This window comes from Nannobrachium achirus, assembly GCF_963921795.1.
Source record: "Nannobrachium achirus genome assembly, chromosome: 11".
NCBI classification, from domain to species: Eukaryota; Metazoa; Chordata; class Actinopteri; order Myctophiformes; family Myctophidae; genus Nannobrachium; species Nannobrachium achirus.
In genome coordinates this window covers 25,027,390-25,099,220 of record NC_137820.1, presented here as the reverse complement: position 1 = coordinate 25,099,220, position 71,831 = coordinate 25,027,390, and the positions used below count along the sequence as shown (strand labels likewise).

The 71,831-nt window shown below is 43.4% G+C and overlaps 5 protein-coding genes across 10 annotated transcripts in view; 1 reads left to right on the top strand and 4 right to left on the bottom strand.

The window, feature by feature from the left end:
- The window catches only part of LOC308294241 (endonuclease III-like protein 1), a gene marked incomplete at both ends in the record, with an annotated part of 24,974 nt that extends 22,664 nt beyond the window's left edge, over positions 1-2,310 (bottom strand). Inside the window, one exon of the mRNA XM_080736968.1 lies at positions 1,360-2,310. Coding sequence (XP_080593094.1) covers positions 1,360-2,310 — 951 coding nt within the window. The remainder of the gene's footprint in view (positions 1-1,359) is intronic.
- An 8,451-nt stretch (positions 2,311-10,761) lies between these two features.
- Positions 10,762-11,388, bottom strand: ascl1b (achaete-scute family bHLH transcription factor 1b; the record flags this gene model as incomplete). Its single annotated transcript, XM_080736091.1, has 1 exon — positions 10,762-11,388. The coding sequence occupies one exon, from the start codon at positions 11,386-11,388 to the stop codon at positions 10,762-10,764; it is 627 nt and encodes a 208-aa protein (XP_080592217.1).
- A 5,858-nt stretch (positions 11,389-17,246) lies between these two features.
- Positions 17,247-23,276, top strand: irf7 (interferon regulatory factor 7). 3 transcript variants are annotated; one of them, XM_080736741.1, is made up of 10 exons: positions 17,247-17,377; positions 17,489-17,642; positions 18,695-18,866; positions 18,963-19,051; positions 19,375-19,429; positions 19,537-19,686; positions 21,439-21,620; positions 21,766-21,970; positions 22,153-22,268; positions 22,445-23,276. In XM_080736741.1, the coding sequence occupies exons 1-10, from the start codon at positions 17,370-17,372 to the stop codon at positions 22,619-22,621; spliced, it is 1,308 nt and encodes a 435-aa protein (XP_080592867.1). In that variant the 5' UTR covers positions 17,247-17,369; the 3' UTR covers positions 22,622-23,276. The 3 variants fall into 3 exon arrangements, with proteins under 3 accessions (XP_080592867.1, XP_080592866.1, XP_080592865.1); XM_080736740.1 differs by having other exon boundaries at positions 18,963-19,063; positions 19,378-19,429; XM_080736739.1 differs by having other exon boundaries at positions 18,963-19,063.
- A 685-nt stretch (positions 23,277-23,961) lies between these two features.
- phrf1 (PHD and ring finger domains 1) lies at positions 23,962-45,206 on the bottom strand. Of its 2 annotated transcripts, none has more exons than XM_080737444.1 (19): positions 45,129-45,206; positions 43,107-43,483; positions 41,435-41,557; positions 40,615-40,808; positions 39,970-40,053; positions 39,666-39,799; positions 39,463-39,554; positions 39,081-39,256; positions 38,093-38,225; positions 37,774-37,898; positions 37,458-37,655; positions 36,304-36,428; positions 35,004-35,164; positions 31,926-33,921; positions 30,030-31,801; positions 29,387-29,463; positions 28,460-28,570; positions 27,305-27,433; positions 23,962-26,271 (listed from the first exon to the last, which is right to left on the bottom strand). In XM_080737444.1, exons 2-19 carry the CDS (start codon positions 43,192-43,194, stop codon positions 26,104-26,106), a joined length of 5,886 nt encoding a protein of 1,961 aa, XP_080593570.1. In that variant the 5' UTR covers positions 43,195-43,483; positions 45,129-45,206; the 3' UTR covers positions 23,962-26,103. The 2 variants fall into 2 exon arrangements, with proteins under 2 accessions (XP_080593570.1, XP_080593569.1); XM_080737443.1 differs by having other exon boundaries at positions 36,304-36,435; positions 37,462-37,655.
- Positions 45,207-57,352: 12,146 nt separating this feature from the next.
- Positions 57,353-71,831, bottom strand: part of rassf7a (Ras association domain family member 7a) — a 39,226-nt gene continuing 24,747 nt past the window's right edge. Inside the window, exons 2-6 of one of the 3 annotated variants that reach the window (XM_080737395.1) lie at positions 66,834-67,037; positions 64,760-65,730; positions 61,128-61,302; positions 60,389-60,496; positions 57,353-57,762 (exon numbers count right to left, since the gene is read on the bottom strand). In XM_080737395.1, coding sequence (XP_080593521.1) covers positions 57,599-57,762; positions 60,389-60,496; positions 61,128-61,302; positions 64,760-65,730; positions 66,834-66,936 — 1,521 coding nt within the window. In that variant the 5' untranslated portion in view covers positions 66,937-67,037 and the 3' untranslated portion in view covers positions 57,353-57,598. Of the gene's footprint in view, positions 59,435-60,388; positions 60,497-61,127; positions 61,303-64,759; positions 65,731-66,833; positions 67,038-71,831 lie in introns of all 3 variants that reach the window. The other 2 variants (XM_080737397.1, XM_080737396.1) reach the window with 2 other exon arrangements.

The window sequence follows — 71,831 nt, the reverse complement described above, 5'->3', positions numbered from 1 at the left end:
ATGTAATTGGTGATGTAATATGATGTAATATGGCTACACACACACATATTGCTATGGCAAAACGCTGAGGAAAACACATTGCTATGGCAAAACTCTGAGGAAAAGTGGCTACAGACACACGCACAGCCACTCTATGGAGCGGTTTACCACCGCTCAAAAAGCCACATTTTTAAATTGCACATGTGCAAAGTGAGCGGTGCAAACACGACACACGTGTATATCTCCTTGTATGGGCCGTTCTGTCCGTAACATCAGTTACTTTATGTGTATGAGCACGGATCTCATCTATACTAATACATTTGGCTGAAACATTTTGGCTCTCCATACATGGAGATCTGTACTAACACGAAGTGAAATTCAAAAATACATACATATTTATTACCAAAGTGACAATACATGTGTAATCTACCTCAGGGTGGGCACCTGAACAAATACTTTTTGAGGCTGGACTTTTTTCTCATACAAAGATTCAAAGTCCCTCAAAACCCACCTTTTCAGACTTGCTTTCCCTACCTAACTCTACTCTACTCTCCCTTCAGCTTTTAATCTTTGTGTGTCCTTTGCATAATGTACTTTTCTAGCTTTAATTATTGTCCGAATAAAGTTGTTTTTATTTTGTTTTGTAAAGCGACATTGAGTACCATGAAAAGCGCTATATAAGTTTGATGTATTAGTATTATTATTAAAGATATTTTATAGGAAATACAAACACATACAGTATAAAAATCACACCCAATGTGAAGTGAGCGGTGGTCGTGCTTGCATAACATCTTCAGACTAGGATTTGAGTCTAGGATGTACAGGCTATGCTACACACACACACACACACACACACACACACACACACATGTTTTGCTATGGCAAAACGCTGAGGAAAAAGGCTACAGACATACGACATATGACATCACTAGACAAACATGATGCTACGTACACACATTTTGCTATGACAAAACGCTGAGGAAAAAGGCTACAGACACACGACATATGACATCACTAGACAAACATGATGCTACGTACACACATTTTACTATGGCAAAACGCTGAGGAAAAAGGCTATGGACACACGCACAGCCACTTATAGGAGGGGTTTGCACCGACATATGACATCACTAGACAAACATGATGCTACGCACACACATTTTACTATAGCAAAACGCTGAGGAAAAAGGCTACGGACACACGCACAGCCACTTATAGGAGCGGTTTGCATATCCTGTTTTAATGTTTAGTAGGAAGAGTTTTGAAGTGTGTATAATGTGTTATGTGATATAGTCCCAATATCTCAACATCATGTGTGTTTGTCCTGTATCAACGGCCAGCCTTGTTTTTCGACTTCTTTGTCTTAACAGTGGGGGATACGAGTGTGGGCCTTGTATCCTCCTCTTCCACCGTATTCTCTTCTTTGACAGGGGGCTCACGTCCAGTCTTCAGCTTCACCCTGGAGCTAGAGGAGTGTTTGGCGGGACGTGAAGACCCGACTTTGGGCTTCTTTGATGGAGAGGCTTGGTTGGCAGAGGGGCAGATGTTCTGATTCAGACACATGGAGCAGAGGGGGCTAACAGGCAGACATACCTGCTGGCCAAAGCCCACCAGCAGCCAGTTGACTTCACTCCAGAGCTCCCTGGGTAACCATTCTTCCAGGGCCTTGCGTGTTTCTTCCGGTTTCTTGGTTGGCTTCTTGACCCAGCCGAGCCGATTAGAGACACGATGTACATGTGTGTCCACTCCTATGCCAGACACCTGGTCCCAGGCGACGTCCATAGCCAGGTGCGCCATCTTAGGTCCCACCCCTTGCAGACGCATCAGGCCCTTCACACTGGCTGGGATGTCCCCTCCGAACTCTTGCAGCAACATGGATGAGGTCTGCTTCAGATACTTCACCTTGGTCCTCCAGAAGCCGACAGGGTAGATGAGTTTCCCCAGCGTTTCGTCGTCAGTGTTTTTTATGTTCTCCGCGGTGCAGCCATGCGCTCTGAGCCTCTGCATGGCTGCGGCCGTCACTTGGTCCTTGGTCTGGCTGGAAAGCATCAGTGAAACAAGCACCTGGAAGCGCTTCACCTGTGCAGGGACCTCTGAGTCCGTGTCGCAGCATTTCCTCACGCCCATGCTATCTACAGGTGCATCACGACTTTTCCTCATCTCACGGATGTAGCCTAGTTGTCTCTTCCAGTCAGGAGGCTCAGTCCTCACTGAATCAGACTCTACATCTTCATCATACTCCACCTTCAATGGTTTTCTTTTGCGACTGGTGGAAACCACGGGCATGGTGTCTTTCTCCGTCTTTGGTTGATCACCGGCTTGAGGATTCATAGAGAAGGCGATGGAGAGCTACCATCTGACCTCTTGGGAGATTATGCCAGTCTTATATAATGCTCATTTGTGGCAACCTGTCAACTGCCTGTATGACGTGAGAGTAAGTGAGAGCCTTTGTTACAAAGGGACCAGAAGAGCATGTAGGCTGATGAACTTTCACAGTGACATCTTCCTTCCATTTCACTTATATGTCTGTGAGTCTGTCTGTTGTGAGCATGCAGATTTGACCATATATGGACTGAACATTGATTGATTGATCCTAGAAAAGACTAAGCTTATTTCCAAAGGAAACCATTGAAGTATCTCATATAACATTGAATGACAGACGGATAGAACACAGTACTATGCCCGACATCAGCAGCGCAAATTGGCATATGATATGCACACAATTATACGGAATGTACATACCCAACGTCAATCCCCAATAGGCTAATAGTTAGGCAGCCGTTATGTCCATACGGTATGAACATGCCTGACAGACATCAAATTGCAAAACAGTCATAAGCAATGGCCAGAGCTCGATCAGAGAGCGACAGGGAGAGAGCGAGAGAGCCTGTCTGTGCGTGCATTGTGAGAGAGAGAGACAGAAAGGGAGAGGTGGTTAGGGAGAGGAGAGAGGGAGGGAGGGAGAGAGAGAGGTAGAAAGGCTGTGAGCTGCTTACCACACACAAAACGAGTTGACCATACTGCAACATTTGACATGATGGGACGCATGTGGCATCACACGTTGACGGGGGACATAGGCCTAATGACCAGTAAGACACCTAAGGGCGAAAAGCGACCTAAAGGGCGAGGTTGCGCCATTTGTTTTGGCCATCTGTCTTGGCCAAATAGGGATTCTGTTAGTGTGGTTTTCCTAACAGCGCATCATCTGGGATACAATCCCTTTCATGCCTATATATGGAGATCCCTGCTCTGAGTATATGACATGACGGTGATGTCACCTGTTTATGCCCATATATGGAGATCCCTTCTCTGAGTATCTGACACCACTATGTCACCTGTGATGTCACAGTGACTGTGATGTCACCTGTTTATGCCCATATATGGAGATCCCTGCTCTGAGTATCTGACATCACTATGATGTCACCTGTGATGTCACAGTGATGTGTCAGGGGAACCACAGTGTCAGGTGTTACCCGTCCGTTCGGACAGACGGATACAGTCAAGCTGTGACGGTTCTGATAGTAAACTGCGACCTATGGTCGCAATTTACGATTCTGTCCATATATCGGTACTCAACTGAGTTGGCTAAAGCGGACAGAGCGCCTTGTAAAATGACGTGACGTGAGTACCCAATACCCATCACGTCAATGGTTGCACTTGAGTAGTACTACTTGAGAGTGAAAATGTGCAAGAGAGGGAGAGAGGGATAGGGAAAGAGAGAGAGAGAGAGAGAGGGATAGGGAGGAAGAGTGGAATGGGGAGATAGAGAGAGAGAAAGGGGGAGGTAAAGAGTGAAATGGAGGGAGGGGGGGGGGGGCTAATTCTCTAATGCAATAACATGGCCAATGCTGGGTACCGGAACCTGAAAGCGACACGTTGTCAGCACAATAACCCCAGCAAAGCCAGGCAAGCTAATGAAATCATAGATATAAAAAGCTAGATACCTCATTCGCAGTTCATTGGAATGAGAAAAAAAATGGGAGGGCGGAAGTTCGGAAGTGCGGAAGGCACGCTGCCACTCAAAGTGACAACTGGCCAATCACAGCGCATCTTTTCCGGGACTTGTTAGAATCTAGGGTGTGTTTGAATAAACTAATGAGTGCACAACTATATCCGAACGCCCCCCAGGTAATGAGAAGACCATCTGACTCTGATTGGCATAGCTAGATCACGCTGGGCCTATACTGAACTTCTGTGACGCTTGCCCTCCCGCCCGCAATAAAGACGGCCCAGGCCCGTGGCCGGATGGGCGTCTACCTTTCTATGTCTATGAATGAAATAAAGCATGTAAAGGGGCTTCCTTTGGGTCTTATCTAATCAATGGAGAAGAGGCCAGGAGAGTGGCCCCTGCAGGTGTGAGGTTATAAAGCATTATCATCTTTGCTCAATGACCTTCACTGCAGACTCTACATACACATTACTCCAAACCCCCTTACGACTGCCGGCCAACCATGTCTGGCACTGACTAGGCGTGCGTGTGTGTGTGTGTGTGTGTGTGTGTGTGTGTGTGTGTGTGTGTGTGTGTGTGTGTGTGTGTGTGTGTGTGTGTGTGTGTGTGTGTGTGTGTGTGTGTGTGTGCGCGTGCGTGGGTGCGTGGGTGCGTGCGTGCGTGGGTGGGTGCGTGCGTGTACATGTTCATAACGCTAATGCGTGCATGTGTGCGTGCATGCGTGCATTTGTGTGTCCAAATCAGGTTCAACATTAGTTTTCCTTTTTATGTTAAATATAAACGTCTCCATGCCTCTGTGCCTGTGTTCAAACATTAACACTTCTGTAAGCAGTGGCCAAGGTTGTGTGCCATCTCTTCATTTATCTCTGTCCCTGCTCTCTCCTCTCTTTGCTTTTATCTCCATTCATCTCTTACACTCGCGGCTCTCTGCTGTATCACCACTGCATCTTTACAGCCGTTCCTCTTATCTAATCTGTTTCTATATTATCAGCTGAAAGTCTGTGCTCTTCCGTTTAGATTTTCTTCTTTATTGTTTCTGTTATAGATAAAGGACATTAAAAATCATTTAAAAAATAAGAAAAGACAAGACAATAGTTCTGCCTGGTCCTTTCAGACAGAGCAGTTAAAGGAGTAGTTCACCCCCAAAATGACTTTTTTTCTATTGATTAGTCGTGCCATGGAGAGTAGAGTTCAACAATATTTTTTGTTTTTTGTCGCATTCCTAAGACAAAAATGTGATAACAATAAATTTACCCCCATTCATTCCGGATGGTGACCCGTTTCGAAACGGGTCACCATCCGGAATCAATGGGGGTAAATTTACTCAAATCAAATTTTTGTCTTAGGAATGTGACAAAAACCAAAAAATATTATTGAACTCTACTCTCCATGGCATGACTAATCAATAGAAAAAAAGTCATTTTGGGGGTGAACTACTCCTTTAATTATAGGCCTGCAACGCATGTTGTGGACAATTCGAAGGAGGCTACATTGTTGGACAGTGATCAGCCAAACTCTTATACCCGAAAAACAATTAAAGGGGAATACCACTCATTTTCAACATTGAACTACAGTATGTCATTAATATACGTTGTGTGGAAATAAGAAAAAAGTCCCCCCCCCCCCCCCCTCCCTTTATTTCCACACAACAACTCTAAGGTATATTAATGACATAGCTCAAAGTTGAAAATTCAACATGGTGGAGCATCATATTCTTGGTCTAACTCTCAAACTTCAAAGACCCCCAGTGCATTGCATTAGACCGGTATATGCATTATACCACTGACAGTGTACAAATGGAACCAAATGGACCCGCAAGAGACCATCAAAGCACATAACAAAAACATGCAGGCAACTGTAATTCTGCAATACTCCAAATACCAGTCTTCTGAATTCAAGCTTTATTCAGTTGATTTTAATTTCTTCATACTGTATATTACCCCCTACCCGTGTTATTATCCTCATCAAATATTGCTGAAACTCGGATGCAAAAATCTAGATTGGCCTCTTGTCTGCTGCCATGACAAAGTCCATTTTCACCATCTCGCCTACCAGTGCCTTTTTTCCACCGAAGATAATCATCAATCAAATATTGCTGAAACTCAGATGCAAACAGACAGAATGGCCTCTTGTCAGAGGAAATGCTGCCATATGACAAAGTCCGTTTTCACCATTTTACAAGGCTGGCTGACTCACAATACCAGTGCTTATACCTGCAGTGCCTGTAGCACCTGTTGCCTTGTAGATAGGCAACCTACTACACGGTGTTGGGTTGTGATTAGGTAAGTAAGGGATGATCTCATTAACAACCACAGCCTATCTCTCAGATATGCGTTGTGCGTCAGATGGACAGGGATTTCAGTGTCATCTCCACCTATCCTAGTCAAGCTCATTGTGATTAAACTCTATGCAGCAGACATGTTCTATCAAAAAAGTGATGGGGCATAATTCTTCTGAGAGAGTTGCAAAATAATTCTGGTGTAGGCTAATTTATCTAGCTGGAAGACTGACAGGAAAAACTGAAAAACAGTAGAACAAATAAAGGCTTAGCTTCTCGTTGTCTTTCATTAATAGAGGGTATGCACATGCATAAATTGAATGGCAAATCGAGTGGCAAAGTGAGTGGCAAAAAACTACTTTCTGGCCTTGACAGCCCATACATCCAAACAGAAAAGTCCTACCTGATTGCATTAAACAATGTTAAACAATGTTAAACTCAATTTGCCACTCACTTTGGCAAATCGAGTGGCAAATTGAGTTTAACATTGTTTAACATTGTTTAATACAATCAGGTAGGACTTTTCTGTTTGGATGTATGGGCTGTCAAGGCCAGAAAGTAGTTTTTTGCCACTCAGTAGGCGTTCCCGCATAACTTCCGGGTATGATGATGATGTCACGTGCATACACCCCCGAGTCTATAGGCTCCTCTCCTCTCCTTCCAAAATGTTTATTGAATATAAACATATTGGCTAAACGTTATATAGCCATATAGGCCTAGTGCCTGCGGGATCAAAACAAAATATGTATATAGAACAACAAGACTGAACTAGTTCAACAATATTAAATTGCACTTCTTTCTTAGCCTGTGCTCCATTCATGCTAAATGGCAGGTCTTTAAAATTCACAGAAAGCAGTGATATTTGGGGCAAAAGATCAACCCCCACCACTGGTGTCTTAGGGGTCATTATCTTGGCCAATTTAGCCCCATATTGTGTTCTTTGTGAATGCGCAGCCAGAAATCCCAAGGTTCGGTTTGTAACAATTGGTTTACGCATGAAAATGCTCACGCATGAATGACTTCCCTGTGATTGATTAGTCAGAATTTGATTGCCCCAAAATGAATATCGCCCTAGTGCATTGTCAAAGTGAAAATTACCCACTGCCAAAATGACATGAATAAATTTATTTTTCTCTCACTAACTCCCACCCCCACCCCCCCCCCCCCACCCCAATAATGGCCCTGGAGAAAATTGCATATCCATCTTATAGGGAGGACAAGGGACTGAACACCAAAGCACTTATTTTCACTCGTGCCCTGGCCCCTGCCTGACACGAAAGGACATTAGAAATAGAATTTCACGCGCGCAATAATGGGCCAGCGGGGTATTTCTCTACAACATTGGTTTGTCTTTTCAGTCCCGGTGACGTAGGACGTTATATAAAGCAATGAGTAATTGATGTCATTTATCACTTGTTTGATTTTTTTCTTTCTCTTCTTATTTTTTTTTTACAGACGGGTCTCATATAGAGCTACTAGACGCGCACGAGCCGTTGGCCAATGGGGAGGCTGCTGGAGTGTTTGTCTCTGAGTGCAGGCACGTGGCTTACACCTGCAGGCAGGCTGTAGCCTCTTTATGATGGAACTGACTGGGGATACAGCTTATGCATTCCCTGAAGTTTAGCCCCCCCCTCTCTCTCCCCCTCCCCAACTGTGTGTCAGTGTGTGTGTGTGTGTGTGTGTGTGTGTGTGTGTGTGTGTGTGTGTGTGTGTGCGTGCGTGCGTGTGTGCGTGCGTGCGTGCGTGCGTGTGCGTTGGAAAAGGTACTCACATATTTTACTTAAGTAAAATAATCAATACCGTAAACTACAATATAGAAATACTCTGTTACAAGTAAAAGTTGGGATTTCAAATGCAAAAAAAGTACCGGCATCAAAATGTAGCCTACTTAAAGTAGGCCTACCAAATGTAAAATTACAAAATGTTTGAAAATAGCAGATCTACAAGCTCACAACGTGCCATGCGAAGCTTGTAGATCGGCTATTTTCAAACAGCCTAAGTATAAAATGGGGCTAAATGTAGGCCTATGTTTTATAATTTATATCTGCAAAGTAACTAGTAACTAAAGTTTTCAAATAAATGTAGTGGAGTAAAAGTAGCCTATACAATATTTGGATCGACATATAGTGGAGAAGAAGTAAATGTATTGTAAATAGGCCTACTCAAGTAAAGTACAAATACCTCAAAATTGTACTTAAGTAGCCTACAGTACATTAATTAAATAAATGTATTTAGTTTTTACTTACTTTATAGTCACTGGTGTGTGTGTGTGTGTGTGTGTGTGTGTGTGTGTGTGTGTGTGTGTGTGTGTGTGTGTGTGTGTGTGTGTGTGTGTGTGTGTGTGAGATAGGAGAAGGATATCAAATGGAATCCAACCACCTTTGTAAACATTGTAGGCCTATATATCCCTGCTCTGCCTGCACATATTTTGTTCCAATTGTATTGTATTGTATATTGTATTGTACTGTATTGTGTACACTTCTGTTTTGACAATGTAAACCAATAAAGCCCTTTGAATTGAAGTGTGTGTGTGTGTGTGTGTGTGTGTGTGTGTGTGTGTGTGTGTGTGTGTGTGTGTGCGCGCGTGCGTGCGTGCGTGCGTGTGTGTGTGCCTGCATGTGGCACACTTTCCGCACACTTTCCAGGCAAAGTGTATATACGGTAGCCTCCAACTCCCAAATTGTACAGCCTGTTTCAAAACTATAACAGCTTGTATAGGCCTACCTCACAAGGCAGACTCATGCACGAACTTCAAAAGCTTCTTCAAAAGCTATATATTGGTTCAGTATTTCTTTTCCCACTGTTATAATTAAACCTATCTCAGACAGCTTCTATGCCTCGCCGAATTTTGCCATCAATGTTTATTTACAATAGAAGCCCTCCCACAATACGCATAATGAGGCGCAAAAGCGGACACAATAGCGCGCACAATGGGGCGCTGTGCACGGTGCGCACCCCATTACGCAGGAGATGCGGGCTTTATGATTGCCACTATATGCGCCCTGAAAAACACAGTCGGGGATACAAGCATGTCTACAACCCCAGGTCTTTATTTAGATTGATCTCAATCAGGCAATAAGAATTCTGACCCGTTGGGCATTGTCTGGCTGACTTTCCCTGCAGGCCATATTTCAAAGTGACTATATCCTTTTGAGATGAGTGAATCGCACCGCTCCTGTCCCCCACCCCCTCTGCTCCAGCCCTTCTGGGTTGTTGGGTAGAGAGAGAGAGAGAGAGAGAGAGAGCGAGCGAGCGAGCGAGCGAGCATGGAAAAGATACAATGCGATGCATGAAACGTAATATTAATCTCCCCGGCCGCCCTGAATGCAGACAAAGCGCTGTGGAGAAGGTGCACGTCTGTAATGGTTATTGAGTGTTCACCCAGCTGCGCAATTTTCCCCCGCGTGCCCGACCAAGTCGGGAAAAGGTCACACTGGTGCTTTGAATAGCAAAAGAGAAGCTCCTTAGTTTGTTCAACACCCCCCCACCACACACACAGACGCGCGCGCATGCACAAAACAGCTGAGGGCATAGCCTATAAAAGGTATAGGCCTACAGAAGAACCAGAACACCACAACAGCAATGTAATATAAATAGATTCGTCTTTATTTGTAGAAAAAGAAATGTTTTACACAAAATATATCTGTTAAAATCGAATATTTACATTTTAGGCTACGGGAAACGGAGAACAAGTGCATACATTGATAAAGGTCTCTCACCACCGCAAAAAAAAAAAAAAAAAAAACCCTATGTCACAGGTAGTAGTAGCCTTGATATTGCTGTCTATAATAGACACACAACACATACATGCCAATTCATCTCTCTCTCTTTAGCACTGTCAGCAGGCCAGTGGCAGTGTTTGTTGATCAAAAGAAACATTTGTTTTATTTATCTCAATATACAAAAATATGTCTTCATATTAAACGATGTATTGTATAATACAATAACGTTATCGAGTATAAAAAAAATGTACATCACGAAAAGTTCAAATGACTTGACGCGTCGTCATCTTTGCTGTGTACCCATATCCTCCAACATGGAGTGGCAGTTGAGGAGAGGCAGTCTTTGCTCTGACAGATCTCTGGCAAGTCCTCGTCAAACCCACATCACATTCTCTGCAGAGCCTGCTGTGTCAGGTATTAATTGCACTTATAACTTATTCAGACATAGATCAGGAATTCCACGCATCGACTAGACAAGGACAACCCCTGCATGGCTGGATCGTCTGTCCAGATTACTGTCCAGAAGAGAATAGTCTCACTCTTTCTTTCCCTTCCTTTAGTAGGGACTGTGGGGGGCACTGTTTGTGCTCTACTATGTAGCATGGCAACGGCAACCACAGGCGCGCGCGCGACATACACACACCAATGCTTTTCTCCTATTGAAGGGAGGGAGGCAACACCACTTCCACACAGGCAGAGCGCATCAGCGCGCACAGGTGTCTTGCATTTCTGCAAGATTGATCGAATGCCAAATGTCTCATTCATCTTGTTTCGTTAAGAGTTCGCTTTTACGCACAGAAGCTGCTCTCTCTCTGACATTGATGCTGACAGTCTCAGTACCTGTCGAACCACGTCGTAAAGTCCAACAGCTCCTGCTCTTCGGAGCTCAGCGGCTCGTAGCTCCCTTCATCCGACGAGTAAGTGGAGTGGGGTGACTCGGGGTCGGCAGAGTAGCTGTTGGACAGGGTCGGGGACGGCAGCCCGCACTGGAACGCGGCCGACACGGCGTCATGTTCGTCCAGGAGCTGCTGCAGGGCTCTGATGTACTCCACCGCTGACCGCAGCGTCTCCACTTTGCTCATCTTCTTGTTGGCAGCGCCGTTGGGCACGTGCTGACGCAGCGTCTGGAAGCCCATGTTGACCTGCTTGACCCGGTTCCTCTCGCGCTCGTTCCGCCGGGCCACGGCCACGGGCTGCTGCTGGGGGATGGAGTAGCCGAGCCCGTTGAAGCTCAGCCGCCGCTTGCAGCGCAGGAGCTCCGGTGAGCTGGAGCGCTGTCTCTTCAGCACCTTATTGCTCTTGCTCTGGTAGGCGCCGGCGCTCGCGTTGTTTGTGTGCGCGTTGGAGAGGACGCAGTCCTGCGCCGGGGCGTGCAGGGTGATTGTGGCGCCGCGCCTCTCCGTGAGTCCAAATGGGCAGGCGTTCTGCGTGGTGGTGATGGTGGTGGTAGCGCTTTCCATCTCGTCCGGTGTTGTTGAGACAAGGCTACTGACAGCAGCCTCAAACGCCCACAGGAGGAGAGGAGAAGGGACTGATTGGGTTGGCAAGTCACAGCTCTCGTGTCCTTCGCGTGGGGGCCGTGTGGCTGCAGCTGGAGCGCGCCGTGGATAAACTGGGTACCAAGAAGTCTCTGTTGACTGCGCTTTGCTTTACTCCACGAGCCGATCTGACCCAAACTTTGGCAGCACTCCTCTTTTTCAACACGCGCCCCACGCGCACCCCTCCCCTTTGGAGACGCACGCTTCGCCGCGAGGCCCCGCCCCGCTGTGTGATTCTTCTACTCACCGACTCCCCGAGCCAGGCGCGTGGCTCCGGGAGCTCAATAAACAATCCAGAGCTTTCACTGCGCCAGGAGCACGCGCTGGGCTCATTTACATTCCAATGTCTCCAACTTGAAAGCCCATTGGTCGATTCAAACTGCCTGCAACCGGGCGCAAAGAAAGAAAGACAGAAAGGGGGAAAACTAGAACAGAGATTGGAGGGGGAAAAAGAAGGAAAAAAAGTGAATGGTTTGGGTTCTTTGAAATGCCTTTTGAATTTGACAATGTACCCCTGGCAAGTCTTCAAATTATCAGTCTTCCCCCCTCCGTCCGTCTCCTCTCGCTCTTTACAATCACAAATACCAAGGACGCTCTCTCCTGTATCCAGGCTACGGCCTTAGAGCAGAACATAAATGGCAAGCGTGTCTCTGAGCAGAATAATTGCCAATTATCAAGCTCGCACAGAGACACGATTAATTTAAAGGTAAACATAGTGTTTATGACATGTGGAATGTCTGAAATAGCAGATCACAGCCGTGCGTAATGACCCTTCAAATGAGTGCGCTACAGGTGCACTTTGTGTACACTTGCCCTCCTCGGCCGGGCCATCAAACAGAGACCCATTCCAACACTGGAAATACGGTTGTCTCTCTGTCTAGTAGTAGGATGTTGTATTTGCTTACGTTTCACCACTGTAGTCTAAATATAGGCAGGCTATATTTCATGTCTGTAATATAGGCTACCACATATAAAGTTAGATACCAATAAAGGAAAGTTACTTTAAATAGCTATATCTGTTGTATTAATTTATTTTTCACTGATGAGCTGTATACAACTGATTGATTGATTGATTGATTGATTGATTGATTGATTGATGTCGTTATTAGACATAAATGTAATTGTAACCAGCACAAGGTACCGTCAGTCATTTGGGCTAAAAGGATAAAATACAAAAAAAAAAGTCCAGGGCCCAGGGGACGTGTTTCCAATGTGTTCCTATGTATTCAACACCAAAATACAATATCATCAACAAATACTATATAACTGTGTACAAAAAGGGACAAGCAACTAGTGCACTAGCTTCACTAGGCCTATGTCATTGCATTTATTTATTTGGGGTGGAGGGGTGGGCGTGGGGTGGGGGTGGGGGGGGGGTTGTATTATGTTAGATGCTTCCGTCCGTGAAGAAATCCAAATGACCAGCAAAGTGTGACAAAGAGATGTGTTGTGTCTGGAATCTGGATGGAAATGGGAGATGCTTTTTCAGAAGCAAAATAGATTTGTTGTGACCCCTGGTGGTAGAAATAAGTAACTACATTTTCTGAGTCAATTTAGCTTTGGCCTTTAGGTTGAGATGGGTTTAACCTTTTGCAACACATTTGTACTTCCAGTTCCAACCAGTGTTGTAGTGCTAAATTTGGAAGTGTGGGCACGCACCAATGCACGCACGTGCGCGCGTGCACGACGCCAATGCGCGTGCACGCGCCGACGAGCGCCAATGTGCACGCGCATTGCGTGACGTTTTAAAACAGTTCTGCGCGGCGGCAGAAATAGACAGATAGATACCTTTATTATCCCAAGGGGGAAAATCTGTTGCCCAGAGGCAGCACAGCAGTTTCCAACTGAACTATGTGATTATGTTCTGTCCCTAACCAGTTTGAACCAGTGGTCCCTATTTTGAGCATGGTGATGGCGATTTTTTCCCCCTTGAAAATGTTTAAAAAAAATGTTTTAACAAATTGTTTCCATTTTTCAGAAAACGCGAAAACAGCAGATGTGCAACGAAGGCCATGATATTTTTTAAATGCAGGAATGCTGAAGCCAGTGAATTAATGAATAACTTCTTCATGGAGCAAAGTTAAATTCCTGCCTGACCTCACCCTTACACAGCAGAGGGCGCTATAGCACTGGAAGTAGTGCAAAGGAAACCCAATGATAGGCCTACTTGAGACCATAAAATACTTGCATCAGCTTTTTTATGAGGTCATGGAAATCCCTGGACATTGAGATAGGATGTGGATTTGACATGGGGACAAAATACGTGCGGGGAAAACTCAACATAAAAATAACTCAAGTATGCTGTTAGCAAAATACCTGCATACTTGCACAGACTGTTGTTACTTGCATGGATGAGGGGTAATGAACAACTTTTTTATAACAAGAAGAACTCAACTTTGTTCCATATGGTGCATGACCCAAAAACAAGCCTGAATGATCCTGTATAAGTTGATTGTGCTGATGCAATAATTCAACCACACAGCAGCAACATCTGAAATGTTATTTATGCATTTCAGCATAACCAAGGATTTCAGTGCAATGAGTATTCATTCAGTCATATCATTCATTCACAGAAGACTGTTCCTGTCTCCCGTGGTCTGCAGGTGAAATGGAGTGATGTAATATTTGGAATTAGTCAATATCACTACATCAATATCACTTCACTGTAGGCCGTTTGATGAGGTCCTTTTCCAGATTTGAGCAGATTTACAAGCTGGGAGCTTGTAGATCGGCTATTTTTGGTGAACCTTCCCCCCCAGAATATGGATGCTGGGGTTCAAGTGGTTAAACTTCAAGTATAAAGTTATTTTCAGTCAGTGTAATTCAGGGGTGCCGTGGTTGAAAAGGTTATTTACAGGGGCGGGCTGAGTCAAAATAAAGTTTGAAAACCCCTGGAGTAAAGCACAACTAGAAAGATGCAATTCTGTGAAATTGCAAGCGTGGTTGCCTATTTATTGTCTGGATAGCCAAATTGTCAAGTGAAGCTTGACCAATCCTCAAGCTAGCACCACTCCCCCATTGAACTCAATGGACTTACTCTATAATGGTGACCTCACCGATAATGCTGCTTCCTGATTGTCTAGAAGTTTATCTAGATCTAGAGAAATAAATAAAGCTACACTAGGACTATAATGTGTTGCCCCTGTTGAGCAACCACACTAATACCTATATGGAGGCTATGGCTCCATTCATAGGTTAGAGTTGAATTCCAGATGATGAAACTGCACTCAGCCAGTGATGTAATATCAGCCCCCAAACATTCTCAAAATTCCCACGCAGCTGACGTGGCATGGCATTGTAAAGAAAGGGTGTGTTTGATAAGAAATCAAAACTCCCTCTAATCTTTTCTCATCCTGCCACAGACTATTAAAACACAGCTGAAGAATGTAAGCTGTTAATGGACGTTATTGTTCTTATTGTTTGACACGTTGCCACACATTGTGGTGCTTGTAGATCAGCTGTTCTTTTTGAAAATGTTTGCATGACATGCCCAAAATAGGAATGCCAAGTTAAAAAGTAGTTAACTTAATACTCTGTGTGTGTGTGTGTGTGTGTGTGTGTGTGTGTGTGTGTGTGTGTGTGTGTGTGTGTGTGTGTGTGTGCACGTGCATGCACGTGCACGCGCGTGTGTGTGTGTGTTATGCAGGGGAGTAATGAATGAGGGAGACAACAGAGGTGGTTTTCCATAGACTGGAATTCCCCATTAAAAGTCCCTTCAAAACCTTTTTTGCTGCTTGGGGAAGACTGCACTCTCTTAATTGTCCACTGAAGTAAATCTCCCCAAAGTCAATAAATCATCAACTGCTAAAAAAGCTGGGATTATAGTTAGCATGAAAGTTGAATGTCAGAAGTAGGCTACATTTAGGAATGCTCTACAACAAAATGCTGCATTTTATCTTTCTTCTTTTTTAGCCATAAAGCATGTCTGTAATGGAGCATCGCTATCAATAGCAGACAATGCCTTGCCTTTGTATTTAGAATGAAGCTTAACCACTATTTTATACCTTTTTTTCCTTTCTTTTTTTAAATGCCTATAATGACCTGGCCAAAATAGGGATGCCAAGTTGAAACTGGTTAATTTATACTCTATCGCATCGCATGACAAAGTAGCTATGATGATGATAATGAAAAATGATGTGAAAGTGTCAATGACAGAGCTATGTCCTCCCCTGTCTACAAAGTGATGAGCCCTGGGCCTGCATGAATGAGAGCCATGAAAGCAGCACTTTACTTCCAACCCGCAGGAAGAGAGAAGTGTTCCATTAGAGAGTGGATCACTTCCCTATTCCTTAGAGAAACATGGAGGAACTGCAGGCAACAGCATACGTTTGCATTTATAGCACATTATGTGCATGGTGGCCACAAGGTTACTGTTCCTCATGCAATTCTGTGGAAAAACACTTGGCGATGGAACTACTTACTTAGACAACACAAACTAGTTCCCCCCTATGACACATTTATGTATTTTAACAGAGTTGAGCAAATCAACGTTCAACAAAGTTTTGTGTGCCATTTACATAGATGATAACCGCACCCTGTACAGTTATGAGAAGGAGAGAATGCCTATTGCATTATATTGTGTGATGTTCTGAAATATTGAGGATGTAAAGGAGTTGATTAGTGGTAGAAAATGTCTTAATTTAATTTACTTCAAACATTAAGGGCATCCCCCCACTGCTGCTACTCTCGCCCACTGTCTGTCTGCAGAGGACTGTCGCACAATGACACAGCAATACACCTGCACCATTCTAATTCTGAAACTCTCATCTTGACTTTAAGCCATGTCAAGCAATCCCAGCATGTCATATGAGCTGTGATGTTATCTGTTCATAGGAACAGTCCTGAGATGCAGTTAACAGGCACTTTCATGGTATGCTATTTTTACATCTCTGTCAAGTGCATCCGATCGGAGCAGGTGCAGTGCTAGACTAGCCCTGGTGAAGTCCTCACAATGAGCCATTCATTCCTCTGGCTGAATTCATTACAAATAATGACTCAGATATTGAAGTAGGCCTATTGAAATATGATGGCTGTATAGGGTGTATTTAAATGCTTGTAATATTTGTTGTAATAGTTGTAGAAGCTTGTAATAGCCTATACTACCATAATTAGTCAGTTATAGTGATTTATAACTAAGTAGCCTATGATAATGTGATGATTATCATTATCATTATGATGCATTGCACCAGCAAAATTAATAAACCATGTTATGTTGTTAATTGTTATGCATAAATAAAAATGTATAGAGTGTTATGAATAATGCATTATGAGATTGTAATGCATTAGAACCTTAAAGTCGTGACCATGTTTCTTTATCATCATCATGATTAATATTAGGCTAATGTTAATTCAATTAATTAATTCATTACTATTAATTAATTAATAATTAATGACTTCATTGCCTACTCGGGGGCCATGCAATGATGATGCAAGTGGGGAATAGGTTACTACTAGGCCTACACTTCATTCATAATAATACTGATAACACGTGACGCTGCAACAATAATACATGTACCATTCAGTGCTGTTTGACGCTGTATATTGTACTTCTAGTTTCGCTGAGAGGACTATTTAGAGCTAGCTCTGGTCCATCGCGTCTCCTCCCGGAGACGAGCCCCCTGGCTACAGACGTGCTGGAACACAAATGTCAGGTTTCACCTTCACCCGTATTTGGCACCGCACCGGATATAAGGAGTGACTCTCCTCCTACTCACATAATCATCAAGATCAGATGGGACTCATGGGAGGAACTTCAGATAATGACATCACTCTCTATATAAAACCCCGTGTCGGGTGCAACACCGGCTCAAAACAAAACAGTAGAACACTTTAGTAAGAGGCAGCGCAAAACAAACTGCAGTAGAAAACTGCGCTAAAGCGGCGGAAGACAGATCTGCGAAACCATGCAAAGGTAAGCAAATCTCCCTGTTTAGACTGACTGCTGTCACATTGCAAAAAACACACAATGTAATAATAACGAGTTCTATTTGCTCTGTCGTGTTGTTTCTCTCCCCGCATGCAGCCAGCACAAGCCGCAGTTCTCCAGCTGGCTCATAGAGCAGGTGGGAACGGGTCAGTATGTGGGCTTGTGTTATGTCGCCCAGAACAGGTTCAGAATCCCCTGGAAACACAACTCCAGAAAGGACTGCAATGACGAGGACTGTAAAATATTCAGGGTAAGCAACTAGCATGGTGGCACTGTCTGGCGCCCTGGCGGCTCTGTTAAAAAGCTGCAAGTTTCATGTCCCCCCCGACCCCGATCGAACACGGCTCTGCCGCGCGAGGCGGACTCTACCGCTGTCACTGTCAGTCAGTCATCAGGCGTCAAACTCAGGCGTAACCCTGAAACATGACGGTCGCTGATAACATGACGTATGTCGTAGGCCTATGTTATCAGCGACCGTCATGTTTCAGGGTCAGGGCTATGTCAGTCAGTCCCCGCTTTTCAGACAGAAGATCGCGTTTTCAGTGGTTCTCAAACATTTTCATGTCAAGGACCCCCAAATGTAACACTTATTAGCCCGCGGACCCCCATTTGAAAAGATATGCCAGATAAGATCTTTGACGGCTCTAGCATTCTCCATTTTAATTTCAATTTTTAAGGACCCCCATGATTTGACATGCATTACGGACCCCCATTGAATGGTATTTCCATCACTGAGACCGTAATTTATATTACTATATTATTATTATACACTCTGAGTTCCATAACCATAAGCGTCCATTTGGTTCCTTACTATAATTTAGCTTGGGACCCCCTGGAACTCCCTCAAGGATCCCTGGGGGTCCCGGGCCCCACTTTGAGAACCAATGTTCTTGGTAGTTCTACAGGTAGGCCTACTTGTCATCATTAGGTACAGGACAGTACAGTTCACTGATACAAGGTCAACTAAAAGGATAAGACCACAAGAAAGCTGTTAGGCTTGTTTGCATTGGGGTCCCTTTGTACTCAATTCATACAGAAGAGCTATAAGCTCACGCGTTGTGAGCTTGTAGATCAGTTATTTTCGAATAGCCGAAGTAAAACAAAAAAACATTTTTTCCCCCCAGTTACCTAGCAATGCAAAGTTGCGCTGACATCAGGCTCCGGCATGTCCATATTTAGGGATAATCCGACCACCAGCCACAGACAGACACTGCCCGCCACAGCTGTATGTTTGTTGTATATGCATTGTTTTGTACCATTTACTCGGTTATTGTTACAGTTGAGTTATATTTTGGTTTACAGGAGTGGGCTGTGGTAAGTGGTAAAATCCATGAGTTCCCCAACGACAAAGCCAAATGGAAAACCAACTTCCGCTGCGCTCTCAACAATCTTAAAAAGTGCTTTAAGAAGATCCAGGACAACTCCAAGATCACAGAGGACCCGCATAGAGTCTATGAAATCATCAACACTAGCCGTAAGACTCAGCATTTCACCTGCATGCCCGTTATTAGAAATTCACATTTTAAATGTTGAATTGAGATGAAAATGTTTGTTTTAAATTTGCTTTCAGATAACAATGGATGTGAGCCAATGGAGGATTGTCTTAATGATGTAGACATCTACAGTTCTCCTATAGACTACCTCCCCCCAGGCAATGAGGTACTGCATGAGGTACTGCATAGACTACTATAGGTTTACTATTTTGATTGTGGCTGACTTTCATGGTCTACTTGAACATCAATCTCTGTGTGAAGCCAAGTACAATTCACCATACTAGATTATGGTCATTATGGTAGATTATGGCTCAATTTGGCAGTCAAAACACAAATACCGGTACCTCTTCTGAGGTTGTCTGTACATGCCGATCTTTAAAATACAAACTGGACAAACTGGATTTGTCGTCTTTTCTGCCATATAAACAGGCAGGTTTTGTTATTGGACAAGTCAAATGTCTGATACTGTATTGTTATGCCTCTACACAGCAGCACACTCTGGTTAACAACATGAGAACCTTGGAGCTCAACAACCATCACACAGGTACAATGAAAGCCTTTAACCTTACTGGTCTCAACACTATGATTCTACAGATTATTATGAATGATAAAATACCTATACATGACTGATATTTTTATTGTCTTTGGCAGGGCTGCAGCAGTGGGAAGAGATCTTTGTCGAACAGAGTCAAGTGGTTCCCGTTAGCTACGCTGTTGTTCAGCCTTCACAACCAGTAGAACCACTACCGGTTTCACAGAACCACACACAACAAACACCACAGCAGGCATCTTACTACTCTGGTACAGCAACTTACTTTAATACATAATATATAATAATAAATACTGTACCGGTAGTAAACACTGTAGAAATATTAATATTGCTAGAATTGAAGATGACACGATCAATATCACTGAGCAGAGATCATAGAAGCTGTCAACATATTCTCATGTATTGGATTATAATAATAGTTACCTACTCCTCCCGTGAGGGAAATTCAGTATTTTCAGCCCAACCTAGCTGATTCGTTGCCCACAAGGAGCGTGTGAGCAATTAGAGGTTAAGAGTCTTGCTCAGGGACACACATCGACATTGCTGGCCTGGCCTGGAACCTGGGACAACCAGGGGCTCTGGTTCCCCAGGCGGGCTACCTAAGCATTCAGCTATATTGTATATTATAATCTGATGGCACAAAAATAGAGACTCCACTCAGAAGCATTAAATCAAAATACATCCTGGCAAAGGTGTACGGTATTTGACTATTGAGTACTAGTCAGTGAGTCCTATCAACAATAAGATAATAATATAAATACAAATAATTTAGTCCCCTTTTAGTTGGCGTCGGGGCATTTGTCACTGTGGTTTTTGAACAGTATGTGAAATGTGTCTTCTGCTCATTTACCCATAACCCTAAGGGTCGATTCATACCGTTATAAGGAGCCTAACTAATTTCGGTTCGGCACTAGGCGAACCCAAATATGGTTCGCATCCCCCGGTTCGGGGGGGCGTCAACCGACTAAATTCGGCTCCACGGTGCTGGAGAAATGTTGTGACCTCCCGACTTAATTTCGGTACTCAGCGGTGTCTTCTCATTCATTCATCCCGGCTCCAAGTTCATATGCTCGGCTGTGAAGCCAATGAAACAGCGGTCGTTTGGGAGGGAGGCACGCCGACTTCCAATGCTTGTCTGGCTGTGTATTGATCGTCGCAGAGCGGATACATTGTCAGGTTCTCGCTGGGAGGCGCGCGTGAGAGAGACACACACACACACACACACACACACACACACACACACACACACACACACACACACACACACACACACACACACACACACACACACACACACACACACACAGCTTTGCAGCGTGTATCGCTAACGCGTCGCCGACCGTTTTAAAGACAAAAGAAGTGCTTAAACACAACTTTGCTAATTGCTAGTGTTCCGTGTTGATAGGTTTTCCACGACGAGTTGTGACTGTGTGATGACATGCATGCAGCAAGGGAGGCGGCACGTCTATAATGTGAGCTTGTAAATTAAATGTTTTTGACAGAGCTCGATCGAGCGTTTGTGAGTGTGAGTGAGAGAGAGAGAGAAGAGACCCCGCTGGTGCTGCTGCCTACAGGAGCTGCAACTCACTGGACCTCCAGTCATTCAGCTTGCAGCGCAAGGGCAAGTCAAATATGTATCCGCCCTGCAATGCTCATTCATCGGCCACAAACGTTGTCATGCCACGGACCTCCAATATTTACAAGCGACTTCGGCACTAGCCGTTAAGAAAGTATGGATGAACTCCCCCCGAACCTAAATAATTTCGGGTCGGGGAGCCCTCCCGAACCGAAATTAGTTAGGTTCCTTATTAGAGTGTGAAACGACCCTAACCCAAACTATAAGGAGCATTGGGTGCCATTATTGCAGTGCTCGGGGAAGAGTTAACTGGGTGGACGAACCGGTGACCTAACAACTCCCAGGCGGCCTTCTACCACCCACTCAGCTAGTGCCACCCCCAATGTACCAGGATGACACATTGATGCTACCGATTATTTCTCCACAGCAAATCCAGAGCCAGTACCTCCACCATCCATCTACGACCTGGAGATCTCCATCCACTACAGGAGACTAGAGGTGCTGAAGACCCAGGTATCCTGTTCTCGTCTGCAGCTCCACCACCACCACGAGACCCCTGAACCCAATATCTGCTTCCCCACTACTGAGTGCCTACTGGACCACAAACAGGTAAAACGTGATTCCCTGTGGCCAGATCTTTATTTCGATCTATGTGGTTTAACTAACACGTATTGTCAGTGTTTGTTGCGTCATCAAGTGATATTCACAAAGAAACTGAGGTTATTTTCTAATCGTACATTATTCTTTACACCAGATTGATTACACCAATCAGATCCTTAATAGCATCCAAAGAGGTCTACTCCTAGAGGTACGAGACACCGGTATCTATGCCTGCCGGCAGTCCGACAAGTGCCGTGTGTTCGCCAGTACGAGTGACCCCAGTGAGGCTCTCTCAGAACACAGCCAGCTGCCACAGAATACCATGATGGAACTTCTTAGCTTCGAGACGTTTGTCAGCGGTAGGTATGGATCCATTAGGTATTATCCATGAAAAATGTGTGACGTTAAACAGGAAAGAGAGTAGGGGTAATACTGTATCCTTATATAGCAGGCCTACACAAAAATGTATGTTGCCTTTTTGTTTGAAGCCAACATGACATGGTCAGCCTAAAGTGAACAGTTTAGCCCTTCTATATTTCAGAGCTGAAGCAGTTTAAAGAAAACCAGGGTGGCTCGCCTCACTATGCCATCAACATCTGCTTTGGAGAGAAGTTCCCCGATGGAAAACCAATGGAGAAGAAGCTCGTAGTAGTCAAGGTAATACCCTTACTCAGCTCCCCTGAGAGTTATCATGCAGTGCCATAATGAAGGCTAGCGAATAGCGATAGACCTACATCCTGCAAATTACCATTATTTCTTGTCATCAGCTCATCATAGTCCCATGTCGCTCCCCATTAGCGCTCACTTTTCCCTTCTCTCTCCCTGTCCCCCAGGTTGTTCCACTGATCTGTCGTCAGCTGCATGAGATGGCCCAGTCAGAGGGGGCGTCATCTCTTCAAAGTGCCTGCATCAGCCTGCAGATCTCACACAACAGCCTATTCGATCTCATCAGTAATGCCTTTGGCCTGCCAGCATCCGACGAGCCACCACAGGCTGCTATGACCTTCTAGACCAGATCTACGGTCTCTCATCAGTCCCAAACTGAATTAACCACTTAAAACTCTCTATATTAGTTGACTGGAGTTAATGATGACATTGACTGACATCTGATGTATCAGTGATTTACAGCACTGGTGGTGAACACATCTGACTGCAAAGACAAGTGAACATGCTTACTTTATGAATTGATTGTAGGTTGAATTAATTAGGGAACTGTCAACACAGCTTCTTAAAAGAATATTTGCACTATTGAAATATATTCAGAATATATTTCGCTGAACTCTAGGTCAAAGTTTTATACTTGAATGATTTGTAAATGTAAAATTAGATTTCTCTTCTAATCTCATTCAATATATTCAACTGATTATGCAGTTAGGGTCTAGGTCTTTCCGTTTTTTCCTGTGCACACGTTCAATGTGTGAGCTTGTATGTTACTAAATATGGCATATATTTGTATTGTGTAATGTTTTAGGGGCATATTTACAAACTCATGTGACCATGACAGAAACCAGTACCACAGAGGTACTGGTTTCTGCCAAAAAGATCTATTCTTACAGGACTGCTCTGTAAAACCACTAAGCAATGAACAGCACTCCAGTAGTTATGTTTATTATGTTATGTTTAAGTTATGTGTCCCTATGGTTCATGTTGGAAACCGAGGTTATGCGTTCAGAATAAAGGCTTGATTTACTTTTTAGGATATACCGGTATTGGTGTTTATTTTCATCGTCGGATGTCAGAGCGCTCAAATAGTCATTGGCAACTACTGTATTCTGTACTGTTGCCAACAAGAGTCACTTTCATGTTTGACTACAGTAGCTTATCACCGACCTTTACTTGTCTAATTGTTCTGCCTTGCCTTTGTACATTTACTAAGCTGGCCATTCAAATGGTCGCTGTGATCAAGTAACATAAGTTGTTATAAATCCTGAGATCAGGTCAGGATCAGCATATGCATAACTGTAGTCCTGAGTTCCCAGGTGGTGGCATTTCCTGTTTGGATTTAGAATAATCAATTAGCTTCAATTGCATTAATGGAAATAGAATTAACTAGTTCAATTGATAAGAAATATGCATTACGTCTCTTCATAGATTTAAAGAAAGCATCATGTTTAGTTACAAAAGATGGAAAGGGCTGAAATTGGTTTAAAAGCTACATTGAAAACAGGTCTGCAACTAGCCCAGTCATCTGATGGCTAGGGTCAATATTGGGACCACCAATTTTTATTTTGTATGATATATGGTTTCAAGTAATCTGAAATGTGTTTTACTTTTTATTAAAACCTTGTCCCAGAAAAAATATATTTACAAATAATCTCCATTTTGGAAGATTCCATTGCTCAGTTTGATACAATAACACCAGCAAGATCAGATTTTTTACAGGCAAAGTACAGTAGCTCAAGGTTGAGAATCTTATCTGACATAGTTGATGCATTAACAGGTGTTACTATGATTTTCATAGTGAATCACACATTGTAGCAAGATATATTACTGTTAAAGTGGAGTATCTTCACAGAAGTGTTCCAACTCATTCAAATCCCCATTACGTATGACTTAATTTTTCAAAGCTTATCAAGGTAAAACATGAAAACCGAATTGGGACAAATCATGTGCACTACTCTAATTTATTTAGAGTTACCTGTTTGAGACATCTGGCTTAGTTGTAGTATTAAGTAAATAAAAAGGTAAGCAGAACAAACAAAAACACCTTTAGATAAATGTGAGCACCTGCATTCAAACATTTTTGTTTCAATAGTGCCACATGACAAAGTCCAATAAACTGCAATGGTAAGGACAAAGTACAAGGCAAATCCAGTGTTTTTACAATATAAGCAACAAACACTATGGACATTGGACATTTGGACACAAACAATACTCAAGCAGAGATGATGTTATTCCTATGCAGGGGAACACAGAGGTTTATGTTCCAAACCACCAAATTGTGGAGACAAAAAACAATGTTTAAAATGGTTCTGCTTGTTCTCATCTTAGAACATGCATCCAGCCACGTGGATGCATTCCATGAATCTCAATAGATAATATACTGAACGCAGTTTGACAAACTTAATTGCAATTTATATAGTAGAAGACTGCCATAAGTGTTATAATAATCCGTTATTGCACTTTGCAATTGTGGGAAATATATGTTTTGTAATAAAACAGAACATTTCTGGGGTGACTGGTGGCTCACCAACTTAGTGCATAATGCTCAAAGCAAGAGAGGACCCTGGTTTAAATCCCATAAGTCTTCTCTCTGTTGCCCATGGTTCCATCTCTCTACACTTGAATAAAGCATAAAATGTTCCAAAACATGATCTGTGGACATGATATTACAGGGTTAGGTAGGTAATAAAAAATAATCATACTCTTGGCTTGAAAGAGAGGTTAGGACTCAATGGGATCTCAAGACTATTGGTTAGAGAATATTCTTTTACTATATAGGTCATCTGCTAGCTTGCGAATACAATGCTGGATAACGCATTCAATTTCACCAGCCAAGTTAAACTGCCTGATATGCAAACTAAAATTTCTGGTGTTTCCATGAGAACAGAATACAGTACATATTTTCCTTTAAGAAACCAAGCAGGCACAAAGTAGAGGCGGTGCATAATATACAAGGGGGCCAGTAATGTACATCAACGATGAATAACAAGACCATGATTATCTCTGTCCCTACCATAAGAATTGATGTATAGTCATCGGGATCTCACAGTATACAGCAGATGAGTTTAGTGGTGCAGAATGGGAGATGTGTTAAGCTACTTCTTGTTATAGCAAACCTTCAGCCAGACAGTATGAGATCAATATTGGTGACAGGATCAACAGACAAAAAAAAATGAAAACTGAAAAATAAACAAAGCGTAAAAACAATCAAGTTCATAACCCAGGATACATACACTTCAATTATTCAAAACCGGCAAGTTAAGCAAGTGTATATCAAATCTAAATTATTTACAACTTAATCTATATTTGTTTTCCTTCTCCTCTTTTCTACAAAAATTGCATAACGTCTTTCCTCAACGCGACAAACAGTTAATATGCAAATCGTGGCATATTTTCTGAATTATTCATAACTACGAAAATTAGATTCACTGCCGATAAATACCCCTTCCCTCCCACAAATACCAAAATGTCATAGAAAACTGAAAACACACAATGCGACCTCCCAGACATTATGCCTGTAGAGACGCTTACCCAACATTATCGCTCAATGAGAGGGTCCTTGAGATCTGCCTCTTTAAGACATGACCTCAGGGCCTTACATTAAGTGTCCGATATGAACTACACCAACACAGATGCCTGGAAGTTCATGAGTAAGAATATCTCTTGCTCTTCAGGGAAAGCAACAAAAAGTCTCTTGCAGTTTCACAAAAATAGAAAAAACGCCATGCCGAAACAATGGACAAAAGACTCTCAGCTAATGTCAAGAGCGTTAGAATGCACCAAAGTAGAATGTGAACAAGCTGAGTGTTTGAAATGGGCGTGGCTGTCCTCATGGACTATCAGTGTTTATCGTGCCTTCTGTCTCCATATCTGGTGCCTTCTCTTCATCATCCTCCTCTTTCCTGTATTTCCTGGCGTGTTTGTATTTGTCCACGTAAGCCTTGACTAGATTGGCCACCTTCACAGGGTTGATTTCCCCGCTCTTGCTGTGGCACACCTAGTGAGCAATGACAGCGACAAACATGTGCTCAAACAGTTACGTTTCCATAAAGGAAATAAGGAATGTGATCATGTCACGGTCACTAAATGTCTTAATTACACGTATGTCACTAAATGTCATTTAATTACATGGCTGTTACTAATTATATGACACCCGGCCTGAACTGTTATCAACTTCCCTTTGCGCCTGCAATTCTTGCCTGTTGTCTATATTGATAGGTTCGGATTGTTCATTTACAGACACATGCTACTATGAATATGTTTTCTGGGTAGATGTCACAATCTACAAAACAGAATATAGCTAACTGCAATCTTAGTTTGGCCAAACCCTGGATGTTTTGTCAATTTATGTTGCATTCTTTCTGTCAGATGAATCATTTAATTCTTAACGCAGCAAATCAGGCTTACCCAGTACACTCTGGAAATTACCTGATGATTCTTAGAGAATCTTGTGTATTTAGGAGCTTTGCCAGCTTGTACATACATGCATGAATGTTTATTACAGTGGTGTGTACTGTGTACACACAAATACCTCAAATGCCACTCTCAACAAATGCCATCAATATCCCAAAAACTGGACGTGCAGCAACTCTTTTTCTTTGTTAATGCTGAGAATCTCAGCAAACAGCTTTCTCTTCTGGGGTGAAATAAGTAATTGATACTTCTCCATGTTTCAAACAGTTGGCTGTTCACCACAGACAAATTACAAAATTAGTTTTATGCTTCCAGGGATTGATTATGGTTGGATTAGAAAACCGGGGTGGACAGAACATGTTTAGCCACCATTGTGTCACCAGTTAACCATGATTAGATTTTGTTCAGCCCAAGTCAGGAAGCCTAGTTAGATTGAACGTGCTTGGTGAAAAAGGACGGAGGTTTGATGTATACTTGATATCGTAGTTAATTTGTAGCACATATTCTCATTCTTGACCACTTATCCTATAAGTTGACAAAGGCTCACAGCACTCCTACAACCTTAGCAGTAGTCTCTCTTGGACCATATGCTGTAAACTGTAAATTGCAATGGTTACCTTCTGGACAGCTTTGCGTAGAATCTCTTTGTACTCATCCTTGCTGATGTCTCTTTTCTGGTAGAAGGGCTTAAGGGCAAGCTTCACCTCCTCCACAGCTCTCTCCTGCATGTGCAGCTTCTTTAAATACTGAGGGCACAAAGAAAATAAATTCCTATTAAGTCACAGCCTTCAAACAAATGACAACAACAGCACATATGACTTTGATTTGACCCATCAAGTCTCGAATATTGTATAATGTATTTTATAATATACATTTCTTTTGACAATGAATGCTAAATCTTTATTGTTTGATGTCTGTGACAGGCTTGACAGTTGTAGGACAGACAACAACCAGATTTCATGATCATATTTTTATTTTCACAATAAAGGATCACATACGCTGCTTGACATGATGTGGTACTAGATCTCACGTTCCTGTAGCTACAAGAATAATTTCAGATGGGAGAGCAGATGGTAATTTCTGTCCAGACAGTAACTCTCGCTGAATGTTTGTGGAGGTGACTGATTTATCCTGTTGTGCCTAGATTTCCTTGATGTACAACAGGTGCACAGCCACACCCAGCTCTGAGTCCAGTTAAGAATTTGACTCAGGCCAGGTGTGACTGCTTAAATCAGTCATCGTCCATCTCACAATATCGTTTATAAAAAAATAGAAATAACAGCAGCCACACAAACCACACTTCTGCGCAAGATGTGTTACAAAATTGTCAGACGCTAGGACCCTTGATCTGACTGGTGACAGTTGGAGCGTCATTGAAGAGCTGCTACCGGTGGTGTGCTCTGTTCGGAGAATGTGCCATTTGGATTTCTATGATATACCCTGTCACAGCAACTCTGCTGTCCAAACACCTGTGTGTTGCTCAAGGAGAGTCCGCAAAAGTCTCACAATACAAGGAAACCATTGCTGTCAATTGATCCAACAGATGTACGCTACTGTGCTATGACGGTGTCATTTTGATTTGCCAAGAAAATACCTATTTCTGTGAAAAATGGATTCCAAGACTAGTAGATTTTTACATTTTTTAATTTGGTCAGCGATGAACATCCCTAGTCCATAAAGAGACACAGTTCTTTAACACGCCATGTCACTAAGAGTCCCGAACGGAGACATACGGTATGTCAGGTTCACTCCCTCTCTGTGCATCAACCCACCTCTCTCTGCACAGCATTAGACCGATCAGGAGCTGCGTTACTGCCACTAAGGAGAGCAGTGGTCACGCTGCCCTTCTTGGAGGGATCACTGGCAGCAGCCCCTGCAACATCCTGGAGAGAGAAGGTAAGTCTGTGAGACTGAGATGAGGGCAGAAGAGACAGCAACCAAGCATGAAATATACTCCGAATACTATTCAGAGCAACCTTACATTTTGTTTTACTGGATTGACCTTTTTTACACATTTTTAAAAAATTGTGAAAATGGCTGCTCTCATAGATTGTCGTACCATATAGTATATTAAAAGTGGTTAATCCAACCATCATGGTGGTATAGAGTAGTGGGCACCATATGCAATTTAGTAAAGATTGAGCAAGGTGCTTAATCTTCCCATCACGTTGGCATACCACCCAGACTTTTGAATTTGATCTGCAGTTGCTTCAAATGTTTAACTAAGCCCCACACGTATGCATTTATTTAATTGCTTTTTGGGTGTAGTGTATATTTACTGTTGATAGTTTTGTTGTGTGTTCGTTTTGTATTCAATAATTGTTTAGTTTCTGGTCCATGTTGTGGCTCCCCCAACTGTAAAACAATCCCTAGTGGAAATTATTACATCACCCATCCACATTCCAAAGGTCTCAGTGCTGATATAGTGTTGTATTTCATCATCACACCCACACAGCTTGTTTGAGAATCAGTTTCATTTTCCCGGCTATTGTTTTAGTTACTTTCATTTCATCTGAAAATGCTCAGTCAACTCCAGTTTCGATCACGTGTCTAGACTCATGAAGAGAAAAGAAATCTCCAATCTCTTGGGAAGGCATGCCACCTCCTGGTCACTTTGGGAAGTGTACATATATTACAAACTGCACTGAAGCATAGGGATACTGTACCAGTGGTAAGTAATTGAATGGAAGAGATCTAACCTGACTGGCTAAGTGGATGGAGGAAGAGGGTCTGCGGGCTCCTTCCTGCTTCAGCTTCAGTTTATACAGAGCCAACTCTGTTTGAAAGAAAATCCATTAAAAGAAAATCAGGGTGGAGTTGACAGCAAGATGTAAAGTACTTTCTTATGTGTTTTATAGGTATGCAAAGCCCTCACTCGCCTTTTTTTTCTTTGAGTAAAAACAAAATAAGGTAAGGTCCGGGACCCCTAGGGGGTCCTCAAAGTTACTACAGGGGGTCCTCACACAGAAACTTTTTTCTCCTTCATATTAACCACTTGAATCCTTTAGCCAAAAATAGCTGATCTACAAGCTCACAACGGCGTTGTAGATCGGCTATTTTCGGCAAAGGGGTTTGGTGTAGAGGGGGAAAAGAATGTCACGTTTATTAAGTATTGACGGTTCAAGTGGTTAAATACGTATCTGGAAAGTGAAAAGACAAACTGACATGAATCCAAAATACACTGATGATTGTGCTGTCAAACAATGAAACTGCTGTATATGCCATATGAAAAAGTTGCGGGTGTCCCTGCTTCATCTCTCTCAACTAAATGGTCCTTGGCCTGAAAACGTAGAAGACCCCTGCAGTAGTGCTACTATGCAGCCATCTACTGGTCATACTCACTACTTGCGGTCTTCTCTGGCTGAGGCCCCTCAGGCTCCTGTATGTTCCAGGTAACCCTCTTTACCGGGGCTTTGGCTTTGGCGCCTTCTTGTACGGATGCCTGTCCTCCCTCGCCCTTCGCCTCCCGTCCTTCCTTCTCCTGTTTGACAGCTGTGCCACCTTCTGCCACCTTCTCAGACTTCACAAAGTCCAGGCTGTCCAACATCATGTCCACGTTGAAGTCCTCGTCCTCGTCCGACGGCGCGGGCGCTGCAACCTCCCGCTTCACAGGCGCCGTGAACTGCGGCTCGGCCTCCTCCTGCTTCACAGGGGAAGCGAATTGCGGCTCGGCGTCCTCCTGCTTTACAGGGGCTGTGGACTGTGTGGCCGCATCCTGCTGCTCTACGGGGGCTGTGGACTGTGGCTCTGCATCGTCATCTTCCCGTTTTGGAGAGGCTGTGAACAGAGTCTCTGTGTCCTCCTGCTTTATAAGGGCTGTGGACTGTGTGGCCACATCCTGCTGCTCTACAGGTGCTGTGAACTGTGGCTCTGCTTCCTCCAGCTTTACAGGGGCCATGATCGTTGTCCCCGCATCCTCCTGTTTTACAGGGGCTGTGGACTGCGTCTCTGCATCCTGCTGTTCTACATGGGCCATCGACATGGTCTCCGCATCCTCCTGCTTCACAGGGGCCGTGGACACGGCGGTGGCGGGGCTTACAGCGGGGACCAGCGACACTGGCGGAGACCGAGATGCCAGCCCCTGGACGCAGTCCACCGTGCCATATGTGGATATGGAAGGAGAGGGCTGGGCCGCCTCGGAGGAGGAAGAGGAGGAGGAGGAGGACGACGACGACGACGGCGACGAAGAGGAGGAGGAGGAGACATTCAGGGGTGAGTGAGAAGGCGACTCTGGCAAACCGGGTTCTACTTTGATCCGCATCGCTTTCGATGACGCCGTCGAGGGGCGGGCAGAGATCTCAATTTTGATGGGAGTCAGCTGTCCTTTTATAATGTCCTTCACTTCAATAGAGTCTTGAGGAGGAGGAGAAGGAGGTGGGGGAGACATAGACATTTCAATTTCTTCTTCCTTTACTTGTTTGACAACAGGCATGTCTTCAAACATATCGAGAGAACGCGATTTCTCTTTGTTAATGTCCTTGACAATCTCAGGCTCTTTGACCAGTTTGGCTGTTAATGCCTGGCTGTGTGACTTGGGCTCATGTTTGCTAACCCCTGAGGCAGAGGAAGAGGAGGGAGTCTCTAGCTTTTTCTTTTGCGCTTCTTTAACCTCTTTAGTGGCACTTCGAGAGGGATCCCTCTCTCTCTTCTTGTCTTTCACTTCCTTCAACCCTTTGGAGGATTGAGAGGACCCTGATGGATCCCTCTCTCTCTTCTTGTCTTTTACGTCCTTCATCTCTTTGGATGAGGACTGAGATGACCCCGATGCTTTCTGCAAACTCTTAGAAGACCCTTCCTCTTTCCTCCTCTCTCTCGAGCGGGATCGAGACCTGGGCCTCTTTTTGTCTTTTGATCGTGACTCAATGCGGTCTCTGGAACTGGAAGAAGGCGGTTGGTGTCGCGCACGCTCTTTCCTTTTTTCCCTGGACCGGGATCTAGAGCGGGATCTTGATCTGGACCTGGAACGAGACCTTGACCGTGAATGAGACCGTGCACGTCTGTTGTCCTTCGACACCCGTTCTCTGTCTCGGTCTCCTCTGTCATTCCTCTCTCTACTTCCACGCTTAGACTTGTTCTTCCTCGATCGCTCTCTGCTGCTGGACCGGGATGCAGACCTAAAATTGGAAATAAAGTTATTAAAAAATGTAATGTAAACAAACATGGGATTAAAGACAATAACAGCACATACACAGTGGGATATTAATTTGCAAATGACAATGGACTGAAAATTACGCTTACCTGGATCGCCTTCGGTCTGTGGACCGCGATCGTGACCGCCTCTTCTTTTTGCGTGACCTATCAGGGGAGTGGGAGCTGTCTGATGGCGAGTGTGCCCTCCTCCTCCGTTCTCTGGACCTAGACCGTCTCGATCGACTCTCTCTGTCGTCGTCCTTTTCTCTCCTCCTGCCAGTGTGGCTTGAGCCCTGCTGGTCTCCTTTCCTCCTTCCCGTCTCTGGGCTGCTAGAGGCAGAGCGGTGCCTCTTGGGTGACCTTCCTCCTTTGGAGGGTTTCTTACCAAGGCCAGAGGTCTTCGCTGGCGACTGGGACAGAGGTGGGGACTTGGACCTTTCTGGACTTTTCCTAGGCTCGGACTTAATCTCTACCTTTGGTTTCCTACTACGAGAGGCTGAGGTGGATGGTGACGGATCTGCTTTGTGTGTTGCAGGGGAATGGTTAGGAGATTGGACATTGTGCCCTGTCTCCTCCTGTGTATCCATACTCTCAGTCTCCTCCTGTGTATCCATTCTCTCAGTCTTTACAGGCAAACATGGGGTGGATTCTGTGGTCTCAGATTTGGCAGTTTTTTTCAGGCTGGGGGAGCCCCCTTCAGGCTGCCTGGGGCAGCCCCCTTCAGGCTGCCTCACATCATCTAAACCTGGTTCTTTCTTAACTTGAACGTCAGCTGACACAGTCTGTGTCTTAACCTTAGTGTCAGCTGACGCCGTCCCTTTCTCAATCTTGACATGTTCCCCAAAGCCTCTGTCCTCTCCAAACATATCCCCATGCCCCGGATCTTCAGCCCTCATCGACTCCTCTTGCGAGATCTCAATCTCAACTGGCTCGGTTTTCACCAAAGCTCCTTGCTCTAAACTCCTCTGGCCTTGCCCTAAAATGTCCTTGCTTCCTTGGACAGGCAGTTTCTTTTCATCTGGTTGATGGGAGTTGTTAGCGTTCAAATCCTGACTCTCGCCATCACCATCCGAGCTGTCTGAGTCAGACTGAGTTGGATTAAAGGGGTCATAGGTGTCAATGTCCTCTTGCTCTTGTTTGACCGCTGTTTGTGATGTCAGCAGCATCTGTTTGTCCCTCTTCTGCCGCTTCTTCTTTTCTGCCTCTTCCTCTGCGCTCCCAGGTTCCCACGCGCTTCCACCGGTGCCTGAGGATGACGCAGAGCCACTCAGCCGCCGTGCCTGCCATGAGTTCCTGCTAGAGTTGATGCGGAAGCTAACTGTTGAGGATGACGAAGAGCACGGGCGGTTTGTTGCCTGAGAGGAGGTAGACGAAGAGGAGGAAGAGGAGAAAGAGTTTGAGAAGCTCGAGGAAGGGCCTGCCCTGTCTGGCCTGTGCCTCGGGGCCTGACCTTCAGTCCTGCCCTGTTGCTGGTCCACACTGTTCTGCTTGCTCTCATTCCCAGCCAGGCTGTGCATACCTACTGTAGGGTTGCCTTTGCTACTACTTCCCCGACTAGTAATGTTCCTGGTTTCTCCACAAGTACTACTACTGCCATCTTGTTTGGAGCAACCATTCATGACACCATTGCTCTCCCTTTTTATTTTTGGTATCCTTGGTAGCACAGATACATCGCCCTCCCATACAGGCTTAGCAGAGCTCTTTTTAGGCTGAGATGGTGGCAGTGCCATGTCTAGACTACTGGGTCGCGCGTCCGGAGGGGAAGAGGAAGTGGTCCCTCTGTGGGATCCGCGGGGCACACCAACTTCGTTGGCACCCCTGGGGCCGAGTCCAGGAGAGGGGCTGGCTCTGTAGGGGGTAGGGCCTTGTAGCCGGGGATGAGCCACAGAGGGTGGATGGGTATGGTTGGACTGAGAAGGTGAAGATGACGACGAGGGGGTGAATGGGGATAGATGGGGGGAGCTCTGAGAGGAAGATGATGTATACAGGGGGCTACGTGAGGATCCCGGCACGTCTCCTCGGTTAGGTGACATCCCAGGGTTGACCCGAGTGCTTGTTTCTCCGGAGCCGCTTCTACCTGGCTTCAACGAGGTTGACAAACCCACTGAAACACAATACATTTACAAATAATGTATTAAATGCAGAGGGCTGTGGTAATAAACTAAGACTACATGCAATTAAATTATGTTCCAAGTCCCCAAAGGAGGTCCCATAGGTAAAACAATTATTATAATCTTTGTAATCATGCCAAAACTTTTACTCTGAACACAGAGGTATTGTTTACAAGGGAATAAGCATAACATGTTACTCTTTCATCCAGCATGCTGGAACATGTAAAAAGGTGTAATCCTTCTAGTGTGTATTATGCATGTTACAGCAAAAAAGGGTTATGAACTTCACAACTGTTTTAATAACTTTTACCAGGGATGTAATTGCTTCCTGCCCTTGAGCACTTGGCTAACATTCACCACCACAAAAATCTTTCCACTGTTCATTTCATATAATAATCCCTATCTGTATTTTTCAAGCAGAGGAACTCACACCACGAGCACCGATTTGACTTTTAAAACTTTTTCACGACAGATATCATATGGATATGCTTAGGGCCGGATCAGATATTTAACACACAAACAAATTATTAACAACGTGGGAGCATAAACTTCCAGGTGGCGTTCCCTTATAACAGTGAATGTCATCACGCTGTATCGGGACAGATCCGTCTTGATATGACTATAGAGATAATGTGTATTGATTTGCGTTATTTGGACGATTGTAGGAGTAATATTTAAAAAAAAAAAAAGTTTTGCAAAAATCTGCATCCTGGTGGCGCTATAACAGGGCATTTCTTCTTCGGCCTAGTGGGAATGTGCGTGCAAAGTCTCACGGGAATCGCATTGCGTTCACGATTTGAGGCATGTCGTTCAAAACGGACCACCCCTGCAAACTTTGTAAGCCAATAGTAGCCAATCAGGATGGAATATGAAAAGTCTGATAGATCCGTCTTGATCACATGACTATAGAGATACTCTGTATCGATTTGCGTGCCGTTTGGACAAAGGAGCAATATAAAAAAAAGGTGTTCTGCAAAAATCTGTACTTCTTTACCTCTGCACCACCTGAGTGCAGTACATATTTAAGTCATCAGTGTGAATTCATTCAACAACCATTGACCACACGGTTGGTTACCTGACTTGTTAGCCTTGAGGGAGCCATCTCTGTTGATGACCACATCAGAGCTGTCCATGAGCAGCATGCTCTGTCCTGACAGAATGCTCCCCAGCAGGTCAGGCATGGGGGCTGCCTGCACAACTTCCTGAACCGACTGGGCACCCACAGCTCTTCTAGAACTGCATAACAGGATAACATTTATTACCACTTAACTCATTGAGTGCCAATCCCGAACTAGTTCGGCTTTATTAGCGTATCGCAGAGTGCCGATCCCGAACTAGTTCGGCTTTAAAAAAAAAAAAAAAAAAAAAAAAAAATTGAAACTTTTTTTTGAATTTTTTTTTTTGGACCCCATCAAATCTGGTGAACATGATTTCAATCGCGATTTTGCATGTTCCACCCCCATACAACCCCATCTAACATACAGGGCAGCCATTTTTGTTTACATAACATGTAAAACATAATGGCTATTATCTCAAGAATGCCTGCACGGATTTCCAATCGGATTTTTTTGTTTGAAAGCTGTGAACAAACTGCACAAATCCACTCCAATGCAATCCAGGATTGCATTGGATTTTTTAGAGCTCATTCTTCTCTGTTTTTTTCCCATGCATGAGGTGTGCAAGGTTTAATCGAGGCTAAATTGCAGAAAATAGATCTTCTAAAATGCTTGGTAGCCAATAGCTAACTTCAAGCTAACTTCATCCTCTTCCTGTACATGCACAAAGGAAAGTGTTCAGGCATGTCATGGCTGCAGGGCTTGTGCATATACCAGCACTGTCTAAGTAGAATTCTCTGGTCATTGGGGCCCTCTAGTGGTGAAAAAGGGGGCACTCAAAGAGTTAAGCAGTCCTCAAATTCCCAACAGCAGTAGACTCTAATCTGAACAACTCTGTTGATGGCACTTACAGGATTCTAAGCGCACAAGCGTGATGCTTACTAGGCGTGTCATTTTACATTTTACTAGGCGTGTCATTTTACTAGGCATGTCAGGCGTGTCATTTTGTATAACACGTTTCTATTGTGAAAATAGCAGATCTACATGAACGCAAGGCGTTGTGAGCATGTAGATCTGCTATTTTCACAATTTCTGCCTCTAATATTTGACAATTTGGCCAATGTTTAATTTGTCATTTCAGAGGTATTAACAAAATCAATAACCAAAGACAATGCATAGCTATTTTTTCCAGGACCTTCCAGGACCCTTGATCAATTCCAAAACTTTTCCAGTACTGGAAAAATATTTTTTCTAATTTCAAAATATTTCCAGGAATTTCATGACCGTGGGAACCCTGAATGTAAGTGTTGGTACAATTACCTGGACAGACCAGCGGTGATTGGTCGAGCAACGGGCTGATGAGAGCGAAGGGCAGAGTGAGAGATGCCTCGTCTCTTGGCCTCTAGTAGGGATGTGACTGCGGTGTGTTGCTGCTCCTCCTCTTCCTCCGCACTGGTTAAACCATTAACAATAATATTTATCATTACAGAGGCAGATATTAAACAGGTTTCATCTGTATCCACCCGTTCCCGCGAGAATTTACTGTAGCATTATCTGTGGGACACTTCCGGTTAACAGCAGACATACAAGCTCACGTCGCGTCGCAGATGCAACCGTTGTGAGCTTGTAGATCATTCTCAACTGCGACACCGGAAACTGCCACACCTTCTGCGCAATGCACGACGGGAAGTGGTAAAGTTGTGGATAGTGTTGTATCTGTACCATCAATCTTAATCATAGTGATAAGGATAAGGGCAGAAGGATTTGGAACGGTTTATAGTGATCTACTTCTCCATACAACCAACTGCACACACAGAGACATAGTAGCCAAAGAGCTCATCCACAATTTGCTACGGGAACAATGTCCTTCAGCTACACCCTCTGAACCGATAGATGGACGGTCTCAGTGTTTATAACCCCCCTCCCCCCCACCCCTCGTGACTGAGAATAAGCTATCAGAATCAATAAGAGACAATCGATCTTAGTTTATGTTGAGGAAAGTACGCCCAATGAAATCACTTTCAAGACATTTAAAATATATAATTTCTAAAAGGTCAAACACTTAGTTGACCAGGGTCCCCCTGGCTCCCCATGGCTCTATAGTTGGCTTGCTCCTTTTCCCCCAGAAATAATCGAGCTTGTGGAGTGTTCGACCCAGAATGTGGTTAAACTATAATTCAACACTTGACAGCGTAAAATAAAAAATAAAAAAAGATAATCATAAATTGACATTAATTATCTGAAAAAATAGTTCTACAGGCTCTAAAGATCCTGATGTGCTGCGTGAGCTTGTAGATAATACGATTTGGTGTAGAGGGTGCTAGTATGGGTCCTAGTATGGACCCCTGGAGACTACAGTCAACAGTATATAGGGTTTAAGGGTACTGCTACACATGTTGCCCACACTGCATGTAAATACAATTGAATGGCTGTTGATGATAACAAATATAGTAATAGTAATATTGAATGTCAACGTACCCATCAAAATATGGATCCAGGTCAAATGGATCACCGTACACGGACAAGGAGGAAGCCCCAATGTCAGCGCGCATGCTGCCCAGACTGTGCTCTGCTTGCCTGTACACTGTGGGGAGAGATGATCCATTCTTGGGTTTCCCAATCCCAATGCTGCGAGCAATTCGGTCCCGTGGCGTTACCTGCTTTTTCACCACCTAGTAGAAACACAGATACGGAGAGGCAGAGCGTGAGAAGAAGAAACGCCTCAAAGGAGATTCAACACTGTAGGAACTCCACCTGTTTAAATCACTGGCTTCAGCTGAACAGACTCACCAGCCTCTTTCTGGATTTCTTTCTCCTCACTTTCCTCCTCCGCCTCTTGACTCCCGTAGTCGCAGCTTTGCCCTTTGTTCCTTTGGCAGATGAGGTAGTCTTTTTTCTGCCTTTTCTCCTCTTAACTGTGGAAAAATTTGCAGTCACCACTCACAGATATGAATCGGTATTGTGATTAGAAATGTCATGCGTGTTTGTATACATACACAAGTACCTGTTCAACTGATTTGTGTAGTGTGTGTGTGTGTGTGTGTGTGTGTGTGTGTGTGTGTGTGTGTGTGTGTGTGTGTGTGTGTGTGTGTGTGTGTGTGTGTCTTACCTGTCCTGCGTCGGCACGTGGAGGTAGCGCGGGGTGTGAAGTCCCGTACGTACACTGCGGTGTTGAGCCCTGCCACTACAGCGTTTATGGTCTCATCCAACCAGGTGGACTGCATCAGATATCTAGGAGCCAGCTGGTGAGACAAACATTCCTTCACTCTACAGTCTCAAATTGTTTTCCGTTAATTAATTAAAGCATGATAGCCAGTCTGTTTAATTTGCCCATTTTCTGAATGATCCCAAAAATGTACATTATTTTATCCCATAACCACGTCTCTCACTTGCAGACCCTCCCCCTTGGCCTAAAACAAACATGTAGTGAAAGACAAGAGGAGCGAGAAATTACCTATGTCAGGAATCAATAAGAAACTGATCAATAATCAATCAATAAGAAACCACTGATTTTCAACATTGAACTATGTCATTAATATACCTTTGAGTTGTTATGTGGAAATAAGAAAAAAGTCCTTTAAGAATGTGGAAATAAGAAAAAAGTTCTGTGTGGCCTAGAACTGGAGGATTGTTTTTAGGGTTTGTATTGCAAAGTACACTGTGATGACATCATCAAAGGTATATTAATGACATAGTTCATTATTGAAAATGGGTGGTTCTCCACTTTAATGACTGTAGGCTAGTCATACATACACGTATCGGGTAACACCTTGTATATTTCCACACAACAACATGCACAACTCCCATGTATTCATGTGCCACCCAGTGCAGCAACCGTTATTCATTATGTTAAATGAAACTTTTTTTATTATACATGCATGCCATTACTTTGGATTGTAGTGGTACTGAGTAGACTTGCCCAAAAGCACCAGACCAATGAATGAGTCACAAACACCATCCATGAAATGTATGCATTTGCATTGCATACCCCAACACACGTAATACGCTAACATCAAACCATTAATCAGTTGAAGGTATTAGTGGTGAGTTGCCTACAAAGGCCAAGACAAAAAGAAGCATCACGCCTCATGCCAAACCTGCTCTGTGCGTGCCTGTGTAATGCGATGGCGGTTGACGCTGGCGCGAACCCTCTCACTCTGCTGGGTGCGCGCGATGGCCCGGGTGGGCCCTGCTGGGGAACGCCGCGAGCGGCTGGTGGTGGGACGGTCACTGAACAGGCTATCGCTTTCACTCTGCTCTTCAGTCGAACCCCCTGAGTCAGGATGACATGCAGTCGTTGACTTGTCAAAGAACGCTAGTGAACGCAGGCAGGCTTTCTGACATGAATAACCACTTAACTGCACGTAGTTTTGCAGTTACTCAACAGTAACTGCAGTTTTCTGGGTTTTCTGTACAGCAGCCTGGCTCCGGAAAATACTTTTGGAAAAGAATAATGAACAAACAAACATGCATTCTTACTTGAATGACGGTTGTTGGCTTCACACTCAGGGCAGAACCATTCCTCTACAGGAACAGCATTCAGTGGGGGTGTCAAACACTCCATATGGTACCTGAAATTAAATTGAACAAAACCACACACTTTAAAATCTCTGACACCTCTTAAATCGAGCAAATGCAAAACTGCACCATGTGATTATTATGATAGATACTAGTCTTCTCACCCAGCATCACAGCCGTCACAGAGCAACAGGCGGTCCTCTCGGTCACTGCCACCACAGACCTCACAGCTAGTCTGCTCCAGTTCCAGATTGACCGTTTCCTCCTGACCCTCCTTCACTGGCTTCTGTACAGTGATCTAAACCAAAGGAAACCAACATCACAGCTGACATTAACCACACAACAAACTCCCCCAGGATGAAAACTCAAACATTAGTCAAATAAAAATGTCCTTGGACAAAGTTTTCTTTGTATTTTGTTATTATAATAAAGAGTAAATCACAAGTGAATGGAACACACGGCACTCACCATCTTCTTCACTTTGCCACCATAACACTTCCTTAGGTAAATGTTACCGAAGACGATACGGTCCACAGGACAGGAGTTTGCATTCTACATAAGGGGCAAACATAATTGTTATTATTCAAAAAAAGTGTTTCTCTTTACAAATCAAGACTCATTGAATCGAATCATGACCATTAGTCACACATTAGGCGAATCAAGCACATGGGCACGTGTGCGCATCCGCCTGGGTGACAGCAGACTGCAGGACGAGCGCTGGCGCTTTGGCATGCGATCAACTTTGACCCAAAAAATACATAGACCTCGTTGGTTGTTTAAGTTGAACAAAATGTGGCCATATTTTCCCAAATATGAAGATGACTGATGTCTGACATCATAGATGTTTGACATCATAGACCACATGAAACTGACACTATGTCCACATAGGGCATTCCCAGGTATGGGCTTAATATTGAAGACATCAGGGATCTCCATATATGGGCATAAAAGGGACAAAGACGGCATTCATTTGCAAGTGTGACTATTGATGACATCAGGGATCAAAGGGATTGTCACAGTGCGTGACGCACGCTGAGGTGTCACGCACCCCAACGCGCGCACAGAATATGGAGGTTTCTACAGTAAATGCGACCTACTGTCGCAAAAACTCACCTTGGACCACTCGAGGATGCAGTCGAGACAGAAGTAGTGCTCACAGCTCTCTGGTGTCGCTACAGGCTGGCTGTTGAATGAGTTGAGGCAGATGGGACACCTCTCTGAGTCTTCGTCTGAGCTCTGCCCTGCAGGGTCAGCAGAGGTTCCCCCCACTGCTCCCTCCAGGGCTTTATCTTCTTCCTCCACTTCATCTGGGAAGGCACAGAGGTACATGATGTACAGAAAATATACACCACTTCTAAACATATAAAACTCTGTCTAATAGTACTCGATATAGAAGATGCAGCAAGGCAAAGTATGTGTGTATATTAGTGGAGTAAAATGATTTACTACTGTATAGTATAGATAAAGTAGTCATACTAGAGGACAAGAAGTCTGAATTTGTCTTGAGAGATTACAATACTTATGTACAAACATTTTGAGAAGATGATGAAGCCTACAGGGAAATACTGTGTTCATATATTATTGTTAATACTGTAATGATAAAAGTTACTCCATAAATATAAAGGCTTCCTTGATTTTTCATCCATTCATGACTGTATGGATTACTCCTACCAGTCCCAGGCAGTGCAGGGGACTGAGCATTGGTTCGACCTCCCGTTGGTCCGACCAGGTTAACATTCACCAGGTTAGCAGTGACCAGCATTGGCAGGTTAGCATTTCACCAGGTTAGCATTCACCAGTGTTAGTTTCACTCAGGTTAGGTTTAGGTGGTCAAGTCAGAATAATGGGAGGTTGGAACAATGGGAGGTCAGAACTATGACATGGCACCGCAGTGCATACGTAGGATAAGCATGCACGTCACACAGCCTCTTACCGTCGCTGTCATCCTCCTCCTCTTCATCCTCATCTTCTTCTCCGTCAACAATATCCTCCTCTTCTTCCTCACCAGTGTCAGAATTTTCATCCCCAGAATCCTCCTCTGCTTCATCCGAGTCATCTACGAGGAAAGCAAAGTAAGACCAATTAGCTGATAGATTGGTCTTACAGTCCAGACATGGTTTGATGCTGTGCAATGACAATGATTCAAGCATGCAAAGGTGGGAACAACAACCAAGAAGTTACTTGGTTCTTTCATATGCTTCTTGTCTAGGGATTCATACTTAGCACACATAAAATAGCCAATCTACAAAAATGCGATGCATTGTGAGCTTGTAGATTGGCCATGTATTTTAAGTGTGTGACTGTGACACAATGCACAACTAAGTTTAATGGCACAGTTACACATGCACGACTGAAATGGACACGTCCTGTTCACTTCCATTCTATGCAAACAAATGTGTGGAGCTTCCGATTGCTATTGAAAATAGCCTATCTGCCGAAATAGATCTGCTATTTTCAAAAGATTGACAACTTTAATGGGACCTGCATAATAGGTAATTTTACTTTTGTTTTGGTACTTTAAGTACATTTTGATACCAGTACTTTTGCACACGTATGCAAACAAATGTGTGGAGCTTCCGATTGCTGGGGTGGCACGTTGATGCGTCACATGCAAGATGATGCGATCGTTTGGTTACCCCGCCTTCAGTCGTGCATGTGTGACCATACCCTATCTGAGACTTTAATATAGTGGAGGTAGGGATGGGATGATATGAAAATGACATGTCATGATTATTGTGGTAAAAATTGCGCTTATCGTCATTATCATGGAAATCTAAATTTGCTTAAAACTTTTAAAAGCGCACTTTTGTTAACGACTTGAACCCCCACCATCCGTTTGGAAAGTTTGCCAAAAATAGACGATCTACAAGCTCATAACAGTTGCAACCCACCGCCTTGTGAGCTTGTAGATCAGCTATTTTCAGCAAAGAGATTTGGTGTCGAGTGAAATAAAAGCATACCAGGACGAGGTGCGCTTTTTAACAGGTCTGTTTCATCAAGTATAGAGGGTTTAAGTGATACTGAAGTTGCGACTCAACAAAATCCAATTCATTACACTACGGCAGGGGTCTTCAACGTTTTCAGGCTAAGGACCCCTTAGCTGAGAGAGAGATGAAGCAGGGACCCCCTCTACATATTGTATAAATGTGTGATGGAGATTTTCACAGATTTCATAGATAGATTCATAGACTTGTTTGACAGCACTGTCATCAGTCTATGTTGGATTCATGTTAATGTGTTTTTTCAGACATTTAACCACTTAAATCATCGATAGTTTGGAAACTTGACCTTTCACTCTGTACTCTACACCAAGCCTATTTGCCAAAAATAGCTGATCTACAAGCTCTCAACGCCTAGGTCTGCTATTTGTGGCTAAAGTTCTCCTCGGAATAGGGATGCGAGGGTTCAAGTTGTTTATTTAAAAGAATTACCCTATCACACAAGGATTTGGCAGCCCCCCTGTAGTAACTCTAAGGACCCCCTGGGGGTCCCGGACCCCCAGTTGAAGACCCCTGCACTACGGTATGACAAGAGGACAATTTCAGGGTAAATGAAAATATGATACATTTTGTGGAGGAAACCATTTAAAAAAAAAAAAAAACTACCTGAGATGGCCCACGCAGCAGCCCTCTTCCCTTTGCTATGGGATGCATTGTAGTTGATCAGCTCATCCTGGCTGTCATCTCCATCCATGGCTGACCATCAGAGAACCAACAGAGCAATGTGTTTTAGACCCAATCTCTAAAGGTCTGGTAGTAGAGTTCGCTCAGGTTGGAAACAAAGTGCAGCTGGCACTCAAGTTCACAGACGTTTGTCCGATCAATTTACTGTCAGGCTTAGATCTATGACTTATGACTTATAAAGAGTCAATGTGTATGTAAGCCAAGGCCGCTAACAGTTCAAAAGACAAGGGGACAAGTGGATGATTTCCATACCAGCTTTATGACACTACAAGGTCAAGGTCAATGAAGGGCATCATCTCCTGGGAATAAACAAAACAAAGACAACATCACAAAATGAAGTTAGCTAGCCATATTATGAAGGTACTGTTATAAAATAAATAGCGGTAATTTGTTTAGATAGTGGGTGGGACGTGGTTGATTCATTCTGTTTTTCTGGTGATATCTTCTGAATATTACTGTGTTTTCTCTCTAAGTCAATGTTTGAGTTAAAAAAGGATCTCAATTTAAACAAGCCATAGGCTTTTTTGGGTTTATCATTTTAGTTGACCTTGTACCAATGAACTGTACTGTCATGAAACTGTACCTTTTCCTATGCAAACCTCTAATAAAGTTTCAATCAATCAATCAATCAGTTATTGGTACAGTAAACATTAGACTGTTATCAAGACAAGTTATCAAGACAATCATATCACATAGTCTTGATCCAAGGCTAGGAAAACATGAAGCATTATACTTTCCATCTTGGGAGGTAAGTAACAAGTAAACACAACTAATGTTATTACCTTCACCTGCCGTCTAGGCATATGTGGAAAAGGTCCACAGGAGCTAAACCTACAGATGTTTTACCACCCCCTATCTCATATCCATAGGTTAGCTTAGGGTCAGTAAGTTTGAAGCCACAGGCTAGTTTGGGGTCATTAAGTCTGAAAGATTAGCTGACCGAGGAGGCTAGCAGCTGTTTGGTTTGGTTGGACACTGGACTAGCATGCTGCATTCTGTAGGGAAACTAGAGGTGGAGAGTGGAGACTACACACTACCAGTGGCAATGTACATAAGTACAGTTTTTAGATATTTGTACTTTACTTGAGTATTTCTAATACTTTAACTCCACTACATCTCGTATGCAAATATTGTACTTTTACTCCACTACATTTATTTGCAAACTTTACTTACTAGTTACTTTGCAGATTTTGATTTTGTCTACAAAACAAACATACATAAACACTTCAACATTTCGGCCATTTGAAAATAGCCTATCTGCCGAAATAGATCTGCTATTTTCAAAATATTGTTTATACACATTTGAGAACTTTAATGGGACATCCTGCCTAATAGGTACTTTTACTTTTGTTTTGGTACTTTGTACATTTTGATACCAGTACTTTTGCACACGTAAATTGAAAATTCTGAATTCTGGACTTCTACTTGTGACAGAGTCTTTGTACATTGCAGTATTTATTGACACTTTTACTCAAGTAAAACATGTGAGTACTTAGTTTTTTTTTTTTTTTGAGGCACTCGTACACACTATACTGTGTGGAAAGGAGGCGCAGGCAGGCTACATTTGTAAACAAGTACAAAAGACTGCCTCTGACAGACAATAATAAACCCCACAAACTACTACATCTGACCACACGAACCGTCCAGACGTTGCACAGATGTGTTGTTAGCTATGGGAGCCGTGCATAAACGCTGCCTGTTGTCATCTTATCGCACAAAGCTAGCTCGTTTTATGTAAGTCAATGGAGTTAGCAAGAAGCTATGACGTTAGCATTAGCACGGGTGTTGCTAAATTTAGCTAACCCCAGCTGCAAGCTTGTTGAGGTTTTTTTTCTTTTATGACATTAGCACAATCTTTTGATACAGCTATTTTTCCGTCGGCCGTGCACAACGCTAGGCCCCCATACACAGTGGTGTATATAGAACGTGTATTAAGACACCTACCCCATTCATCTGTGTGTAAAAAGCATGTTGTTTTAAAGGGTTGTGTTGAGTTGAGTGACACCACCGGCTGATGTGACTACGGACGCAGTGTTGCCAACTCCCCAGTAACGGAAGTAGCTAGTGGCTCTCCCAGAAGTAGCTAGAAGTCGCTAGGGGTGGGGTGCACGCGCGCTGCGCGCACGTGCACACAAAAGCGTGTGCACGTGAACAGATGCGCGTGCACGTTTCTAGGGTAATAATTCGAGTTTTTGTATTTTTTTGCACGCCGGCAGTACCAGTAGAGAGAGAAAGAGATGCGGCGTGCACGTTTGTGTGTCACTGAGGAGAAGGCAAGCAGCAAATGGAGGCTGAGAGAGGGAAAAGGAAGGAAAAATAGGGTTTTATCTATGGCTCCTGTAAACAATATCTGTCTCCAAATCAGCAGAAAAAGTAGCCAGATTTGTCTCTAGAAGCTTTTCACAAATTAAGTCTCTAGTGGGGTCTGGAAAGTAGCTAAATCTAGCGACAAATCCTCTAGGTTGGCAACACTGTACGGACGGAAATGGCTGAACGCACTCAAATCACTGTGACACTCTTAAAGGCGCAGTGTCCATTTGTTTATCAGTGGTTCTCAAGACTCAAACCTTTTCATGTCAAGGACCCCCAAATTGACTTTTATAATTATAAGTGCATGGACCCCCATTTGAAAAGATATCCCAGGGAGCGGGACCCCCATTAGAGAAGATTTGTAAGGCTCTAGCAGTGATTCCCAACCATTTTAATTTCAAGAACCCCCAGGTGGACGGTTGACATACAGACCCCCATTTAATGGAATTTCTATCTCTGAGACCCAATTTATATTGTAAAATCAATTAAATTAATTTTACTCTGTACTCTGTCAGAGCTAAACTTCCATAAGGGTCCATTTGGTTCCTGACTATCTATCATTTAGCTGGGGACCCCCTGGAGCTCCATCAAGGACCCCTGGGGGTCCCCGGACCCCACTTTGAGAACCAATGATTTATACAAAAAGGGAACGATCTGAATGATGGGAAGCCTCCTTGGCTGCATAAGTTTAATTGCTTGTTTAATTGCATGTTGTGTATTTTTTTAATTGCATCAAGTAGTCTATATTGTTTAACTGCATTTAGTTAATTATATAGTTTAATTGTATTTTGTCTAAGTATATTGCTTAACTGCTCTATAATGTTAACTCTAATGTTTAATTGCTTTTTGATAGATCTTTGATAGATGATAGCTGGCCTTTTGGGACATTTCCTTCTCTCATATGACATCACTTCTCTCATATATATGACATCACATCACAGGTGACATCACCTATGCTTCCAGACCATAGACCCCGCCCACTCTGTGAGCTGAGTCTGAGATCAGGCTACCATTATATGGGTATTCCCCAGAATCCCTTTTAAGCCCATATATGGAGATCCCCAGGCATCAAACCAGGCCCTAACTCGCCAAGGCCCTGCTTGGCTTAACTAATTAACGTACATTTTATGCCCATTAAAGAACTTCTGGGAACTCAGATTATATGCCCATATATGGAGATCCCCCTGTCCCAAAGTCATCAATATTAAGGACATCTGGGAATGCCCATAATTGGTAATGCCCATATATAGGCATGTTTTGACATAACATTATTGACTATCATGCAGGGGTTTCCATATGGGTAACTGGTCCGATATCACTGGCCAGATGGCATGTCGCCCTGAGGTGTCTTACTAGTAGGATTTAAACCCAAGAAAGCACTATGGCTTGTTTACATTGGGGTCCTTTGTACTCAATTCCTTGAGACAATAAACATACAGATCAATAATAATTAAGGTAAAATAGGCTATAATACAGTCAGTCAGTGTAAAGTAATTAAATAAAAACAACCACTAATGAATGACTGTAGTTGAGTGAACCTAGGGTAGGCCTATAGTTTAGTAGCTATAATTATTAAACTGTATCAATTTTCCAAGCAAGTGCTTCAAACCAAAATATACAGTTTTCGGTTGTAGGAAATGCGCGCACCTGTGTTTACATTTACAACAGAACAATATTTCAAGGTAATGAAAATAAATCACATAACTAAAAAGTTAAATGCACCAGATTTGTTTTCTTGGACTAGATCAGTAGTTTCTCAACCTGTGGTAGGCTACAGGTTGTACTACAGTACCACACTGGTGGTACTTGAGCCCCCCTCTGGTGGTACACAGAGGAGTCTCCCAAAAAAGAAGAAAAAATTGTGAAATATTTATATTTAATATTTACAGGTAGTTCTTCTGACCAAGCAATTAATTGAATTAGGCTCTCCAGCCCTGCTGAAATGAGCATGACAGCACGCCTGAATTTGCCTGTGTTAACAGTGTGTGCATACTTATTATGGTGGTAGGCCTAATTGGAGAGAGAGACAGATATTTTCTGAGGTGGTACTTGGTGTAAAAAGGTTGAGAACCACTGGACTAGATTAACTAGGCCCAATTCACAACTATAAACAAAGAAAGAAAAGCATGCCAAACCATACCCTTTAAATTACATTAATTGCGACCGTAAGGTCGCAGTTTAGTATGAAAACCTCCACCGGCCGTCCGTCGGTCACACGTGCGGTCGACCGCACGTCACACGTGCGGTCGACGTGTGATGAGGTCACGATGAGTCATCTATGCCCAAATATAGATTTCTAGGTCAGATGGCCCATAGAGTTTGTGATGTCAAACCTAGCAACCCAATATAAACAAACCTGATGTCAGACCTGAAGTATCCTTTTATACCCATATATGGAGATACAGAGATCTCATATATGGGCATATTAGAAAGCCCATATATGGGCATATACGGATGACATCAGGGATATCCATATATGGGCATAAAAGGGACAAGGGCTTACAGTTAAGAGATCTCCATATATGGGCATATCAGAAAGCCCATATATGTTCATATACTGATGACATCAGGAATATCCATATATGGGCATAAAAGGGACAAGGACTTACAGTTAAGAGATCTCCATATATGGGCATAAAGGGACAAGGACTGTTACAGTAGATATAGAGATGTCCATATATGGGCATAAATGAACAAGGACTGACAAACACTGAGATCTCCATATAATCTATGGGAATATAAGGGACGAGGACTGTCAGCTTGTAGACCTATTTTCTAAATATTGTTGTACATTAAAAACTTGAAATGGGTCGTTCTGCATAGTACTTGGGATTTGTTGATGTAAATGTTCACATAGAGTTTAATAATTGGTAAAACAAACTTTTGGCCTATTTGTGGAGATAAGCGACCAACGGTCGCTTATCTCCCGATTAGGGAGTCTTACTGGTATACAAAGTGTGTATTGAATGAAGTAGTAGTAGTAGTAGTAGTAGTAGTAGTAGTAGTCGTAGTAGTAGTACATTTCAATCTATTGAGTCAGTAAATTGCTCAGTCACACTGGCACACAGATGAAATTCGAGATGTCACTCATCAAGTCTCTGTCGCCCCCCACTGGTTACTGTATATAGAGGGAAAACATCTATTACATAACACCCAGTGTAATACAGATCTTCTACTGTGTGAGAGCGTATCCTGCATATCGGAACAATATCACGGAATGGTTAAAACAGTTTAGTCACGGGGCCAAGCCCAAATGCTGTTTATTTTAGTATATTGCATAGAACAAAGTAACTAGAGGCTAGTAACCAGATCAGCCTATAACCAGTGGAGAAATTAATGAGAACATTGTGTTCCCTTGTTGAACATAATGCTGTATTGTTGATACAACCGATACAACTACAATTTTAGATCCATATCCATATTGTTTATTGGTTGGGTGTCATATAGGCTATTATTTACTTTATACATTTTTGCTTTAAAATAATGTTTTTTTAATCATGAACATGAATTGTTGTGAAAAGTTGCACAAACTGTCTGTTGTCTAATGCATAATAGCCTGTGTGTGTGTGTGTGTGTGTGTGTGTGTGTGTGTGTGTGTGTGTGTGTGTGTGTGTGTGTGTGTGTGTGTGTGTGTGTGTGTGTGTGTGTGTGTGTGTGTGTGTGTGTGTTGAATATAGATAGATAGATAGATAGATAGATAGATAGATAGATACTACACAGGACATTTGTACTGAGTTAAATATAAGCGACCTCTTCCTGTCCCGGGCAGATGATGATGTAAATAATTGAGTGTTCCCTAAATGTTCTCTCTGTGTACAGCAGAAGTACAGAAGCACTCCCTGACTCCCCCCCATCAGTCCTGTCATGCTGCATCCTTGCTACGTGCAGAGCCACACTCTCCTCATGGCAACACAGTACTGTACACAAGTAGGCTGAGTTCAACCACTTCCACATCGTAGGGGTCTGCGCGTCCTTTCGGCTTTAAACAACGCGTCATTCACCACCTACGGCGACCGTTTAAGGCAATATAGCCTATTTAAGGCAAAGCGTGCATTGCCGTGCGATCATTTGGTCAACATAATCGCCGGGGACAGGAAACCGATGACGTGAAAATGGTTCATTCCTTAATGTAAGACGTGCGAAAATGAACGCGCCGCACCCCAACTATGGGCGCGTTCGGAAATGCGCACTCAACGCACTGGTGTGCCATGTTGTCGTTCGTTTATTCGGTGCACTTGGTGCGTTGTCGTTCGGAAATCCAGTGCGCGGCGCACTGGTGTGTTGAGTGCACGCACTCACCAACCCTACTCAGAGGATGGGGTTAGGCGGTGTGGTGCGGTGGTTCGGTGTTCTGATTGGTTGGTTTTCATGGCCGTGTCTCGAATGCTTCTCAGCTGTGAAGAATGGAGGAAATTACCGCAAAATGCAGCATTTGCAGCTTAATTGGTCGTTTGGCCTTGATAGTTTCACACACATTAACGTGTAAACTAACAGCAGGTATGCCAATGCTATGAATTACATCTCCTTTCAATGTCAATGTTACGTTAGCATACTTAGCAACTGCTGCTTTTCAGAAAGTTTGCCTTCAGAGTTCAGAGTGAAAAAGCACACAGCTCCCAGCTCCCTGTTAAAACTGGTCGTTCGTAAATAAGCCACACTGAACGCACTCTCCAACGTCACGCCCACTGCACTCACTACACCGAGCACACACCCGGTGCGGGTTTCCGAACGCACCCAATAACTCTGACGGACCCACCGATCACATTGGCGGCGTTGGCCCGCCTCCTGCGCGTTTACATTGGACGGCGGCGTTGAAAGGGCGGGTCGCCTCACCCGAGCCGCTCCGCTCATTGGTTCCACACGGCGACAGTAAGGGCGTGATTTGCATAATCAGGTCAGGTTGCAGAAGCAGGGGAATGGGCAGGGTTCAGGGTAGTGCAAGTGGACTGAACTTCTCATACTCTTATTTCCAAAATGCACCTAACTTTAGTAACATAATGTGATTGATTTTGAAGGAAAAAACAATGCCAGTGTCCGGACACGCGATAGAGAGGCTCTTGTGCGAGAAATTATGTATTTTCCCCCCTGTAATACATCTTCTAAAGAGAAAACTTGGGACTGGTAAGTAAAGCTCCCTTTATGTGCCATAATTCTTTATTGTGTCCATAGGGGTCTGGCGAACAGATGCATGGTGCCTATGGATGCCGTACGTTATCACTACCTATCTACTACTAGTGAAAACAAAACGAGAAAACAAATAGACCACTTGACCATTATTGACCATAATTGCAACTTGCTCATGATGACAGATGAGATTGAAGGCAAATATCTCTTAATATGTACCGAAATTGTCATAATGGAATGGAATAACGGAATTGTGTGATAGACTGCATGTGTAAAAGACAATCCGAATGAGATTTCATATACATTATAGTTTAATTAATCGAAGTATATAAGTATATTGCTACTTTGCCAGTGTCATGCAGTGATTGGCATATTCTTGATTTAAATACTGTGCTATGAATTTAAACCGTAATAGCGTTGGCTTGCGGTGTTATGGTCAATCTATTATTATAGTTTTATTACAAATCCCTTGTGTGTTTACTCCACAGCTCGTGTTTTGGTTGGTTTCTTGGAATTTCGGCGTAGATATCTAAAAGCAGGTAAGCCACTGACTAACGCACATTGTGTCAATTTCCAGTTCCACTGTGCGTGTGACAGCGGCTAACCTGTTTTTGGGGATACCCTCTGACATTTGCCCCATGGGAATGGCCCCATTAGTCGAGACTCCAGACTAGTCATAACCAGACAAGAAGAGACCTGCATGCAAAAGCAATCACCGACCCAACTAGCGCTCCAATGGGCCCTGGCTGCCGTCCTAGTGGCAGTGTTGTGTACTGTATACTGTTGTTGTGTACTCCATGTACTGATGTGGGACAAATGGCTTCTTATGAAGTTGACCCCTAATATCACTGCCACCAAAATATCATCTTCTGAGTGTGTTTGTTTCATTTATTTGACTAAAAGTTTGTAATTTGTACATCCATTTCCATATTCATACTGTATCATTCCAATGTTATGTATATATAAGTATCTCTCAAGTGGCAAGTAAACTTTCTGCACTAATCAATTGTGGCTTCAGTTATCCTCCTTTTTCAGTCACTCCATGTCAGAGCCTTTTGCGTTTGTGTCATTGAGGTTTATTGCCTGTGGAGGGTTGTGACTCAACGTGACAGCAGGGGTAAGTGCAGTATATGTCAGACTCATTAGCTGGCGGCTCGTTCCATCAACCACTGTGGACGTGCAGATGCACACTGTGTACGTGCAGAATGCAGACGCATGCTGCACTCCCACATCAACAGGACCCATATACAGAAAAACACACACACACTTCCGTGAGTGATTACAACCACGGTGTCACATTCTGAAAGGCACCCTTATCTCTTCCATCGCCTCACATTGATTGGTAATCTGCTCCAACAATGTTTCATATCTTGAAGTTCAAGTTAGGTACCCTTTACCTCACATGTCGGCGGCACCGTCTCTGAAGTATATTTGGGTATGGTTCACGAGTGGTGCTGCACTTATGAGAAAAAAATAATCCCATCAATAATCCCATCATCAGCATGGTGTCCTGAAACCCTATTATAATCTGTTAATGTTCTGCTGTTTATGACAATGCTGGTCCCTGTGGGCTCCGGATTCAGTGTGTGCAAGAGGAACATCTGGAGAGGTTGGCAATGGTCATCCAATTTTTTTTGGGGGGGGGTCTATTTCAAATTCCTACTTCTCCCCTGAGTCAGATGACATTGTATTGTATTCATTTCTCATCTCAATGACTAAACTGTGTGTGTGTGTGTGTGTGTGTGTGTGTGTGTGTGTGTGTGTGTGTGTGTGTGTGTGTGTGTGTGTGTGTGTGTGTGTGTGTGTGTGTGCGCGTGCGTGTGCGTGTGTGTGTGTGTGTGTGTTTAGTCTTTGAGATTACTGAGTGGTTATCACTGGAGTCGTTCCAGGCCATAGGCATTTCCACACTGCAGGATCTCAAGGATTTGGAGCTTATCAGGTCAGACACTCCAAATCTGATCTCCTTAATCCAATTCTACATAATTGATCCTAATACCAAAACTGTCTGGCCCTCCCCCTCGTAAGTTTGCTCCTCCAGTACATCTGATATGCTTGTGCTGTAAACTAAACTCACATGAAGGAATTTATAAAGCACACATTTAAGAATTGAGAACAAAATCATCTACAAGTATATTCACTGGCTAAAAAAAGACATGGATGTAGTTATACATAGAAAGGAAGGGGGGGAAAAGCTATCAGTGCTTGGCTTGGGAAACCATCTGACAAGTATGAGCAGGACAACATTATTTATAGAACTCCACAGCTTGCGTCCTGTGTATCACGTCACTCTCAGTCAAATGGCTAGAATGTTTACTCTCCTGAGTAAACATTATAAGCAGGCAGGGTGGGGAAGCACAGAGGTGTGTGATTGTGAGTTTTACCATCGTGTACTCTAGTCCAGTGGTTCTCAACCTGTGGGTCGGGAACCCCAGGGGGGTCCCCAAATTATTTTGGGGGGTCCCCAGAAGTTTAGCTAAATGTTAACATTGTTTTCTCACTCAAAAGTAAACAGACCAACATACAGTATAAGTGTATACAGGGTATCTGAACATTTCTAAAGTGACAATTTAAGGACTTTAAAGACCTTTTTAGTACCTCTGGTCAAACATTGGTCAAATTGTAAAATATTAGAGGCAGAAATTGTGAAAATAGCAGATCTACATGCTCACAACGCCTCGCAACACAATGGAATAGATGGGGTCAAACTAAATGTAATGTCAACTCCTACAATTCCAAGTGCTCGTCACGGTGGGGGGGTCCCCAGTTCAAATATGAATATTTTGGGGGTCACGGCCAGAAAAGGTTGAGAACCACTGCTCTAGTCTACAGCACAAACACATTGGGTTGCAGCAACAGCAAAAAGACATGAGGCTGCTTTCTATTAGAGCCCGACCGATGCCAGATTATTTTTTGTCTGATGCCGATCCCAATTTTGGACAGTCCTAGACAATCGGTTACCAATGTTTTGACCAATAATATTTCATAACGTGCAACATTTCTAATCTATAGAGAGGGTATGCGCAAGTATAAAGTGAATGGCAAATCGAGTGGCAAAGTGAGTGACAAAGTGAGTTTAATGTCGTTTTATGCTTTCAGATCGGACTTTTCTGTTTGTTGATGTATGGGCTGTCAAGGCCAGAAAGTATTTTTGTGCCACTCAGTAGGCGTTTCCACATAAACTTTCGGGTATGATGAATTGATGATGATGTCACGTGCATATACCCTCTATTTGAAGAACTGATTTGATCTGATTTGAACATTTAACTCATACTGTAGCAAACAAATTAATATAACACTTTCAACTATCTACAAGCTCACACCACGTCGTGTTGCAATGTGAGCTTGTAGATCTGTAAATAGTTTTCACATTTTTTAAAACGTGAAAATATTAACCTATTAACTAGGGCTGTCAGAGTTAATTTGATTAATCGTAATTAACCCAATGGTGTGTTAATCGCGATACATTATTTTAATCCCAATTAATCACATGTTTATTTATTTGAGCCATTTGGCCTATTTGTAGTTTAGGACTCAGCTCTCTATGTCAGTGTCAGTGTGCATGCTCCTTATGTTTTGCTGTTATGTGCTGTGGATTGCCATGGTCATTATAGATGTTACAGTACCTTTATGTTGTTAACCTACAACTCTTTAGGCATTACATGTATTTCTTCAGCTACTTTCAATAGGGAGCTAAATGCTATTAGTAGATTGGAATGTAACACAGATGCTACATCAATATGCCCATCTGTTGGGCTTGAGTTTATGATTTCATCCCATGCACAGTGCACACCTTTTGTTACTTGAAGAAGATTCTGGACAGTATTTGTCATTGTTCCATTAATAAACAATTGCATAAAGCAAGCGTTTGTCTACTCCCACATGACCCATGTTGATAAGAGTATTAAAAACATATAACTTATTAACTTGTAAAAAATCTGTTTAAGGTAGATTTAGATGAAAAAAAAATGCGATTAATTTGCGATTAATCATGATTAACTCTGGACAATCATACGATTAATCAGATTAAATATTTGAATCGATTGACTGCCCTAATATTATCCTATAATGAATGAACAGATCGTCATCCAAAAAGTCATATACAGTTAATAAACAATATACTATATTGGCCATACCGATATACAGTATCTGTCTGGCTCTACTTTCTGTTATCAGTTTAAAGAGTGATTGCTGTGATAAACAAAACTCAATGGTCTTCAGAGACCAGACGACCAGTACAGTAGTCTCTATAGCAGTGGTTCCCAAACGTTTCAGATTGAGACCCCAGAGAGCAGATCTACAAGCTCACAATGTGTCCTTTTTCACGTCTTAAACATTTGTCTTATAATTTATGGAATTTCTTTGATTTTCCTTTTATTTCTTCATTAAAGTACTGAAAAAAATAATTGAATTTGTTTTTTTAATTTTTTTCTTTTTTGGGATTTTTTATAATGCTTTGAAATAATAATTAAAAACAAAATGTAGGAAACAAAAAATAAAGGGACCCATAAAGATGCATGTCCGCGACCCACTGTTTGGGAAACAGTGCTCTATAGGTTTCTGGTCGGCCATCTTGAGAGCTCACACATCAATAGTGTGTACTGTGTACAGCAGCCTGCACACTGTATACTTATAGTATACTTTATAGTATTCAGTAGGTGTTGTGTCGTAACATCATCTAAAACAGTGGTTCTCATCCTTTTCAGGCCGCAACCCCCCAAATAATCATATTTTAACTGGGGACCCCCCACCCTGATGAGCACTTAGAGTTCAGGAAAATAACAGATCTACATGTTGCAAGGCATTGTGAGCATGTAGATCGACTATATTCACAATTTCTGCCTCTAATATTTGACAATTTGGCCAATGTTTAATTTGTCATTTTAGAGGTATTAAAAAGTCCTTAAATTGTCACTTTAGAAGTGTACAGATACACTCTATAAACGTAAACCTTATGTTGGTTTGTTTACTGTTGAGTGAGAAAACAATGTTTCACATTAAGTTAATGATCTGGGGACCCCCCAAAATCAGCATGGTGTCCTGAAACCCTATTATAATCTGTTAATGTTCTGCTGTTCATGAAAATGCTGGTCCCTGTGGGCCCCGGATTCAGTGTGTGCAAGAGGAACATCTGGAGAGGTTTGCAATGGTCAACCAATTTCTTTTTTTTGGTCTATTTCAAATTCCTATTTCTCTTTACATCCCTCCCCTGAGTCAGATGACATTGCATTGTATTCATTTCAAAATAATGTGGGAGTCTGGAGACCCATAGGTTGAGAACCACTGATCTAAAACAGTAGCACGGCACCTGGCGGGTGCCTGCCTCATTTACTTCTGCACTCAAGGATGCGCTTTACCAACATTTCCTATCGGCCATGCCACAGTGGTGAGTGTTCTGGTCATTCATAAATGACCAGACCACGTTATAGGACCTCACTAAGGCCTGACTTCATTGTGCTTGATTGTGGACAGTTTGAGGACAAGTCAGGCATCAGGGGGACAGCATATATTTTTCAGTACCAACAGTGGTGGAAAAAGTACTAAATGTTTTGACTTAAGTAAAAGTATCAATTCTGCAATGTAGAAATAGTCTGTTAGGGTGCCCTCACACCAAAGTACATATGAGAGTGGAATCTGCGTTCCGCCAATGCTTTTCAATGAGAAGGGAGCGTTTTTTGCAGAAATCCTCTGCTGGCATGAAACCGCTTCACTCTCATTGAAATGCATTGGTGGAACGCGGATTCCACTCTCATAGGTATTTTGGTGTGAGGGCACCCTTAGGCTGCACCCACACCAAATTACCTATGAGGGTGGATTCCCCATTACGCCAATGCATTTCAATGAGAATGGAGCGGTTTCATGCCAGTAGAGGATTTCTCATTTAAATGTATTGGCGGAATTGGGAATCCACTCTCATAGGTACTTTGGTGTGGGTACAGCCTTAGGCTGCCCTCACACCAAAATACCTATGAGAGTGGAATCCGCGTTCCCCCAATGCATTTCAATGATAAGGGAGCGTTTTTTGCAGAAATCCTCTGCTGGCATGAAACCGCTTCACTCTCATTGAAATGCATTGTGTGGAACGCGGTCCACGCGGAGTCCACTCTCATAGGTATTTTGGTCTGAGGGCACCCTTACAAGTAAAAGTACAAAAGTATTGGTATCAAAATGTGCTTAAAGTACCAAAAGTAGAAATACTCATTATGCTGAATGTCCCGTTTCACAAGTTTTCAACTGTATAATCTTTGTTTTTTCTTAAAATAGCAGATCTACAAGCTCACAATGTGTCGCATCGCGACGCATTGAGATCTTGAAGAACGGCTATTTTCAAATGGCCGAAGTGGTTAATGTATGTTTTGTAATAATAATCAAAATCTACAAAGTAGTAACCAAAGTTTTCAAATAATTGCAGTGGAGTAAAAGTACAATTTGCCTCTGAGATTTAGTGAAGTAGAAGTAAAAGTATTGGAAATTGGAAATACTCAAGTACAAATATATCAAAATTGTACTTAAATACAGTACTTGAGTAATGTACTTAGTTACTTTACACCACTGAGTACCAATAATATCTTCATCCTACATTTCACACAGGCCATTCCTTTGTGGAACTAACGTCTGTTAGAAAGTGTGTATCTGCAACAGCACATTAGGAGTGCAGTGAATGCTTACCGCATCGTTAATCCAGCAACGTTATTATGGGATGGTGGTTCCAGAAAAACACAAACACACCACAATGGTTTATCTAAAACACAACGGTCATGTTTTTATTTTTTGCTTAAATACACAGACAAAAGTAATAATTGCTCTAGGTAAAAGTTTTCCTAAATATGTTTCTTTTTTTTTTTTTTTTTACATTTCATACATATATTTTTGCATTGTGTACAGTAGCAAAATGCTGTAAATATATCTGTCTTAGGTATATACAGTACAATATATAATGGTAGTATATATATAGTGGTGACAATAGTTACAGAGACAGGGGATTAAATATGAGGTGATGGTGACAGAACAGTGAACAAGTTCCCTTGGCCCTGCGGTCCTTGTTTTACCTCCATGACGGCTCTCTGGATGTCAAGACTGCAAGACACACAAAAATAAGTGGGGGGGTGATGATCCCTTTGTTTGGTTCGGTTTGGAAAACAATGTTCTGGATAGAGATATGACAGGAAAACACATCTGGGTAAATGACTGCCCAGTTTATCGTCGTTGTCAGGTTGAAACATTGTAAGTCCAAAACCATTCGTTTTGAAATTATCATCTAAAAAATGAACTAAACTAGTGAAAAAAGCCGATCTACAAGCACACTGTGTGCTTGTAGATCTGCTGTTTTCACTACAGCAGGGGCTTTACTTTGCGAAAGAACGTACAAATTTGAAACTTGGAGATACGAGGTTTCCACCCGACGATGACGTTATGCTCTGTCGAATGATGGCGTCGCATGCCAGAAATAGCTGATCTACAAGCTCGCAACGTGTCGTAGATGCAACACGTTGTGACCTTGTAGATAGGCTATTTCTGCCATGCGACACCGGCGTACGACAACGTATAAATTGGGCTTGAGAAGGACAGATGTCCCAGTCAGATCACTGACACTAGATCAGATACATTATAAGGTACAACTGCTGTTGCTATCGACTTGCAATTGTCGACAGCTCAGTGTTTTGGGACACTGTTCGTTTAAAGCATGCTTCTAAAAACAAAAGGATTGACAGGTCTGCAGACTTCAGAGTCAGGAGAGCTTTAACCATCCCACCCAAAGAAACACCACACAGCAAACAGGAAGGAAGAACACAGTCACAATCATCCCTTTGACCTGTCTGTATGATAAGAGGAAATTGGTTAAAGTGATACATGCTGCACTAAGTATTATGTTAGCGGTGTTTTAGATTGTCAGTGATGAATATCAGGAGCATTGCTTAGTCATTTGATGTCTGATTGTGTATATTAAATATGACGCTAAACATACATGACAGGCCAAGGGTCAGGTGTGATGAGAACTGGGAACCAAGGGTATCCATTCAAATTGAGGAACAGAAAAAATAAACACCTCAACAAACCATGGCCCTGTTACAATACTTTGAATATTCCCATCAATCAACTCGGTACCGCGCTGTGAGCTTGTATATCTGCTATTTTTCACTGGTTAAAGCATTCAATATTTCTAGGCCTAAATGGGTAAATAGCCTATTTATTAATTTCCATTTCTGCAAGAAAAAAGTAAAATACATGACTGCAAAGGCGAAACGGAAGAGGGAGGACGTCATTGCAATTGCATTTTTCATCGCTTCCGATGTACTGTTTTTAGGCGGAAGAATTTGAAAATGGTGCGAGCCAACAGTCTGTCTCGAGAGACTAATTTATCTGTATTTAAACAAGGGCCATGACTTCAAACAGGAAGGGAACGGGACAGTGCAATACATTTTGCAGAGCCCTGTCGACCATATTCACACGGCATGGTTGGCAGCATGGACGACGTCAGAGCAAAATGGCTGACCGTGTGAATATGGTCTCGGAAAGGCTCTTGCTCTTTGGAAGGCAAGCATCACCAAAGTACAAGGCAGTGTATAGAAATATACCCCCATACATATAAATAATATCCATCCACACATAAAAAGGCAAACTTAAATGACATTGGTCTCTTTTTTTTTACGTCACAACATAAAAAAAAACACAGTCTGAATGTCTGTTGTAGCCATTCTCCAATGTTAAGTGTGAACATGATATTACAGTGTATATTTTACTCTTTATGCAGTTAAAGCTGTCCTGAGGGTGGGAAGGTCACCCTGTGTCACGGAGGGGACTGTGGGAGGAGCTCCCGGCTGCATGGAAGTAAAGCCAGAGCAGCTGGATGTTAGTCCACAAATTACACAGTGTAAGTCAGCCAGAGAAAAGAGAGAGAGAGAGGCAGTTACACTGTGAAATCCTGAATGTCAATTTGAAGGTGCTGTAAATAATATTGATATTTTGTATTAAAAAAAAACTCATTGCTATATACAGCGATTGTTCAGCAACATAGGTCTTGCCATCTCCAACTTTTGAATAAACATAAAATATACATTTTCCTATGGGACACCAATTTCCCCCAATCAGAAGAGAGATCTCATTTATCAGCTATTATTTTAAAGGTTGATCCTGTTCCATATAAATTCTCTCTTCTGGTTTAATTGACATCCCAACCTGATAATTCATGTTCTGTTCTCAAAAAAGATGTAGTGACAGAGGCCCTCTTACTGAACAAACAATCCAGTCTAAAGCAATGATTGTAATGTACGATGCCATTTAACAGCTATTTTAACACAATATCACTTACACCACCTTTAACAAGTTGACACACACACTGAAGGATTTCACTGTGTAGACTGTAAGAAAGGGGCTGGGGGACGCGAACAAAAGTTGTCTAATTAAAGCATACTGGTTAGTGAGACGAGGAGGACGCAGAGAGGAAGAGGCGCTCTACACCAGACTAGATATTGTGTGAAAGGGAGCAAAGCGACTGGAAATCAGCTGAACATTTGAGAGTTAGGAGATGTAGGAGAAGGTCCTTAAGTCTATGGAGGCAATGCAGGTGAAGCGTAGAGGAAAGCAGGCCGCCTACCCACCCACATACGGACACCTCCGTCACCCAACCAGAGCTGATGGCTGTATACCACATGAAGGAAGAACCCAAACAAGTCAGGGATGAGGGGCAGAAGGACAAAAGGGGGCTTTAGGGGTAGTAGAGCGATGGGAGCGCGGAGAGAGGGTTGGGGGGCGGGGGTCTCACACATACACACCCTCGGGATTAAGACTGGACACCAGAGGGTTCTGTAGGTTGCGCGGATGTCCCAGGAACTGTTTGGCGGTGGGGCGAGGCGGCGACTCTGTCGAGACAAAACCGAGGCCTGGAAAGAGAAGAGAGAGGCGGCTTAGTTACGGACACCGTTCACCTGTTGGTCCATTTGTATGCTAACTGACAATGCATGGTGCCAGGGGCGTCACAAGGGGGGGGGGGGGGGGGGAGGAGTGGGCCCAAGATGGAGGGGCCTTAATTACTTAACTATTGAAAAATAGCAGATATACAAGCTCACAGCGTGGCACCGAGTGCCGCACTGCAAGCTTGTAGATCTGCTATTTTTGTCGTGAAAATGTGTGCAAATCTTTGAATGTATTTTTGAAGCGAACATTTGTAACTAAAATTTTGTTTCTGGAGGGGTCCCTGGAACTAAATATTTTGAGATGAGAAACATAGGTTTTTAAAAAAAAAAACCTTAGAAGGATTTGAAATATTCAAAGACTTTTTCAAGATCTTTTCAAAAATAGCAGATCTACAAGCTCGCAGTGCGCTGTGAGCTTGTATATATCTGCTATTTTTCAAGCACAAAATAATGCGTAATAATACGTTCCCCAGTCTAAATGGGTTAAACCCCCCCCCCCCCCATGAAGAACATTCACGGGGGGCCCGCAGTGAATCCCAGGGGCCCAGGCACCCAGAATTTGGTACGACACCCCTGCACAGTACTCCTTTATCCACACCTCCGTTCCTGTATCCCTCCTGCAGTAGATGTGCCAGCTCTAGCTGATCCAGCTGCTCGTGGAGGTCCGTGCGCGAGTTAGAGTGTGCCGGCAGTACGCCAGCCTGCTGAATGAACTGCTGCAGGTTACACTGCCTCAGCTCCTTGTTCAGGTCTTCCAGCTCCTCCTGCTTGGCCTGGGGAGCGGGCAGGGCACAAACCAGAGAGGCAAAAGGTCAGCACATGTAAATAAGATCACCCTCCAGCCAGTGTTGATTTCGTCGACTAAAACTTTGACGAAAAATGTTTGTCGACTGTGTTTTTTTCACTGACAAATTAAATGAAATAAAAACAAAATAAAAACTAAGCTGTGATGACTAAAACTAAGACTAAATATATTGACAATTTCGTCAACCAAATAAAAACTAGACTAAAACGTTAGGGAGGGACTAGTGCTGAAGAGAGTCATTTTATGTTTGGTTGCTCTCAGGTGTTGTGTGCTGAAAATAGCAGATCTACAAGCTCACAACACGTCGCAGCGTGACGCATTGTGAGCTTGTAGATCGGCTATTTTCCAAAATACAATTCCCACAGTTGACTTAATCAACAGTGGATTTAGTCGCCTTAAATTGATATTTAGTCGACTAAAATTAGACTAAAACTAAAACTTTTCAGGTGACTAAATTATGACTAAAACTAAAAGACATTTTATTCAAAAGACTATGACTAAAACTAAATCAAGATTTGCTGTCAAAAACAACACTGCCTCCAGCTGTATTTTATGGTGCCATCATTGAAGCTGCACTCTGCAGTCACGCAGTCTGTTTTTGGCCACAAGGGGGCAGCAGGTCCACATCACAGAGGGGCAGGCTGGTAAACAACTGCCCTCATCATAAGACATCATCAGAGCAATCACCAGACAGTACATCAGCCTCAATTATAAGCTGCAGCCTCCTGATTAAACAAGAATCCAAAAAGCCTGGGTCTTAGCTGCGAGGGAAGGACACAGCAATGGTCACGTGTCTGCTGCATTTAGAAGCTTGTTTGTTAAAAAGATGCCAGTGGACAAGATATCCATTAGCTTTGATTATTGATAATACAGGGTGCAGGTTGAAGCGACGTCATCAAGGCACACAGCCATCACCCACACCCTCACACCTATACTTTTAATCACTGAAGCCCCTATCAGAGTCGGCACCGCGGTGATAAGCTATCCACCGCGGTGTAGTCTTTTGAAGTCATAAAACTACAACATATCCACCGCGAACTCCAACACATCTCTCTGTTTTGTACTTTCAGACAGATCGTTCACTGATTGGTCGATCAAGACCAGTCAGTCACAGTGATAGGACTTCACCGTGACTGACTATGATGGCCTCCACTTGTTTTCTGACTTTAGGTGGATAGCTTATCACCTAAAATGTTCAGTGATAGGCTCTTCACCTTTGACTCGTGATAGGGGCTTGACACCCTGTATAGTTGACCAGGGTCTCTCAGGGCTCTGTACTTGGTCCAGTCTTTTTGAGGGGTGCCAACCACTCCTACGTCTGGCTTTGTGTGTATGTACAGTATGAGCCCTGATCTCCATGGAAGGAGATAACTAACGTCACAGACAGAACAGCCCATACACAGAGATATCATATGCACGTGTGACGTGTTTGATACCATGCCGTTCAATTTGTTCCCCCTTAATTAACACAAAACCTTGTCACAGAAAATAGCCAATCTATAAGCTCAGAATGTGGTGGTGCAACGCAACAGCATTGACTTTGTGAGCTTGTGGCTCTGCTATTTTCATCTAATGTTCGCCACCCAGAATAGGGACGCTAGGTTTCACGTGGTTAAGTTTGTTGTGCGGAGGCCAGTCCATCAACCTGATCGACTAACCATTTGTGCTTAGTCAATGTGTCTGCTCAGTGCTGAGAAGGAGCAGCAGTCTGCCACAGTTACCCCCCCCCCCACTGGCCATAGTCTGTTTGCTTGTAATTAACGCTGGATAGAGGCAGCGTACTGAGACAGTTCACACCTGCAGGCTCCACCATTAGCCTAATGACAGAAGGACTGTGCTCATCAAGACTAACGCTCTAGAACAGTATAGCAGTCAGCTGCCAGGCATGCCACAACTCATCACATCAGCCGACTGTCAGACAAACCCTCGAAACTTAAAGAACAATGAATGGGGTTTTATTACACCGTGTTTCTACGACGGTGTTGATGTGCCATGAAAAAAACTAAAAACTAAACAGAAAGCCAGACATCTTGGCATACCATTTCAACTGGCAAACTACCTGTGTGGTAAAAACAGATGCCTCTTTTTATAAAGGTTAGGATTCAAAACACTCACGATGCAAGGCCTAACATATAATAACACAAACTGAAATGGTGAAGCAGGAAATATAAGTGCATAATATTTTTTATCTTGCCGCAGGCTCCTTTCTACATCATTAGATGGGTCTTGAGATTGCCACCCCTTAGCGTGTTTCTTATCCATGAAGCAAAGTCGTCCTTCTGTTCAAAGAGCATCCATTTCCAAGCTTCATAGTCAAGCTGCCAAATATGTCTGCAGTTCTACCCCAACGGCAGTCACGGTCCTGGCTGAAATCAAATGAGCTTTTCATAGTTTTTTAATCAAGTGTCAAAGCCAGTAACACAGCCATTAGGACTCCAGCGAGTTGGGAATGGGATGCAATGGTCTTACACCGCTGACGGCCCTTACTAATGAAGAGTGACAAATGCACTCTTGCCCATAAAACCTAAACTAAAACTAAAAGAAAGAACTTTCAGGAACAGGAAAACACTTCAATCACCACAGCTGATTTCCTTGGCAACACAGCGTTCAAAACAACACCATCTATCATGTAAAAGACAGATATCATTTCGTTCAATCATCGGGGAGAAACTAGTCCATCTCCGAGCTCCATAAAATGGATGGATTCAAGTGTCAGGTTTCAGGAGGATTATGAGGAAGCTTGAGTTTCATTTTGAACTGGGTCAGGCTTTTATTCGAAGGACACAGTACAAAACAATCACATCTGACCACAACCACCTAAAAGTAAACACATATAAAAAGACAGGGCAAACCTCAAAAATCTGTGGCCTGGCTAATCCAAAAAAAGAACTATTGCAATAGAACAACTTTATTTTTGAATTTTTCATACAGTATATGCAAGAGTACAAGGATATGTAGATACTGTCACTGTAATATAAACACCATTGGTAACCACGTGTTCTGAGCTCACAGAATGGATCATACCCACCAAACCAGTTCAACTAGACACTTAAAGGTGTCTTCCAGCAATAGAGAACATTCACACAAGGTAGGATCTGAGTATACAATTGAATTCATGTGCTCGTAATTTCATGAATAAATATTTATGTATTTTGCAAATCATTTTGCAAATCATCACAAATGTATCATGTTTCTTTTTATTTATAATGGGTTAAGATGAGAGTAAGTGTCCTTATACTGCACAGCAGAATCCTGCTGTGCAACCCTCATAGTATAAAAATGGACCCTCAATTTAACTTTCAGCGTTAAATTAACGATATGTGATAAGTGCGGGTCTGCTGTGTTATGCAGGTAGGAGAGGGATGTGAGGGGTTGGCGACATCGACCTACAGCCCTTTTTCCACAATTGCGACCTCTCTCCTTACCTGCAGCAGAGTCTCAGCCTTCCCCAGTGCTATGTCATTCTCTTTTAGCCGCTCCTTCAGCTCCGCCCCGTGCCCCTCTTGGCTCTGTAGCTCCACCTTCACGGCGTCCAGGCACTCCTCGGGCGCTGCTCCGTTGACCCGCCCCGCCAGGGGCCCGCCCGCTTGGCTCTCCCGTTGGAGCTCTTGCTCCAGCTGAGCAGAGCGCAACGAGAACTCATGGAGCCGCCGACCACAGTCGTCCATCTTGGCGTGGAGCTCCCCCAGCCTCCTTCTCATCCCTCGCTCCCTTTCCACCTCCCCTCGCATCTCCTCTTCCCAGTACTGCTCGTGGGCCAGCTCTCCTTGGTTCCGCCGCAACGCCAGCTCCAGGGCTTCCATCTCTTCCTGAATGTGGGTGTCAGAGACCGGGGAAGGGCAGGGGGACGGGGAGGGGCGCTCCCAGACATGAGACTCCCTCTCTAAGGTTTCAAGTTGGCCCTCGATGGCCCTCAGTCTTTCTTGCTGCTGGAGAACCTGTCGGAAGACCTCCTCTTTGGACGGGCCTACGGGTGGCGAAGGAGACGGCGATGGGGATGGCACATGCGAGGACACGGGACTGGGAGAGGGAGAGGGCGAGTGTGAATGCAAGGGGGAAGCTCTCTGCTCCGGTGAGTCTCGGGGAGACCTTCGGAGCTGCTTGGCTTTGGTTCTCGGGGAGGTGGAGGGCCCGAGGTTGAAAGTGAGGGACTTCTTGGGGTGGCTGCGTTTGGATGGTTCTGATTCGGGATGCTTGGGCAGGGGGAGAGGCGTTGCTCTATCCTGTTTGGATCCCGGCCCGTCACTGCTGCTGGGGCCTGTGCGGCGCAGGAAGAACTGGACCTCGCTGCCGTGCTGGCCTAGCTTCGCTAGAGACTCCAGAGGCCTGTCTGTGGCCAGCAGCTGCCTCTCTGTGTCCCGGAGACGCTGGATCAGGACGTAGCGCCCTGTCTGACCTAGAGACAGAGAAGAGAGAAAGAAACTTGATTTGTACCATAAGTTATCCAAAACTGTATGAAAAACACCAATTAATCTCAAGAATCATACGAATAATATTCAGCCGAGTCTATTTCAGTGTCTCTACGTGAGGTCTTTTTCTTTACTACTGCCTCTAATGAAGCCTTGATTGCTTCTACACCAGTCTGGATGATTGAGAAAATGACAGGCTTATTACGGTGATGCCAGTATCCCTCGCTCCCTAACCGCTGAGAATAGGAGGATGAGGCTGTTACGTAAGACAAAATATTAAAAAGAAAGGAGGGGCAAAAAAAAAAGAAGCTCAAATAAAAGTTTCCACGAGGGCCCAGAAATGAGGACAAACCCTCCCTGATGACTTGGCAGGCTGCTCACTCAGGGAAGGAGGAAAGTGCTAAATGTGGAGTTGGGTTGTTGAATACAGCAGCAGCGTGTATGGCCTTAGCGCCGCCTGAGGACATAGGGATGAAACCTCGGCGCCGTTCCAAAACGGACCCTCTAGACGCTTCTGATGGAGCACTTTATTTAGGCCACAGTGGAGTTTGCAAAGGTAAACGCGAAAACAGAAAGCTACCGTGTAGGCCTGCATCAAGCTTTCATCATTACTCCTCGCAGCAGGGTGCAAGGGACCAGGGTAGGGCTGTCACGGTTATGACATTTTACATGCCGAGTATTTGTCACTCAAATAATTGGGATTAACGGTTTAATTGTGTTTTTGTCGTTGACAATTACATTTCTGCTTGGCTTTTAGGCTTTGAAGTTGCACATGGTAGATATGACACATAACCTAAATATACAAAGAAAGGACTGACATATTTGACAACTTTACACTTAGAAAAGAACATTGTTAGTGGAAATAGCCGATCTACAAGCTCACAACGCGTCGCATCAAATCTGCTATTTCCACTATTTTTGACTTTTCTTTTTTAATATATGAAAAATGTTCAACATGGAAACGATTATGACAAAGAATCGACGATTATGTAATAATTGTGACAGCCCTAGACCAGGGTGAATTTTTCAGAGGAGCTTTTTTTGCAACAGAATGATTTCAGAGCAGGAAGTGGGCTTGAGGTATACTGACCGATGGCCTGCGCAAGAGCAATGACCACATCCTGGCAGGAGGTCTCCTCCGACAGGCCGCACACCACCCGCACCACTCCATCCACCCACACTTTCAGCTCCATCTGGGACCGGGCAGGGCAGGGCGAGGGGTAGACAGGCTTCAGATAAGATCCGCTCGCTTTAATTTGGCGTGACTCAGCTCAGCACTGCATGGCAGGGGGCTCTGTGGAACAGATAGACACAAGGAATAGAAAGGATGAGAGGGTGGACGGATGCTTTTCATGATGGATCCAAAGATCCAGCTTCGCAGACACATAGATCGGCATCGAAGAAACAAAAAGCAGGTAACACTTTGGTGGCAGGGATTCCCATACTGTGGTGAAGGTACACAAGCTGCCTCCAGGGGGTGCGTGACATAAATAGTGTAATGGGGTGCTGGTGTTATCATTTATAATATATATTATCAATACATACAATCATACATGTAAGTACATTTCTCACATTTTACTGCACCATATTTGAGAAATCTCACTCCACAATCACCTGTAATTTGTAATGTAGACAGGGCTGTCGCAATTATTACATAATCGTTCAATCACAATTATTTTACATAATTGCGATTTTGTATAAAGTTGTCAAATATGTCAAAGGCAATATTTCTTTGTATATTTAGGTTATGTGTCATACCTACCATGTGCAACTTCAAAGCCTAAAAGCCAAACAGAAATGTAATTGTCAACGACAAAAACACAATTAAATCGTTGATTGCAATTATTTGAGTGACAATGAATCGTCATGTAAAATTTCATAATCGTGACAGCCCTAAATGTAGATATGGAAAGAATTGTATGGATCACAGGGCAAAGCCTGGCCACAGAACTACATTTCTCAGAACATGGCGTGAGCTCAGCCTACTTGCAAGTATGACATAAGTTGTTGTTAATATAAACAGTGTCGTCAGCCATGAATGACACATTCTCACCCCCAAGTAGTCACACACAAACGCACACATCATTATACCCATCCAGATAGCAGTGGATAACAGCCCCGTACCATCTACACTACAGTATACAGTATGCAACAGTAGTGTTGACGTCAACAGTGTCAGCTGTGCAGCGAGGCATGAATGGATGTATCCATGATCTAGACTCTAGACTAGATGAACGACACCTCAGGGGAGGAAGAGGAACAGAGCATTTTGTTAGAGAGATTCCTGGTGGTTTGTTAGGAGCCCTGGTGGTGTCCTGTGGACCTGGGAGTATAAACGCCAATCCTTAACCCAATTAGACGCTCCGCTGCCCTCCTTCAAAGCCGTTATGATAGCTTTACTGCCGAAGGGAACAGACAGAGCAGCTCCAGCAGATCAGTTATTTAGGGATAGGATTTTTGTATGTGTAACTGTGCTGTGTGTACACGGACAGAGAGAGAGACCCTGAGAGAGAGAAATATACAGTATGTCTGTGCACACTGAGAGAGACAGTGTGTTTATTTGTTTGTGTGCATGGCGTGCTAGCATGCACGTCGTGAACATGGGTTTGCATACCGTCGTTGTCGGGTGGAAACCTTGTATGTCCAAAACCGTTCGTTTTGTATTTATCATTTTAGAAATCATTTAAAACTAGTGAAAACAGCCGATCTACAAGCACACAACGCCTCGCGGTTTGTAGGTCGGCTATTTTCACTAGTCTTGTGCGACAGTCTTGAAGGGCAGGGCTTTACTTTACGAAAAAACGCACACGTTAGAAACTTGGAGATATGAGGTTTCTGCCCGACAGTGACGATACATTACTTTGAATTGTCATCAGACTAAGTTCTGGTCCTGGTGAGAGGTATCAAAGAGCAACGCAGCAGGCAGCTGAGCACCGGTCTGGACAGCAGGTTGAAGCTCTTTCAGGCCAAATGAACATTGTTACGACCGCTTTCCCTGTACTTTTATGACCACGCTTAAAAACTATGGCAACGATGTACCTTTGCAAAGTCATGTAAGCACTAGGGCATTAACGATTAGTTAGTTACACAAGTCGACTCCCACCAGAGAAAGTCGAAAGTCAAAGTAAAAAAAAATGAAAAAAAAAAAAAAACTTTCTACTGTGAAAATAGTAGATCTACGTGCTCACAACGGCGTTGTGAGCACATAGATATGCTATTTTCACAATTTCTGCCTCTATATTTTTGACAATTTGGACAATGTTTAATTTATCATTTTAGAGGTATTAAAAAGTCCTTAAATTGGCACTTTAGAAATGTGAAGATACCCTCTATACACTTAAACTTGATGTTGGCTTTTTTACAGTTGAGTGAGAAAACAATGTTCCACATTAAGTTAATCATCTGTGGACCCCCCAAAATAATTGGGGTGTCGTGTGTGATGTGATGACGTCATCAAACGATAAAGTCAACTTCAACTCAACTTTTTACTGAGTCGAGTTGACTTGCAAAAATCACAAGTCGTTAATGCACTACTACAGACCATGGTGATCTGAACTAACATACTGTAACATTGCAGACTGTGAGTTAAAAAAAGGACAACTTGATGCAGTCAGACAGATGGCGCACTCTCTTCCCATCTCAGGAGGCGTTTTAATGCTAAACCCTGCCATTATCTCAGCCCCTTCATTCAGAGCCTGTGCTGTGCTCCGCTGGCCGTCTATAGGGGAGCTGCCTGGGAGGAATGCACTGACTTCATCTGCCGACCCAGAAGAATTCCTCGCTTTTCTTAAAAAAAACGCTCACGCTCACCCTGCCCCACTCTCACCCGGCCGTGGTGTGCACCGCGGCCCCCCTCCTCCCCCTTGCAGCTGACCCGGCCACCCCCCTATCACCATTACTCATCTGCTATTTAGACTCCAAACATGAACTCTGCTGGGAGGCTATCTTGATGTGGCAACAACATCCGAGGAGGATGAACGGCAGGACAGGACAGGAGACTCTAAACTATGAGGTGTGTGTGTGTTGGGGGGGGGGGGGTCACAAGATATGACAGACGCCCGTAATAAAGAGGATGGATGATCACATTGGAGAGAAATATTCCATGATCTGATGATTCAGGCAAGGAGATTTAATCTAAAGAAAGGAGGAAACCCGGCACAAAAAAGGGAGTGCTCATCAAACGCAGGAACACGCAAGGTTATTTCGACACAATTCACCCCCCACCCCCTCCAGACTGTACAGAGTGTGCTTGTTGCTGTTGCAGTAGATCAGGGGCGTCACAAGGAGGGGGGGGGGACTGGGCCCAAGGTGGAGGGACCTGGAATTATTTTATACTTTAGCTATTGAAAAATAGCAGATATTCAAGCTCACAGCTCGGCACTGAGTGCCGCACTGCAAGCTTGTAGATCTGCTATTTTTGAAAAGTCGTGAAAACGTGTGCAAATCTCTGAATATATGTTTTTAATATATGAACATTTGTAACTGAAATTTTGCTTCTGGGTGGTCCCTGGAACTAAATATTTTCAGATGGGGGTCTGTGGCCAAATACATATCATTTTGGGGGTCCTTCACATGAAACAGTTTGAGCACCACTGACATTGAAACATAGGGCTTTCAGAAAACCTAGGATTTGAAATATTCAAAGATTTATTTTTCACGACTTTTCAAAAATAGCAGATCTACAAGCTTGCAGCACGGCACTCGGTGCCACGCTGTGAGCTTGTATATCTGCTATTTTTCAATAGTTAAAGTACCCAGGGCCCAGAATTTGGTGCGACACCCCTGGTTGTAGTAGATCATTTGCCCGAGCCAGACACAGAAATGCACACGTGCACAGCACACACACACACACACACGGCGTACACAAACAACACACACACACACACACACACACACACACACACACACACACACACACACACACACACACACACACACACACACACACACACACACACACACACACACACAGTGTACCTATGCTGTGTAATAAGTAAATACTAAATACTTTAAACGTGAGGCTTATCTCAAACCTGTACAGAGGTCTCTGGATGAAAGTGGGCCTTTTATAACGCATTGCCATTATCACTCAGACCTTGTGAGGTGGAATGCAACGCTACAGACAGACCCGTGAGAGAAGACGAGCACAGGGCATGAAACAACGCTCTCCATTGTATGTTGAGGCAGTAGAGAGCGTGCACACACACACACACACACACACACACACACACACACACACACACACACACACACACACACACACACACACACTAGGGATGGGACTCTCTCTAGGGATGGGACTCTCTCTCTGGGACGAGAAGTGATGATATCATTTATCGTGATAAGAAACACACATGATAATCGTATTGTGGAGATTTAATTTATCGTGATATCGTCCCCCGTCATGCACTGGGATCAATTCACCTTTTATTTGCCGAGCTGCATATCTGGTACCACTTAAACCCATTATAATTGGTAAAAGGTACCTATAATATACGTACTTTTTTATCAAATGTCTTTGCCAAAAAATTGCCGATCTACAAGCTCACAACGTTACATATCCATAACCAAATCCATTTCATTCACCTTCATGCATCAACATAACCGCACAAGAACAAAAAAGTAGTACGAAAAAATAATAGTAAGAAGCCTCATGCGTGCTGAACTTTTGACTTTTTCTCTCTGTCTCTTTTGCTGCATGTGCAGAAAAGCCCCCCCCCTTAAGCCCCCGCCCCACCCTCACCATTACAGTTGGCCTAGAGCCAACTTGCATGCCAACATGAATACAGATCTATCTGTCTAGCCTCGTCCTTTTCAAATGCACCCAAGGGACTGTCGTCAGCTGGGAGCCCAAATATATACAGGAGAATTCCCTTCTATTGCATCATGGACAGGGTAAAAGCTAGCTCAGCTCACCACCCATCTTTCTACATGTTATCGCCCAAGTTCAAGGTGTAAAGCAGGAGTCTTCAATCAATGTTTTCAGGCCAAGGACCCCTTAGTTGAGAGAGAGATGAAGCAGGGACTCCCGCATAACCTTTTCATAGATTCCATATAGTTTCATCGCTTGACAGCACGATCATCAGAG

Coding starts and splice junctions, on each gene's coding strand:
- irf7 (XM_080736739.1), top strand. Junction 21,971..22,152: donor CTTCGAGACGTTTGTCAGCG/GTAGGTATGGAT, acceptor TCTATATTTCAG/AGCTGAAGCAGTTTAAAGAA. Junction 22,269..22,444: donor AGAAGCTCGTAGTAGTCAAG/GTAATACCCTTA, acceptor CCTGTCCCCCAG/GTTGTTCCACTGATCTGTCG.
- phrf1 (XM_080737443.1), bottom strand. CDS start 43,194: ATGGATGGAGATGACAGCCAGGATGAGCTGATCAACTACAATGCATCC. Junction 40,054..40,614: donor GCATCCTCGAGTGGTCCAAG/GTGAGTTTTTGC, acceptor CCCCTTATGTAG/AATGCAAACTCCTGTCCTGT. Junction 39,800..39,969: donor GTGGCAAAGTGAAGAAGATG/GTGAGTGCCGTG, acceptor CCTTTGGTTTAG/ATCACTGTACAGAAGCCAGT.